The sequence below is a fragment of the Xenopus laevis genome, chromosome 1L (assembly GCF_017654675.1).
Source record: "Xenopus laevis strain J_2021 chromosome 1L, Xenopus_laevis_v10.1, whole genome shotgun sequence".
Lineage (NCBI taxonomy): Eukaryota > Metazoa > Chordata > Amphibia > Anura > Pipidae > Xenopus > Xenopus laevis.
Window position 1 is genome coordinate 37,356,969 of NC_054371.1, and position 72,089 is coordinate 37,429,057.

Genomic DNA, 72,089 nt, shown 5'->3' on the forward strand with positions numbered 1-72,089 from the left:
CATATTTGGAGGTGCAACGTATCCAGATCACTTTTCTAAGATGGACTCACTCCCTCATTGTATAGAGCAGGGGCCCCAACCTTTTTTACCCATCAGTCACATTCATATGTAATAAGAGTTGGGAAGCAACACAGGCATGAAAACTCAGCAGAGGTGCCAAATAAAGCATATGATTGGCTATTTAGTATGTTAACTGGCAGCCAACAGGGTTTTTTTTTTTTTATACAACAACAACAACTTGCCACCAAGCCAGGCATACAGAACGCATTTTAGGACATAATCAGGAGAAAACACATCCTGCATTCGCTCTCCTAACAAAGTATGCAGACTTGCCTCTTATTTTACTCACTGATCTGAAGATGCTGCAGTCACACCTCTGTGCTGCCCACATAACCTGTTGCAATCTCCCCCCTAGGGTTGCCACCTGGCCGGTAAAAATGATGGTTCATCTCAATGTTATTAATAGGGAAAAAAGATAAATATATAGGAAGGCCGGTATTTTTTTTTCAGAAAAGGTGGCAACCCTACTCCCACTCATGGCTCATTCCTCAGCCCTCCCTCCTCAGCTCTCAGCCCTCCCTCCTCAGTCCTCAGTACAAATGCTCTCCAACCTTGGCCAGCCCTCCCTCCTTAGCCCTCCTTCCTCAGCTCTCAGCCCTCCCGCCTCAGACCTCAGCTCCTAAAGCCAGGCTGATGGCTTAGGAGGGCAGGCTGAGGATGGAGAGCGTTTGAGGGCTGAGGGCGGAGAACATTTCTACTGAGGAGGGAGGGATGAGGAGGAAGAGCTGAGAAGGGAGGACCCAGGACATAGGTGCGACTGCAGCCTTTCAGGATGGGGGAGAGAAAAAGCAGGCGATGCTGCATTCCTCTACCTTTGGAGATCGCATGCAGGAGAGCGATTTCCCCTGAGGATGTCGTAAAATGCTTTCCGTACAGGCATTCAAAATAAGCACCTGCTTTGAGGCCACTGGGAGCAGCATCCAAGGGGTTGGGGAGCAACATGTTGCTCACAAGCCACTGGTTGGGGATCACTGGTATAGAGCATTAGTACACATGTCAGTAATTCTATCGCCCTTGCCCAAAGAAATGGCCTTTGTGATGTTCAGGCAAATGTCTTCTCTGTATTATTCTATTAGGGAAGTGGCACAGGGGTAGATTTGTCAACATAAGTTGAACTTCGTTTTCTAAAGTCACCAGAAGGGGCCTTGCATGGAAACTTTGGACGACTTCTAAAAACAAAGCACTGCATACTTAACCCATTTACTTTTTTGCAGATAAAACATGGGTGACAAATCTCCCTGTGTACCACTACCCTTAAAGGGGTGTTTCACCTTTAAGGTAACTTTTATTATGTTATAGAATGGCCAATTCTAAGCAACTTTTCAATTGGTTTTCATTATTTTTTTTCAGTAGTTTTCTAGTTAATTGCCTTTTGCTTGTGACTTTTTGCAGCTTTCCAACAGGTGTCACTGATTCCCTTCTAAAAAACAAATGTTCTGTAAGGCTACAAATTAGTGATGTGTGGGCGACCCGATACCCGCCGGTCGGGCGGGTTCGGGTCAACCTCGCAGCGCTCCTCGCAGGTGGCAGGCGGGTGCAGGTTGAACTCTTCTCCTGCTCTCCCCGCCCGCCACCTTCAAATGCCGGCATCCGACTTCCGGTTTCCGGTTTTATAGTCTTGTGTCTGCTCGCCCCGCCCCTTTTGTGACGTCATTGTGAAGTCATCGGCGGGGAGAGTTGGCGCGGGTCTATAAAAGGCCCCGGAAGCAGGTTCGGCGGGCGCGGGTTGTAGCAGGGCGAGTTAGGGTTGGGTGCGGGTTAAGGTCACTACTACAAATGTATTGTTATTGTTACTTTTTGTTATTGTTACTTCTATTCAGGCCCTCTCCTATTCATATTCCAGTCTCTTATTCAAATCAATGCATGGTTGCTAGGGTAATTTGGACCTTAGTTACCAGATTGGTTAAAATGCAAATTGAAGAGCTGCTGAATAAAAAGCTTAATGGGGATATTTGTCACCCACGTTTTAAATGTGTTACCATGAGCACCAAATCACCCCAAACTGTTTCCCATCTGCAAACAAGTAAATCACTGATGGGAAAGAGTATGGAGCACTTCATTTTACAAAGTCGTCCAAAGTTTCCTTGCAAGGTAACTTTGGGTGATTTTAGAAAACGAAGTTCCACATGCCGTTGACAAATATCCCCCTATTCCACTCCCCTAATAGGGTAAGGCAGAGAGGACATTTGCCTGAGCATCACAAAGGCTGTTTTTTGGGGCATGGTTGATAGAATGACTAATGACAAGGGGATGTCAAGCTTGGTCTGCTGGGTGTACTAGTACGACTATTAGAAATATGTACCAGCCCGATAGATCTTCTGGAAGCGGGGTAAACACTTACTTGTTTATTAACTGAATGCAATATGATGTTTGACAAAAAGGGGGTATCCCCAAAACATCATTCATGTAACAAACTCGCAAAAGCTTTCTCTGCATGTAAACACTTTATTGTGATGTTTTTTTAATATTACTGGGAGGGTTTTGACTGTCTGACATGTTAAGCACAGGTCATACCATTAAGGAAGAGGTGAGTGTGTGCCGGTGGTTCACTCCATATTGTGTTTTAGTTCAACTACAGTTGGTGCAGGCCAGACATCCCTGATTTATATAACCCACTCCCAGGTGAGCACTTAAGTCTTTCTGCATTGTTGGGACCCCCCATTCCCCTAAAACTGGCCCACAGCATTGAAGGGGCAGCGTATGCCTGTATACACCTTTGTTCAACTAAGCTAAACAAATTGGATTTGTGGAATTGGACTTGTGTTGAAAAAGGATCTGCCAAAATGGTGGAGCATGGTGTGTGGCTGACTTACCACTAAAACGCAGCAGCAGCCGGTGAACTGCTAAGTTGTTCTGTGAATTGTACTATGCTTAAAACAGGAATTATCATGATCCTTTATTATCCAATAATTTTTACTATTCTTTTGCTAACTTCGGGGCATGTAACGGTTGTCTTGGTAAATATTACCATAAAACTGCTAACAAAAGGGCAATACCACAAATAAAAGCCGCAAGTCCATCATGACTTTCATTAGGGATTCAATCCTTTGGAGAATTAACATTATAAACAACCAAACATTTGTAAATGTATAATTATTTAAATTCAAGTGATGAAAACGATGACAAACATATAGTACTCCCTTAACAACAGGGACATGAAGATATGACAATTCTTCTCTTCAGAAGTCTGTGTTATTTTTTTTTTTGCTGTGAATTTGCTTTGTAGTTAGCCAAATGCCACGCTCTGTACAGGACATTAAGCAGTCTGCCAGATGAGAAGAAGGAACTCATTAAGAATGGACCTGATCTGCAGGACTTTCTGTCTGGAGAGCTAGCTGGTAAGAGTTCCTGGGCCACATACAAAGGCAACTTAAAGAGACTGAAAGAAGAGAGGTAATAATTAGAGAAGAATTCAGTGGTGGGCAAAATGGTGCTTTTCAGGAGTTTTATATATGGTCCCTGATCCCTGGAAGTGGTAAATGCATTACAAAAGCATATAGAGTGCATCTAAAGGTTGGTGGCCTTCTTTGTTACTCGAGAGGGCCCTCACAGCTATACATGGGACATGGCAGAGAGAGATATTTGGGCCTCCATCACTCTTAGTCCAGGAGGACACAAGCTCTCCCACCTTGAAGGATATTTGAGGGTACACGCAATTTGTGTCATGGTTCCTCAGTCATGTAGATACAAGAACGTACTGCTAAGAAAACAAATATGGCCTTTTTGTGTTTCAGTAAACTGAAGTGGCTACTCTCTTAAGTCTTTGAACACTTAACTAAATTAAGTTTTCCTTTATGGTGATTTCTTCTCTTATTATAGATTAAGACTCCCACCTTGGGTGAAGATTGAAATTCCAATGGATAAAAATTACAACAAGCTGAAAAACACATTGCGAAACCTAAATCTTCACACTGTAAGTATGCTAATCTTTCCGTTAGATCTAAATGGTGGTTACACATAGGTGGGTGGATAAACTGGGAGGTTAAAGCCAAGATCAGAAATATAATTAATCTTTGAAGAGGTATACATTGTTTAGTCAGATTGTTGGAAGGGTCAAGATACAGGCAGGAGACCTTAAAGGAAAATTGCAGAGCAAGGAGGAGAGCTTTTTTGGGGTTTGATTTGAAGTTGAACTTCAGAGAAAGCATTAGCATGTGGTAAAATATTAAGCCCAGTTTATGCTATTTTGAACTACTTATACTATAACTATCGGCATTCAGAAAGGAAACACAATTCCTGACAGTGCAGGTCCCCCGTTAAAGGGGGTCGTTCACCTTTAATGATGTAGAGAGTGATATGCAATTGGTTTTCATTTTTTATTGTTTATGGTTTTTGAGTTATCTAGCTTTTTATTCAGCAACTTTTCAGTTTGCAATTTCATCTGTCTGGTTGCTAGGGTCTAAATTACCCTAATACCCATGCACTGATTTGAATAAGAGACTGGAATATAAATAGAAGAGGCCTGAATAGAAAGATAAGTGATAAAGTGGCACTACCGATAAATGTGTAGCCTTACATAACATTTGTTTTAAGATGGGGTCAGTGACTCCCTTCAGAAAGCTGGAAAGATTCAGAAGAAGACGGCAAATAATTCAAAAACTATAAAAAAAACATAAATAACGAAGACCAATTGAAAAGTTGCTTAGAATTGACCATTCTATATTAAAAGTTAACGTAAAGTTGAAACACCCCTTTAACTAGACCAGGGCTGTCTACCTGGAGGCCGGGGCTGAACTAGAAAGTCATAGCACATTCCTGTTATAGTCTTTAAGCAGTAGAAAAAGTGAATACAATACGATCCATGGCCCTTGCACCACATTTGTTCTGACCCACTGTTTTTGAACATCTGAGGTCCCCAGCAGTGCACCTATAGACCTATTAATGATCAGCCAAAGGGATTTCTGGTAATCTGTGCCAGAAATTAATTTAAAAAAACACACTATATCTGTATAACTTGTGTTTTTTCAAGATCTCCACTGCACAGCCATGGCAAAATTATTTGAGATATTTGTTAACCTAAGAACAGAGTCGAACACTTCATTCATGTATAAACAGGTAATTGGCTTATTTCAAAGAACAGACATACATCATTTTCTGGGTGCCATCTAATGACACCAATGTCTGTTGCAACTTAAAAAATCACATGACAACTGAAGTAGTAGATTAGTAATGCCAGGGTTGCCAGCTGCAATAAAACAGAGGCAAGCATTTCAGCGGGGAATCACATCCCTTCCCTTTGTAATTCCTCACTGAAATGTCTGTGTGCTTGCCTCTGTTCTATTACATGTGGACTTTGCTGGATGTTCTATTACATGTGGACTGTGAGAGACTCATAGCAACTGCAGCTGAGGTCACAAATCAATGAGTGTGGACGAGTTTGTTTTAAAGGCCTGCCCTCTGAATATCACTGCATTTTAGATTCCCAGCACCCAGAGCTGCTTATTTGATGATGGTCATGTTACCTGAGAGGCTTTTTATAGTCAACTTTATGCATTTGTTAACATCAAGGTGTGTGAAGAAGCTCTTGTCCTAATATTGGGGAGTGCTGGGGGGGAGGAGAATACGGCACAGCCACAGCAACCATAATGGTGAGTGAGAAATTTCAATATATTGATATGAAATGTTCATTTGGCTTGTTATTTGTTTACAAATTACACCTGATTTTCAGGGGTATCTTTATGGGCACTTTTATTCAGTTACATGTTGTGACTCTCTTCATATGCCCAAAACAGTCTTTTTCATATTTGTGTTAAGTATATATAATATTTAAAAAAAAGAGTTTTGCTTTATTTTTCAAGTTCTGTTGAGTTCTGTACTTGTTTATAGTATTATTTACTGTTTAAATGATTTTTTTGAATTTTTTCTGTGGTCAAAAATCAAAGTTGTTTTGTGACCTCACAAAAATTTTTTTCTTCTTCTCCCTCAGTTAATGGGTGACACGTGTACCCGAGGTTGTCGTTTCTGTTCGGTGAAAACTGCAAGGAACCCTCCGCCCCTGGACCCAGATGAGCCATATAATATGGCAAAAGCAATAGCTGAGTGGGGTCTGGATTATGTGGTGCTGACATCAGTAGACCGAGATGGTTGGTATGCATTGTGTAAATTGCTCCACAAGAACGACGCTATTGCTTATGTGGCTCACAATGATTTCTAAAGGCCCCCACACACGGGCCGATAAAACCTGCCGACAGGCCGGCAGCTTATTGGTCCGTATGTGGGGCCATCCGACAGGTGTCTCTAATCAATATCTGGCCAAAAGTCGGCCAGATGCCGATCGGGCAGGTTTAAAAAACCCTGTTGGATCCCAGCCACGTCTTTTCGTTGATGCATCAGAACGCTGTTTGGCCTCCATTGTGATCCAATCGCTGGGCCCTAGGGCCCATGATCGGATCAGCCCGATATCGCAGACTTCAATGTGGGCATATCGGGGAGAGATCCGCTCTTTGGCGACATCGCATGTTTATGGCCACCTTTAGACTGTAAAGTTTACTGGAAAATATGGTGATATTTCTGCAGACAGTCTACTTTATCTGCAAGTCTTCATTTTTTAAACTGACAAATCCCATATGCATTGCACGGAAATGAAACTTCAGATGATATTTAAACACTGAGTTCCAGTTTTCTATTTAAAGGGGATGTATGGTCAAAAATTATAATCCCCTTTTGCCTTTGGGGAATGAATAGAAGCATTTTTCAAATTGCAAATAATTATTTTTTATGAGCCAATTTTGAGTTGCTCGCAGCGCAATCAATTCTGCTCATTTCAGCAGCGAGCAAAACCTTCACGGCCCGTGGCCGCCTCTTCTGCTAGTCCTGGCCACTTCCCAATGAAAAACAAGTAGGCAGTCTTGTTTGCAGACACCTGCTCGATGTGCATGCGCCTCACCGTCACCTCCACTGTTGCTTGACTGCCTACTCGTTTTTCATTGGTAGGTGGGCAGGACTAGCAGAAGAGGAGGCCATGGGCCAAGCAAAAGAGACGGCCACAAGCCGTAAAGGTTTTGCGTGCTTCTCAAATCAGCAGCGATGTGAGGGAATTGATTGCACTACAAGCAACTCAAAACCGGCTCATCAAAAATAATTATTTGCAATTTGAAAAATGCTTCTATTCATTCCCCAAAGGCAAAGGGGATTATAATTTTTGACAATACATCCCCAGTATTGTTAAGTAGTAAAGATAAAGACAATGACTTATTTTAAAACATGATTAATTCTTTAGATATTTCAGATGGGGCCGCTGAACACATTGCAAAAAGAGTGTCAATGCTAAAAGAGAGGTAGGTATAATTATTATATATTTATATTGAATCATTGATTATGGGAAACCATAAATGGACTGGAGAGATTTTGCAACTGCTGTAGATTAAAAATATATATAACCATATTCATAGCCATCACTGCAGTTATTAAAGGAGACATATAGGATATATAAAAAAAAAACTAACTTCGTAGGCAATAATGTTTACTATATGATGCTGGTTTTACATTTGGCCAAAAAACAATGTCTTCAAAATTCAAAGTCTTCAAAATAAAGGGTCCCTGCCAGTAGCACAGTAGGAGGGGGACAGCCAACCACAGCCCTGCAGTCACACAAGCAAAGACAGGCTTCAGTTCCCCATCAGGGCAGCAGGAAGTGGAACACAGGTGCGGGACTAGTAGTGTTTTTGCAGAAATATTCAAAAAATCAGCCTGAAACACTTGTACTTTTTTAAGCACATTCCTTCTATATTTGAAATAGTATGATACAATGGTAAATTCTTGTTTTTCACACAAAATTTCTCCTTTAATACCACCTATGGTTTAGGACATTCAAAGTTGAAGCTTGTTGCTACTGTAGCAAGGGAATGTAATTTAAAAAAAACAGCACCGATGGGTTGACTTCCTCTGTCTCCCTTCAAATCCTGCTTGGGCTTTGGGCTATTTCTCATGCTCACAACAAACTTTTTTGGCAAGTGCATGCGCTGTGTCTTCGTAATCCACTGTGAGGTTAAAGGGATGTCGATTTTTTTTGAGTCCGTTTTTCTGGAATGAAAGATGGTTTGGCAAATATTAACCATAGGTTTAGTAGGACAAAATGCAATTGATTTGGTGTAAGCCTTATGGGAAACTGGAAAAGGATTCTTCTGTTTCACAAGAACTGAACTTGTTATAGGACTAGAACCTGATGATATTTAACCCAGGATTCTAATATTAAGAGGCAGATTTATCAACGTTTTTATTGTGATTTAAGTTTATTTGCAATCTATTATGCGTGAAAAACTCGAATGTAAAGGTTCGGCATCTAAAAGCTGCCAAGTTAACGGGTTAAGCTAATGGGAAGCAAAATGTATATTTTTTTTCAATTTTAATTGTTTACATTGTTTTTTAAAGTTGCTAGACCCATTGAAAAATTATGAGATGGTGGGGGGATAGATTCCTGTATTTTAACATGTAAGTGCAGTGCATTTGGGGTCTTATTATCAACTTTGGGACTCACAGCTGTCAGTAGTTTAAAGTAAAGTTAACCTTTTAATAAGCTCTAGTGCCCTGGAGAATAATGTTGCTTATTCATATATAAACTTGTAGTCAGTTTGATTCTTAGTTGTGCAAAACGTTGTGCTTTGTGCAGTGGTTTACACATGTCATTGTGATGTGAATAAACTGGAGAGCTCAGCAGCCAAATTATGTTAATTATTGATAAATGCAAGGCTATGGATTTGGCCAAAACAGCAGGAATGCTAGAATGCTAATACATTAGTTAAGAAGGATTTAGCAGTTATTGTGCGTGACACTGTAGGTCAGTGTAAGTTATCGTGCAGTTAGTATGATTTATTTGGTTCATCCATAGAAGAAGCACAGTCGCCAATTTCAGTGCAATGTAACAGTACTGTGTCTCTCTGTACAGCGCTCCAGTAGCTGGGAATAGAATAGTACAGTTATATGATACAGGGAAATAATGCAGCATTTCTGGTTACTATTTCAATTCCCTTTCTTAGATCTGGTCACATTATAGAACAATGCATTTTACCCTCAAATAATTGCCTAATTCAGTGCTGTCCAATTTCTGTGGCACCAAGGGCCGGAATTTTTCTAGTGTATATGGTGGAGGGCCAATAATGGAAGCCAGTGTTGACCACTCTCACTTTTAAATCACACCCCATGTTATCACAAAAAAATGTTACCCATATTAATGGTGGTTGCACACGAAAAAAACTAAAAAGTTGGCGTTCACTGCAGGGATATTACTCATGTGAAAAAAGTTTATTAAGTCATATCCTTAAATCTATAAACCTCATCCTCGCTTGTGGATAGCACAGCAACACCCAGTACATGATTAAACACTTTAAGGATCCACTAACAACTATTTCCAAATTGTAACACCAGGTTCACCTCCCACAGGCAGAGTACGGCACACGCAGTCAGAGTACGGCACACCCAAGGAGCATAGATGGGACAGAGTACGGCACACCCAGGGAGCATAGAGAGGGCAGAGTACGGCACACCCAGGGAGCATAGAGAGGGCAGAGTATGGCACACACAGGGAGTATAGGGCAGGCAGAGTCTGGCACACACAGATAGGGTAAAACAGGCAGAGCAGGATAGGAGACCTATCAGGACCACTCTAAAATGAACAGTACATACTGTACTATGTACAGTGACACAATGGCAGTGCTTCTCCTACAGTCTGTATGAGATGTGATCAATGCAGGATATTACAGGTGTGAACAATAGAGGTCCTTACAAGTGTGAACAATACATGGGATTACAAGTGTGAAAATGCAGGCCTTTTATATTCGGAAACTGAGGATGTGAACAATGCCAGTTAATCTCAGTTCTGATACTTTATGAAGATTACACGTAGGTAAGCAATCAAAGCAACTAGACTTCAATGGAGGGCCATACAAGGCGGGAAGTACAAATTGGACAGCACCTCAGTTTCATACGATAGTATATTTGCGGCTATTGCCAGCTTTAGGCAAAGTGGAGGCAAACAAAGTGGAGATGGTGCAGTAGCTGAACTCTGTCTCTTATTCACTACTGCTTCAGCCAGAAATGGCAAGGACACGTGGAGTGTATAATTCACCCGTCTGTGTTTTGTATGCAGGCAGAGGAAGGTGGATCTGCTGTCATTTGCTCCTCCCTGTAGCCCCAGTCACATGCACAGTGTTGGATTGTGTAGAGCTACATTGAGTGGATATTTTCACAGAAATGCAAAAGTTTATATTTTCACACCAGTATTCGCTCAGTGTTGCTGCACACAGGCCGACAGCTTGTCTGTCAATGGAGCTAAAGGAACACAAAATGCAGTAAGAGGAAAGTAGATGATCCATTGCAGGTGCCCTTGGCCTAAAGGGGCCGAGAGGTTTGTGCTTTTATATGGTCACATAACTCCTTGGTTACTTATAATATCTTTATAAACTACAGTAAGGTACATTATCCACTATATAGTGCAGGCCATTCAAATGAGTGTATATACACTGCAGAAATATGGAGTGTTTTATGTATTTCTTTATACACAGAAACCAAACAATTCTCATTGAATGCCTCACACCAGATTTTAGAGGGAACCTGAAGGCAGTGGAGACTGTAGCCATGTCTGGCTTGGATGTTTATGCCCACAATGTGGAGACTGTGCCAGCACTGCAAAGGTAAGTCTTGATGTGCAGGTGTATTTCCCTCCATAGCGGTTTTCATGCAGGCAAGTGCACATACTGGTGGGGCAGACACACCTCGTATTGGATCAGTAGGTGAGATGGACTCACTGAGGAGGCTGAGATTAACTAAATGACAAGTTGATTATAGATGCATAATAAGTAAGGGTTAGGTATGCGGTTTATTTTCCCTTAAAAATGTCATTGCTGTCAGAAGACAATAAAACAGATGGTCTTAATAATAACAAACCACCCGAATAATGCAAGTTTTGAGAAATGGCAGTATAATCCTGTCCAAGAAATATTTAGGGACCATTCTTGCTGGGCTGTTAGACTGCCACCAGATGGCAGCCTATGTACTTTTTGCAAACACTAATACTTATGTATCATAGGTAAATTGTTCATTTCAAGCTGATTGCTTCAAAAAAACCCCAGCTAATAGCATTTTTTTTTTTTAAATTCATTAGGTATGTACGTGATCCTAGAGCGAATTTTGACCAGTCACTAAATGTTCTAAAACACGCCAAAAATGTACGGCCTGATCTAATATCCAAAACATCCATAATGCTTGCCTTAGGCGAAACAGACGAGCAAGTCTACTCCACAATGAAAGGTCAGTAACTGGATGGAATCTGGTTATTCAGATGTTGGGGAGGATATTGCTCCAGTCAGTGTTGATCTTGACTCAAGGGTGAGTAACTTAAAGGAGAAACAAACCCATTACCAAAAAAACCCCTACCCCCCCACCCCACGTAGAACTCCCTCCCTCCTTTCCCCCCCAGGGAAATGCCTCTAACTTTTTACTTACCCCTCTGTGCAGATTCAGGGATCGCAGTTCACTGCAGCCAACTTCTGGGTCTTCGTGTCTTCTTCCATCGCTTCGGCAATTTCCGTCCATTTTGGCTCATGCGCAGATGTCGCAAACTGGCACATTTCTCCAACTGCGCATGCGCCACTTCGCCAGTCTTAGCTTACTAAAGACCCGGAAGATGGCTGGCGTGAACTTCCTGAATCTGCACCGAGGGATAAGCAAAACTTAGGGGCATTATTCCGGGGGGGGGGGCGATCTAGGCTGGGGGGTAGGAAAGAGGGGTGTCTACGTTGGGTGGGGGGTAGGGTTTTTTTTTTGGTAAAAGGTTTGTTTCTCCTTTAAAGGGGTTGTTCATCTTTACATGAACTTTTAGTATGATGTAGAGAGTGATATTCTGAGACAATTTGCAATTGGTTTTCATTTTTTATTATTTATGGTTTTTCAGATATTCAGCAGCTCTCCAGTTTGCAATTTCTGTAATATGGTTGCTAGGGTCCAAATTACCATAGCAACCATGCATTGATTTGTTAAGAGACTGGAATATGAATAGGAGTGGGTCTGGATAGAAAGATGAGGAATAAAAAATAATTCAATACAATACATTTGTAGCCTTACAGAGCATTTGTTTATTAGGTGGAGTCAGTGACCCCCATTTGAAAGCTGGAAAGAGTCAGAGGAAGAAGGCAAATAATTTAAAAACTATACAAAATAATTAATGAAGACACTTTCTACAATGTGTGTTACATAGCAAGAATAATAAGCGGAGCATTTCCATACAAAGCTGAGCTGCTGCTTTATTTTCCAGCACTGCGAGAAGCGGGTGTGGATTGTTTGACCTTTGGTCAGTACATGCAGCCAACAAAACGTCATCTCAAGGTGCCCATCCCTTTATTATGAATCTTGTCAAGATTATTTACTGCTTGCTGAACTATTGGCAAGTCTACAATAATTGTCTAGTGTTAGAGGCAGGTTTACTAAGCTCGAGTGAATAGTTTGAATCAAAAAATATTCAAAGTACTTTTTTGGGTACTTCGATCATCGAATTGGTCGAATTCGATCGAATCAAATGATTCGAACGATTCGAAGTAAAAATCGTTTGACCATGCGATAATCGAAGTACTGTCTCTTAAAAAAAACTTTGACTTCATACTTCGCCAAATTAAAGCTACCGAAGTTTATATTTTGGTCGAATGAAAATCCTTCGATCAATCGCTTAAACTTTCTGTATATATAATACCTATTATACCACTATTTTGGATTCGAATCCCTGAATGCTTAGTAAAAGATTCTGCCGAATATCCTAATTTGCATATGCATATTAGGGGCAAGAAAGGAAACAGTGGGGGAAAAATATTTTCCTTCCTTGTTTTGTGACAAAAAATCACCTGATTTCCTTTCCCACCCCTGATTTGCATATGCAAATTGATTTCAATTCAGCCGAATCCTGCTGAAAAGGCTGAATCCTGAACCGAATCCCTAATAAAACCCAAGTGAGAGAGTGTATTTGTGTCAAACCAAGAGGTTTGGGCCACAATGCACACTTAAAGGGGTTGTTCACCTTCCAAAATTGTTCTCCAGAAATAAAGACTTTTTTTCTGTTGCTTTTCCATTTTCTGTTTTTTACAGTTTTTCCAAAATCTAAGTTTAAAGTTTAATCTTTGTGTCTCTGGTGTTTAAGTCTGGCATCTCAATAATTCAGGTGCAGATTCTAAACTGTTAACATTTTGCAAGATTTTATCAAAGTCCGAATTTATTTCATTATTTTCTGAAAAATACTCCAACCAAATGCGCACAGGTTTTCCCCCCTTATTTATTATTCCCCCCTTTTTTATAGTGTTATTCAGGTTTTTGGCATTCGGAGTTTAATAAATAATCACCTTAGTTGATACATTTCTCAGCAGCATCTCTGGAGTATTAGCAACTATTGTATCAATTCTACCAGCTGCCTGTAATATAGAAAAACAGTCACACATAGAAAATAGAAAGAAATTGGAAAAAGTCTTTATTTCTGGTGATCTATCTGAAAACAACTGAACTGGAAAAAAGTGTTGGAAGGTGAACAGTTCCTTTATAGCCTGTTCCATCTGTAGAACACAAATCACAAAAGAAATAGATTGCCATTAAGATGATTGATAATGGCTTAATATTTTGCAGGTCGAGGAGTACGTCACGCCAGAGAAGTTTAAGCTCAGGGAAAAAACAGGCAATGAATTAGGATTCCTTTAGTTCGCTCTTCTTATAAAGCAGGTATAGTACTTCCTCCTGTATTGCAAGTACATGTATAAGGGAGAAAACTAAGCAACTAAACAACAGCTCTTCATGGTTTTATTGTTAATGTTTTGTTTTAATTATTCGCCTAAAAGCTTTTGTGTTGTGCATCTTCCCAACTTCAGACTAAAAATTCTGTCTAGTTTTTGAGGCTATTGACCCTGGTAACCAAAAACAGAATGACTTATGGATTTTTAAATTATTTTTACTTACTTTTTGGGGCCCTTTCCTAATTATCTTCCATTTTAATTTCCATAACGTAGATAATCCCTAGGAGTTTAAAGGAGAACTAAAGGTATAATCACTGGGGGATGGCAGAATGCTACCCCCCACTGATTATAATCACTTACCTAATGCCCTCGCTGGTGCACCTGTTCACTAAAAACTGCACCAGCCCAGGGTATTTCAGTAGAAAAATATAATACAGACGATGGTATCTACAAAAATACACCAGCATGGACACGTTTTTAGGCGTGCAGGAGTGCTGCCTGGTGTTAATAATAATCACTGGGAGTTTATGATTTAAATCAAAGTTATCTATGTACATTTCATCAGGAAAATTAAAGCTATTTGAAAAGAGCCTCCGTTTGTTGACTAGACGCTCATCTAAGGAAGGATTTCATGAAAAGGCCAGTTTGTGCTATCACAGCACATGTAAAGCTGCTTCTCACCCAACCTACTCCATTCCCAAAGCAGGAACTAACATATTAACCCAGAGATTTCAATAGGCATGAGCGTGGAAAAAATTAGGTTTGTCAGCCCCATTATACAGCCAGCTGCTGAACAAGACTGTGCTATGGATAATTGTTATGCTGTATGAATTATGGAAATACATTTTTTAAACAGTACCCCTTTTGTAAACTGAACGTTTTGTTTGTCGTTGTGTGTGTGTGTGTGTGTGTGTGTGTGTCTAACCTGACGGTATTATATTACCCCTCTTGGGGTGATATTATACAGAGCACATTTGAACCTAGTTATTAATCTATGGTAAATAAGAAAATGTGCCAAATCAAGCGTCTCACATATTTTGTATCTATGCAGCTTTACAAACTTGATTCTCAGGTTCAATTTGCCAATTCCCACCAGAGCATGTGTCCAGCTACAAAACACCATGGAAGCCTATGCTAGGATCTGTCTTTAACCAATCAAGTGGCAGTACTGAGCTGCAAGGGCTAAACTACACAGGAAATTTTGATCAGATTTTGTGGGTTAGATTTTATCTGACCCACATAAATTTGTCATGAAACAGCATGAGAATTTACAAAATCTGATCTCCAATATTAATTCAGATCAAAGTCAGATGGTGTGTTTTGTTCATGCATCTGACTAGTCGATGTATTTCAATGAAAAGTAACTTCAGACTCAGAGTGTGTATCTTGTCAGATGCAGACACAGCATTCACATTCAAGCGGCTTGCGTGGGATGGCAACACTCCCATGTAGTTTACACATCCGCTTTATCTACCAGTCCCATGCTATCACTTCCAATAGTGATCGGATGTGTTCTGTCTGACACCATCCTACAAAAATCTCCCATTTACTATGCAAATTGGAAGCAGGGACTAAATGAATTAGACCGTTTTTGTTAAATCAGTAAAGATCAGTAGTTTTTTTTATATATATATATATATATATATATAAAAATTATATATATTTTTTTTACGGAGCAGTAACCATAATTAAGGGTTCATAACGAATTAAGTAATTCAAGTTTCTGCTGTAATGCTTCCTTTGGAGTTTGTGAGCGGTGACTGCCATAGACAGGGCATTTCCAATACTTTGCACATTGAATACTTTTACTCATATATATACAGGTATATAACCCCACACCCTTGTAGAGACTTTCAATGTTAGGGTCAATGTCTCCCAATCCTATTTGTTATAATACTTAATATGGCCGAAGGTTGCTCAACGTTTAAGCGTGGTGGTTCGGGTGCAATGTGCCCCAAACCCTACTTTTGTTTGTTATCACAGGTGAATCTGCCCGTGCCACCAGCTTCAGCAGCCCTTATTCTTACATATAAATACACAAGGATGGGCTTACCCTTTCAATGTTGTGACCCAGGTGCTGCCGCCCCGAGTCCGTCGCCAAGGGGACAATCATTCACTGCAAATCAAAATGTTCCAGGGCCAAATGATCGATTCCGTTTTCAGTTAAAATAACTAGTCCATTCTTTTACTGATGTAACAAATAAAGGAGATTCTTTTAACTGAAAACGGAAGCGATCATTTGGCCCTGGAAGTGCGCCGCAACATTTAGATTTGCACATTGAGTACTTGTTTCTAAACATTTTGTATTTCTGTTGAATAAGCCCAATAGTTGCCTGTGCAGAGTAATGGACATCCCAAATCTGACAAGTTTTATTTGCATACTTGTCAGATACTTTTTATAATTTTTTTTTTTTTTTTTTTTTTTTTTTTTTTTTACAGACTTTGCTTACCATAATGAACTGAAGTTGAATGAGGTTTTTAAAACCTGTATTAAGTAAACAGGCCTGTTTATACATGAGATGTGTATTTAGGTAATGACAATAGGCTTCTAGTGATTGTTTCAGCCATGGAATGTAGAGAAAATCAAAAGAACTGGAATACAGAATGCTTCTCTCTCTGCAAAGAATACATGCCAAATGCTTCATTATTCTCTAGTTGAACAAGGCACTTATGTCAGTGTTATAGGCACAAATGCAATATGACTCATTACACAATTCTATTCGATACTTTATCTGCTAACGTAAACCCTCTCAGAACAATAAAATAGAAACAAAAGTGACAATTTAAATTCTTTATTTTACATATTGCATTTCAAGGCAGCATTGTGTTAGTTCTAATACCCTTTTTTTTACATTATAAGAGCAGACAATTTGGTTCTTATTTCAGTGCCCAAGTATATATATATATATATATATATATATATATATATATATATATATATATATATATATATATATATATATATATATATATATATATATATATATATATATATATATATATATATATATATATATATATATATATATATATATATATATATATATATATATATATGTATATAACAAGGGGTGGTTCACCTTTAGTATGGTATAGAATGGCTAATTCTATGCAACTATTCAATTGGCCTTTTTTATTTTTATAGTATTTGCCTTCTGCTACTGACTTTCCAGCTTTTAAATAGGGGTCACTGACCCCCAAAAAACATGCTCTGTAAGGCTACATGTGTATTGTTATTGCTACTCTTTATTGCCCCTCTTCTATTCATATTCCAGTTACTTAAATCAATGCCTGGTTTGCTATGGTAATTTGGACCCTAGCAGCCAGATTCAAGGGTTTTCCTAGAAGTTCGTCACCAAGCAGGAATGCCACATTATTCTAACCCCTTCTAAAATTGGCAGTAGTGCCAGATGTACTATGTTTCTGCTCTACCATAAGAAAGAATATCAAGGGTGAAAATTTAGACCAAAATGGGCTGCAATTTAGTGAACGGCTGCTGCATTATACACGGCATCCAAAGCGGCTTTATATGTAGGGCAATAATACTGGATTCTATTTTTTTTTATATTCAATTTTGAAATCTGACATGGGGCTACACATATTGTCAATTTCCCAGCTGCCCCAAGTCATGTGACTTGTGCTCTGATAAACTTCAATCACTCTTTACTGCAAGTTAGAGTGATATCACCCCCCTCCCTTTTTCCCCCCAGCAGCCAAACAAAAGAACAATGGGAAGGTAACCAGATAACAGCTCCCTAACACAAGATAACAGCTGCCTGGTAGATCTAAGAACAACACTCAATAGTAAAAACCCATGTCTCACTGAGACACATTCAGTTACATTGAGAAGGAAAAACAGCAGCCTGCCAGAAAGCATTTCTCTCCTAAAGTGCAGGCACAAGTCACATGACCAGGGGCAGCTGGGAAATTGACAAAAGGTCTAGCCCCATGTCAGATTTCAAAATTGAATATAAAAAAAATCAGAGCAAACAGATTTTTTTATATTCAATTTTGAAATCTGACATGGGGCTAGACATATTGGCAATTTCCCAGCTGCCCCAAGTCATGGAGTAGCACTATTAACTGATGCGTTTTGAAAAAAAACATGTTTTCCGATGACAGGATCCCTTTAAAGGGAAGAATACGGTCACTTTCAGCAGTAAGTAATATCTGGGGACAAGTCAAATCACAAACTGCTGCCCTCTACATCTGGGTATGTGGGATAGAGAAAATGTAGTGTTACAGGTTGGCCCCTGAGAGGATTTAGGAGTGTACCTCAGTGCAAGAAATGATTTGCCTATTTAGCATCTCTAATGATATCTGCACTGCTGACCATCTTGCAATAAAAGATTAAAGAGACACCGCCCTTGGTGAAACTTGCCATATTTATATAATCCCTATACCCGAAGATTAATGGGACCTTCTTCAGCATATTATTTCACAGGTCAGTGCACACCCCCTTCTGCAGATAACACTTATGATGAACATGCAGCAGCCTGTCAGTGTGAGGACTTCTGTCACAGCTAACTAGGCTTGGGAAAGAAATCTTAAGATATAAAAAAAGAGTAGAAAATAAAATAGACTTTACCCAGAATATTTCTAAAAACAAGATCATATAAAAGTAACTTATAAACATATTTCGACTTCGACCATTCGCCATCTAAAACCTGACGAATTACTGTTTTAGCCTATGAGGGCCTTCCTAGGTCAATTGGTGGACTTTTAAAAATCAGGGTTTTTTTTGGAAAAACTTTGAATCCGATCGAATGCGCTATTCCTTTGATTCGTACAATTCGAATTCGGCCTAATATGGACCTATTCGATCGAATTCGGACCTATTCGACCCAAAAAAAAAACAAAAAAAAAAAAAACCAAAACTTAATTTCGGTTGATCTTTTTTAATTCTAATTTTGATGTTTTTTCAATTCGAAATTCGACCCTTGATAAAAATGCCCCTAAATATATATATATATATATATATATATATATATATATATATATATATATTTTTTTTTTTTTTTTTTTTTTTTTTTTTTTTTTTTTTTTTAAATGAATTAGAATAAACTGTTTCATGCAAGGTTTATTTGGTCTTCATAAAAAATTTTAAACACTTCCCAAGAATGTTTAAATGTAGCTTGAAAAAGATGTATTTACAAATAAATTAGCTTGTCAATTTGAAGCCATTTGATCGTGTTGCAGAGTGTTCTCTGACCAATAAAAAAACAGTAAGGGATCTAGGCAGCAGTTGCTGAAATTTAACCGTGTGCTTTGTGTTTTGTGCTGGGTCCCCTCCCCAGAGTTAAAGGGGTCAAACCATTTTATGGTTAAAGTGGGCAGGCATTCCAGGAGTTTTCCCATTTCATCTGTCCCTTATTCTTCAGTAGCAGTTACACTCTTTGTTTCTTATGAGGCAGATCCTGCAAACTGAATTTGGGAATATCTGCTGTAGGCGTAAATGGGATTCTCTTGGATGCAACCTTTTTGCCAATGGTTTCCACCTATAAAACAGCAAAAACAATAGTTGTAGCATACAATTCCATATTTTCAGAATACAGTCATTTTTACTGGCCAAAATGTAAACTAATTTAATTTGGGTAAAAATCAGCCAGGTTAGAAAAGAAGCTGTCACACAAAAACCTCACATGGAGGTCTTCTACCAACAGGTCTACATTGGCCTATATTAGGATAAAATTGCTGGTCTGGCCACGGGCCAAAAGATTGCATTAGTCCGATTTGGATCAGTAAGCAGATGGCAGTCAGTCAAAGATGTCCTTGTTTGGCCACCTTGCAAATAAGTAGATCTGTTATTTTATGGCCAACTTTATAGCATTATCATGAAATATTACATGTAGCTTATTAAACATGGACTACAATTTCTAAAGTAGCTGTAGTCACCCATTACAGCTGCATGGAAAATAAAATCTTGACGTCCACTCAATTACTTAAAGGGGAACTATTGTGAAAATAAAAAATATAACCGGCATCATACTAAAATAATAACTTTTCTTAATATAATCAAACATTCTGAACGGTTTCTGAAATATCCAAGTTACTCTTCACTATCCCCCTCTCAGCATCTCTTTTTCTTCCTACAGGAGTTGGGAGTCTGATTATGAATGACTGTTAAATCCAATTTTTTGCCTAGAAGATGTATTAGAGGTCACTATTAAAGTCACCAGAAATCCTGTCTCTCTACATGCAGAATTTGTGCAAAAGACAGTCATTTTGTTGGATTTTGTTTCTACTGAAATCAGTTTTGAGTTTCCTGCTAGGAAAGGAGCCCTCCATAGGATATATTGGATCTAACTGTCAATGAATATCTGACACCCATGTCTATGAAGACAGAATGGAGACAGATCCCAAGAGAGGGACAATGAAGATAAACTTATCAGAAACAGTACAGAATTTTTATTGTATTTAGGTTTCTTATTTCAGTATGATGAAGCTTATATTAAGGGGGTTATTTATCAAAGGTCAAGTTTGTGAGTTTTTTTTTTTCCTTTCGATTAAACGCACAACTCAAATATTTATTTAGGAAAAAACCCGAATGTAAAAAAACTTGATTGAATGCAATCGGGAGGAAAAACTCGAATACATGAATTGATAAACCCATAAATACTTCAAATTGATTGAGTTTTTTTGAGTGAAAACTCAAATGGAAAACTTCAGTGGTTATAGGGAACTCTGCCATTGACTTCTACATGACCACCACAGGTTTTAAATGGTGTATTTTTGGTTTTTTAGTGAAACTACCCTTGAAAAATTCAAATTGTTGGGAAAACAACCCAAACTCTAATAAATAACCCTCTCAATTTTCATTTTCGTGATAGTTCCCCTTTAAAGGGATCCTGTCATCGGAAAACATGTTTTTTCAAAACACATCAGGTAATAGTGCTACTGCACCAGAATTCTGCACTGAAATCCATTTCTCAAAAGAGCAAACAGATTTTTTTAAATTCAATTTTGAAATCTGACATGGGGCTAGACATTTTGTCAATTTCCCAGCTGCCCCTGGTCATGTGACTTGTGCCTGCACTTTAGGAGAGAAATGCTTTCTGGCAGGCTGCTGTTTTTCCTTCTTAATGTAACTGAATGTGTCTCAGTGGGACATAGGTTTTTACTATTGAGTGTTGTTCTTAGATCTACCAGGCAGCTGTTATCTTGTGTTAGGGAGATGTTATCTGGTTACCTTCCCATTGTTCTTTTGTTTGGCTGCTGGGGGGGGGGGTGATATCACTCCAACTTGCAGTACAGCAGTAAAGAGTGATTGAAGTTTATCAGAGTCTAAAGCTGGCCATAGATGCAAAGATCCGATCGTACGAATCATCTTACGATTGGACTTTCCCATCTCCCGACCCGCCACTAACCATTCAGATCAAAGTCTTACCAGTCAGATTAGTTAAAGAACAGATCAGCAATGTTCTGCCCCTGACAGCAATCGTACGATATCTATGTCCAACCAAAGCTGGTTACAGTCTCCCACTGAAAATCGTACGATCGGCAATACACGCAGAGATATTATCGGCAGCCGACAGAAATTTTCTAACCTGTCCGATCGACCAAACGACTGATCTCCACAGGACGAAAAATGACGGGACTCTCCACACACGGTTTGAAAATCGTACGAATCCTCGATTCGTACGATCAGATCTTTGCGTCTATGGCCAGCTTAAGTCACATGACTTGGGGCAGCTGGGAAATTGACAAAATGTCTAGCCCCATGTCAGATTTCAAAATTGAATATAAAAAAAATCTGTTTGCTCTTTTGAGAAATGGATTTCAGTGCAGAATTCTGCTGGAGCAGCACTATTAAATGATTCATTTTTTTTAAAATGACAGTATCCCTTAAGTATTGTTCCATTTGGCTGCCTATCTGAATCCCAAAATTAGTGATTACAATGACCAAGCTTGGACTCCACTCATCTGAAATGCAGCAAAATCTAAACCCCATTCTGGTGTAGGTCCTGCATGATACATGATGGTGATGCTCACCAACCAACCAGTTTCTTTCTATGACCCCAGGGTGCAGTATAGGTTGAAACAGTGTGTAATGTCTTAACAAAGGGACACACTGCTTAATTATTCAGCAGAAACTGGCTAAAGTTGATGGCCTAGTTACTAAAGCAGGTTAGAATGATTTGTATATGAATGGTAGACTAGGTAGTAATAAATAAAGTCAATTTATCTTCTACATATATATCCAATGTGGATTCCATTTATAGTCTTTTTTTAAGCAAGCAATAGTTATTTTTTTTGGGCAAAGCATTATTTGGAGTCAATATTATTTACAGAAATAGCTATATACGGTATACCCTAAACTAGAACTTTGTTGGTATTGTAGCCTACAGAAAATGGATCCACCAAGGAAAGCCAATGATTAATGTCCATTAGGAGACGCAGTCATGCAGAAGGAACTAGTGACATCAACCAGCAGATACATTGGCAATTACTTTCTTTTGTGTCATGATATGATAAGGGGTTGTGGATACAAATCTCATCCAGCTATTTCATTTAACATTTCCATGATTCACACCCTTTAATGATCAAAATGACTAACAAAATAAGAAAAGTTTTAGTAGTTACAAACAGTTCAGATTCCACCCAAAATTTCCAGGAAAAAGTTGTGACCTGTTCCCTAGATCATCACAATGATGAAGAACACATGGCTTAATCAGTTTCCGTTGGTAAAGGGAACATTACATCATGTCTGCTCGGCAAACTCACTGGATATTTATCCTCAACGCACAGAAAGGACTTCCATGTCCATGTAAAGCAAATTGCACAAATCCTGCAATCTCAGACAAACTGGTCACTGGAATACACTCATCATGATTATTATTGGCCTTCCTTTTTATAATCAGCACAATTAGTCTGCTTGAGTTGGAAGTCTGGCTGTTTGGGTGCATGGAACATTATTACCCCTTAGTGAGACCATGTCCAACTACCTGAAAACACCACAGCTTCTTTTAGCTGGACACACACACACTTTCCATCTATAGAATCATTTTAGCCAAACAACCTCTTGTACCAAAGCCATTGGCCAAAACAGAACACTGGGCTGACTGATGAGCTGATTCAGTGTATGCATAAGGGCTACCCAAATAAGCAGGGACAAATGTGCAAATATCAATGTGCAAAAATTGCATCTGATCAGCGTTAAGGTCCCCATACACGGGCCGATAAGCTGCCGACTTGACCTGTCGGCAGCTTTTATCGGCCCGTGTATGGGGACCTTAACGCTGACTACATGCCCCCCCCCATGGGCTTTCCCGATCAATGCCGATTGGGCAGGTTAGAAAATCCTGTCGTGATTCATTTATGTGGTCCCACGATCAGACCTCCCGTTTGGCCTCCTTTCAGATCCGATCATTGGGCCCTAGGGCCCACGATCGGATCAACCCGATATCGCCCACTTCAATGTGGGCATATCGGGGAGAGGTCTGGCAACATCATCTATGGCCACCTTAAAGGTATGTTGATCTTGACATACAAAAGCTATGTAATTGGAAAGCTCACTTACCTGGAAGCCAATATTTTGCAGCTCTCCGTGAAGTTCATCGAGAACACGTCTCCCATCAAAAATAAAGGCTGGCTTCAACATCATCCTGTGGATTCGATTAAAGTCCAGCTCCTACATGACAGGCAATGCTCAGTACATCAAACAAGCAAATAGTGGCAACTGAGTATCTATAGCCGTGAACTACATTCCCTCCCTCGTCATAGATTTGGAATCATAAAGCAATTGGGCACAAGATAATCTACTGCTCTACCACATTTTGTTTTTTTTACAATATTTATTGAAATAGAATCCAAATACAAGTCTTCCGTGAATTCTTCATTATTGCCCCTCAACAAGGGGATCTTGTGTTAAGAATAGGCTAGAATAAAAACAGGTGGGAAGCAGCCCAATGTCTGTGAGTCCAACACAAGGGCTGCAGGATGACCGTGCCTATTGTAAAGATTTGCCTTGTTTATTCTCTATAATATTTGTACACTGTGCATATGCACTCATTATACTCCACATACACAATAAAACAAAACCTATAAAAAATGCAGAAAGGAACTGAAAGATAGGAGGTTGATAGGGATATGGGTCAATAGGTGTGCACATTCAAGCACATATATACATTTGTTAAGATGTTAAAAGGGCTTGGCAGATGTCAAATGATATGGGGTTAGTAGGTGCATTGCATATTTATGCCTGTGAATGGTATTTGCTCCTTAAACAGAAGTATTACTGCATAGCATTGTATACAGCCTCTTATGTACAATAGCACACAAGGTAGCAGTTCCCGGGAATATAGGTCATGGTGTATGACAGTTAGAGAATGTCGATTTGTTCTCCTGGAAGGCCCAGTTTCAAGTTCAGTGAGGGTAAGATTTAAGGATGAACACTAGCTGGATTACTGCAAACGTTTACAGTATAAAGCATATCTGTACACTTGATATTGAGCATCTAATGGGTGGAAGTATATACAGGCAGTTACCCGCTCTGTAGTCTGTAACGCTAGAAATATTCTCCTACCAGCTCTGTGTCAATACAGTACATGGAAATGTATAGTTATATGATACCGAACCAGGCAAAGCTTTGGGAATGTGATAGAAGTTAGAAAGCCCAAGCTTACCTTGAACATATCCCATTCAGTGCAGATCACAATAGCATGAGCATCCTCACAGGCTTGATATAAATCTGTAGAAATGTGGACCAGCTGGGACACTGCAGAGAAGAGAAATATATAGATATATATCAAAGTTAACCCTCTGAGGGCCAGAGAAAGTATGAAACTGGCATGTTTTTATCTTTTGGGTATGATTTACATAAATATGCTGTTCTAATGCGGAAAAACCAGAAAAGCAAGAAATGAAAAAATGTGAAAGTCACTCTCTCTTTTTTTCAAATGTAGTTATGCAAATAATGGGTGGGTGGGGTAACAAGGCAAAAATATATAGATCTGTTTTTAAGCAAGATTTATCAGTTCCCCTAATTATTTCTTCATTTTCTTCAGCTGGATTCAAAACCCTTATTTTATAGAGAGCAGGATGGATTAAATGGTTGCCATTAGAGCCCTGGGACTTCACTCCTGTGTCTGCCCTGTAACAGTCAACGGTTACGGTGTGATAAAGAGATACATGCACAGTACTCTTATCTGGTGACTGAGTTAATCCGTGTGTGTGTGTGTGTGTGTGTGTGTGTGTGTGTGTGTGTGTGTGTGTGTGTGTGTGTGTGTGTGTGTGTGTGTGTGTGTGTGTGTGTGTGTGTGTGTGTGTGTGTGGTGTGTGTGTGTGTGTGTGTGTGTGTGTGTGTGTGTATTTCTCAAGTGTGTATAGATTAGTGGAAATGCTGGTTTTACAGTTCTTCCTGAGAAACTAAAAAAAAACTATAGCCTTTGGTGTGCCGGGCCCTCTCATCCCTCAAAATGTCAAAAGTTATAAAATGTCACATGGGGGACTAAATAAACATATGGCATTTATCTTCAAAGTGCATATACTATATGCAAGCAGAAGTCTTTCAGAGACACAAAATTAGAAAACAATAGCCTTACACATGCCTAGAACCAATCAACATTTAAGCAAGATCAAAGTGTACGTTGCATTACAGCCGAAATACCCCCGCCCCAACGGTGGAGGGGGTACAACTAGGTCAAACATACACATTCATACCTTAAAATCAGATGTGTGTGTGTGTTAATGCATTTCTGTAATCTGGAGGTTCACATTTTTGAAATATTGCTATGTTAACGGCAAAATGGTCTCAAGACTGTACCCACAAAATACTTCCGTACGTAACAGAAACCATGGAATACACCAATGATTTCTAAAAAATCCATTGCAGACTAATTTCACAAAAGAAGTGGAAGTATCGCTGGAAACGCCTTCTCGTTGTTTTCCAAATATTGGCCTGCTAGCCAGATTTTAACTCTAGCGATACACCAAGACCTGCAAGAACAGTAATGTGTACAGTAGTATGTGTACAGCAGTTTCTTTCTGGAAAATAGGGAATGTGATGCGAATAGTATTAAATCAACTGAAGAGAAAAGTTGACACACACACGCCTGGAAACTACACCCAATATATTACCTCGGTCATCTGGTGCAACTCCAGGTTGGGACAGGTCCATTATTATTTGCTCCCTTGGAACTTTTGGATCGTAAATATGCAGCTTTGCACCTTCATCCATGAGGTATTTGCTAATGTAGATACTGGAAGACTCTCTGACAGAAACATCATCAAAAAATTAACAAGAGAAGCAATAAGAACCGCACATGGCAATAGACTTAAATGCTGGTGTTTATTAGTAGTTTTTTTGCAAACTACATGATTATGGGAGGATCATAAATTAAAAATATAACAAAGCTCGGCTCTTGACTTTTAAATTATGGCAGAGACTGCAGTGAAATATACACGTTCTATTGAATTTTGTGCTGTTTAAAAGTTTGTATGTATTGTGCTCATTGCTGTGGAAACAGTGGCCAATCTGAATTGCAGGCCATAAGTCACAACCAGAGTTTGGCAATAAACTAGAAAGCATTTGTTTTCGTGCAACCTATCAAACTTTTCCTGGATGAATCCACAGTTAGGTTGTCAGGCAATAGACACCCTAGATTACCCTAGCTACCCAACCCTTACAAACTCAGCCTATCACAAGCTACTCGTGATTCTCTAATGCTTACCTCAGTAGGCCTGTAATCAGTCAGACGACTTGGAATTTCCATAACAACTGTCAAAATATTTGTGATAATAATATATGTGTCATTTACCTTGTATCACCAGTGTCTTTCTTAAATGCAAACCCAAGAAGAGCGATCTTCTTGTCTGCTACAGTATTAAACAGGCAATCGATAATCCTTGTTGTAAACCTTCTTCTCTGATAATCATTCATATCAATCACCTATATCACAGGGAGAGAATACAGTTTATAAGAAGACAAGCGGAGTGGCACAGATAGATTACTAGTATATTCTTCATACTAAAGTAGTTGTTTCAGTCATTGATTTTGTACCTGTTGCCAGTATCTCGCCACTTCATGCAGGTTCAAAACTTCACACAAATACACCAGGTTCAAGACATCTTTCTGGAAACAGCTACCACCAAATCCTAAAGAAACACAAGCATTACATTAGTACCACATTTAACAACACGTACTTAGAAAAGAGACAACAAACATTAAAAAGGGGTTGTTCACCTTCCAACATTTTTTTTCAGTTCAGTTTGTTTTAGATTGTTCACTAGAAATAAAGACTTTTTTCAATTACTTTCTATTTTATATGTGTCACCATTTTTCTAATATTGAAGTGTAAAGTGTCCTTTTACAACTTCTAAAGCAGCTCTAGAAAGGGGGGGGGGTCGCTGACCCTGTAAACCATCCTAAATTGATTAATTTAGTTGATACATTTCTTATCTTTGTCCCTGCTGAGCAGAATCCCTGGGTTTCATTAAAGGCAGCTGTAAGGGCATGGACACATGCGGATCATAGCCGCGTTTTCGTCACGGTTCGCGCAACTGTTTTTAAAAAAGCTGACTGCCAAGTATACAATAGCATTATTGTGCCATTGCCTAAGCTTAATAACAAAATGTGCACAGCCAGCTATAATCTCTAAACTATGTAAAACTCGTTAGATAAGTGTTAGCTCAGAACCATAAATCTCTGAGCATAAGGATTATAGCTGCAAAATACAGTAGAACTGAAGCTCACCCGATGGGAGAAATAACCTGGGTGTAGAGACCCCAATGTGCCCCAAACTCGTAGCTTGAGGTGAATTCACAACCAGAAAAATCGAACACGCACTCCTAGGGCCAGCTGATGAGGTAAAAAGTTTATTCAATAAATGCTAAAAGTTACAAAAAAAAAAAAATTGTGTTTCAGGCCAGTTATTGAATATTTCTGCAAAACCCTAATAATCCTTCCCTTCTCTTCCACTTCTTGCTCCCTGGCTGTCAGGGGAGCTGGCGGCCCTCAGCTCACTGCACTTTAGGACAGGAACCAATCAGCAGCTAGCAGGACCTGACAGGGAACTGAAGCCTGTCTGTGCTTGTGTGACTGCAGGGCTGTGATTGGCTGTCCCCCTCCTACTGTGCTTCTGGCAGGGACCATTATGACACGTCCACCCCTCATTTGAAACACAGACAGGGACCAGCGAACATCTATATGGAGCTCCAATAAAGGGGCTATTTTTAAAGACAATATTAATTTTTAGCAACATGTAAAAGCAACACGATATATTACTCATAATTGCCTACAAAACTAGGGTCTTTTCTTTTTTCCTATATGTCTCCTTTAAACTTAGATTTTGAAAAAAACTGTTAAAATAAGTGAATTTTGGGAAAAAATTGGAAGTAATTGAAAAAAGGTCTATTTCTGGGGAACAATCTGAAAACAACTGAACTGAAAAAAAGTGTTTGGAAGGTGAACAACCCACTTTAAGGAGTTTATCATGCTACAAACTGCAAAAAGACCGATCTAAAACAAAAACAGGCATATGACAATGAGGCATATTGCAAATATAACCCTTATGCATAAATATAGATGTATTGAATGTGAAGAACGTTGCATTACCAACGCTAGCTTTAAGGAACTTGTTTCCGATTCTCTGGTCCATTCCAATAGCTCTAGCAACTTCCTCCACATCTGCTCCCGTGGCCTCACAAAGGGCACTAATGGAGTTAATACTGCTGATTCTCTGGGCAAGGAAAGCATTGGCTGCCTACAACCAGGAGTAGGAAGAGGGACATATTTAAAAAAAAGCAACCGGATAAAACAGTGTCATATGCAGATTGTACAGAGCATTAGACAGGATAAACAAAATAGTAGCCACAGGAAGACATTAGAAGTACTCATACCAATTTTGATAATTCGGATGACCAAGTATTGGTTGTAATAATTTTTTCTGAGGGAACCCAGTGCTGATAAACGTCACATAGAGCACGCACGGCTTTTTGACCCTCAGGTGTCTCATCTCCACCAATTAACACCCTGTCTGGGTTTTTCAGATCCTTGATAGCAGTTCCCTCTGCAAGGAATTCTGGGTTAGACAGCACCTGCGAGAATATGAAAGGGTGGATGTTTTACACAAAGTTTGTAAATGGAACCAATGGTTTGCTCCCCAAAAATAATTCAGATGGATACCACTGTGGCCCCAGCAATTGCAAAATAAAAAATGGAAATTAGAAATGACACTTTTAGAGAAAAAGGTTTTGCAGTATTTACTGAATAGCAGCACTGTACACTGGTAACATTTAAAAGATCTGCCCCTTAAAGGACAAGGAAAGTTAAACTAAAGAAATAGCTAGAAATGTTGTACATAATATTTTGGGCTCCTGTACCAGCCTAAGGCAACCACAGCCCTTTAGCAGTAAAGATCTCCAAAGATGCCCCAGTAGCTCCTCATCTTCTTTTCTGCTGATTCAATGCACATGCTCTGTGCTGCTGTCACTTACTGAGCTTAGGGACCCACTCACAATATACAGTACACATAGAATAGAAATGTCACAATATAAGGCGGATTAATAATTAATACAGATAATTACTACATGGCAGCTCAGAAACCAGTGCAATTAGCATCAGAATTTCATAATCAGCCCTGTAGCATCAGCTTATATTACAGGCCAACCTCATTCTCTGCTTGATAATTTGTGACGACGGCTCAGCATCTCAACAGCTGTTTAGAGCCCACTAAGCATGTGAGTGTCACAGACACTTTTCAAGATGGTGACCCCCTGTGACAAGTTTGAAGTCCTGGATCATTGCTGCTATTGACAAGCTGAAACTTTAGGCTGGTGCAATAAGTTCAGTATATAAAACATGGCATTTTTAGCCACATTCATTTTTAGGGTTCAGTTCTCCTTTAAAAAGGTACAACATAGATCTTGATTCAAGTATTTAACTGTACACATTGCAATTTGCATATATAAAGGTCAGCTATTACCTGTAAATTTAAATCAGGCTTTGTGTTGGCATCAAATATCCGCCGAATGCTCTCTGCAGCTCGTACTGGCACGGTGCTCTTCTCAGTTACAATTTTGTAACCGTTTGAATTTTGGACAATCCTTCTGGCACAGGCTTCGATATATTTAAGATCCGCTGCCCGGCCTTTTCCCATGCCATAAGTTTTGGTTGGAGTGTTGACCTGAAATGAATCAAAGAACACACTGTATGCTTATTTCTTGGGACAGTAACTTTATAAATGAAACCATTCAGGAGAAAGCGAGAATAAGACTTACAGAGATAAACACAAGGTCAGCTTCCTGTATTGCTCCGTCTATATCTGTGCAGTAAAACAGGTTCTTGCCTCTGCAGGACTCCACTACTTCTTTCAACCCAGGCTGTAAAATAAAAATTCAAAAAAAGAACATAAATAAAATTTCTAATATTTAGATTGCAGTCTCTGGTGATCTATCACTTTGACTCCAAGTGACAATCAAATCATTTTGTTTAACAGCCACACAATAATCCCACCATATCACCACTAAAAATCCTCACTGGAGATCACCGTGACTTGCTTTCCCATTAGAGCTGCCACCATCAGAGAAGATAGAGTACAGTTTATCATATTCTAGCCAGCCTTCCCTGATGTAAAAGTGATGCTAGCGAGTGACAGGAGCATGAAATCCTACAGTAAAATGAGTCAGAGTAATAAATTAAATGTAACTTCCTCTAACCTTAAAGGGCATGTAAAGGCAAAAAAAATAAAATCCCATTTTTAACTTTCTTTAATGAAAAAGAAACCTACGTCTAATATACTTTAATTAAAAAAATGTGTAACGTTTTTATAAGAAACCTGACTGTATGCAGTGAAATTCTCCCTTCATTTACTGCTGTGGATAGGAATTGTCAGATGGTCCCTAACTGCTGAGCAGGGAAACAATCATACTTATGAACAGCAGGGGGAGCCCCCGCCTTACTTCCCAGCCATGCAGAACTCAAGCAGCTTTGTTTATGACGATCCCTAAGCAGCACAGACCACACTGAGCGTGTGCAGGGTCAGGCAAATATGTTTAACAAAGTTACAAGATGACAGCCCCCTGTAGCCAACTTTGAAAGCATAAATCATTTGTTTGATTAGGCTTGTGGTGCAGTAAGTTCATGTTTATATTTATTATACAAAATACAGCATTTCTAGCCTTATTCTATTTTAGACTTTACATGCCCTTTAAGACATGTTTGTAAGAAATCCAGGCCATTAAGATATCAGATGACAAATACGACGTGGAATACATTTCTTACTTTGTGTACTTATAGAAAGGTAACGAGTGGAAGTATGGATATTGGGTGTGTGTGTGGCATGATACAAAATGGTTTTTTTTTTTGTTTGTTTGTATGGATTTTTTTTACTTGGTCCCTTAAATTAACCGTTGTCTACCTGCTTTTATTACTAGAATATAAACCACTGAAATCTGAATGCTTGTCTTCTGCGTATGGCACACAGTGTTTTTTAACTCAAACCTTATCCAAATACCAATACAGATATTAAACCCAAAGAAAAGGTACAAGGCAATTGTAGTGGCTATGACACACAAAATAAACAAAAATGGCATGTGTCTGCTCCTAAGGAGTAAGTATACATATGAAGTTTCAAAAAAAAAAAAAAAAATCACCAGGTGGTCTCATCACAAAGAACCCCAGTCCAAGGGTTGCCAAGAATTGGAAAACTCAAAATAGGTGAAAAAGACTTACTAGTAGTATAATAATTAGCCTAAGGCTACACATGTCCTATTAAACATTTTAAAATTTTATAATTATTCTTGCTACTGCATTTACTACTAGTGGGTCTTTTTCACCTATTTTGAGTTTTCTATGACACACAGGCAAAATAATACAATGTGGTCAATTGTGTTCTGGGAGGCTACTCTCCATGTACTATAAATACAAAATCCTCACTGGCGTTTCTTTCCTTGATCCTTTCTTCCAGTTTTGTCTCCCATATCCCAATGTTTAAATCAAGCAGCCTTTTCCTGTTATACAAGTATGGGATCTGTAATCTGGAAACTAGTTATCCAAAAAGCTCCGAATTACAGAAACGCCGTCTCCCATAGTCTACATTTTATCCAAATAATCCAAATTTTTAAAACGGATTTCCTTTTTCTCTTTAATAATAAAACCATACCTTGTGCTTGATCCCCACTAAGATATAATTAATCCTTATTGGAAGGAAAACCAGTCTATTGGGTGTATTTAATGTTTTCATGATCTTCTAGTAGACTTAAGGTATGAAGATTCAAATCATGGAAAAATCCATTATCCGGAAAAGCCCAGGTCCCACACCTGTACTGCTACATTTAAATGGCTGCAGCCAAGTGCTAGTAGACCCAGAAACCAAAAAGGTACAGAAAACCAGTAATGGAACAGCCCATTTAATAAATAAATGGAAAGTTTAGGCTGTGATTTATCACTCTGGCAAGCAGCAAGCTATAGCTATTGTGGTACATCAGAATGTGGCGGTTGATGAGGAAGGGGTGTAACTGGAGTCCCTATATAGATTTTAACATGACAGGCCACGAGACAAAAGTAATGGTCATTACCTCATAAATTGGGAGTGTGTCTGAATTCCATGCATTGATCCTTGCTTCATTCACATCAACCACCGTCACTTTGATATCAGGGCACATTTGGGCAATCACGCTGCATGTTGGACCCCCAACATAGCCTGCACCAATGCAGCAAATCTTCTTAATCTGAAACATGGTTTATCTGCAAGAAATGCAAAAAATGTATGAGCATGTGATGCATACAAAAAATACATTACAAATCTGCATAGCTCACAGGTCGTCACTGAGGAAACTACAATTCCAGAACAATTTTGGAATATGACTTAGCAGAGAAACAGAATCATTCACCTATGTGCTTTCTGGATATCATTATAAAAAATACATTTATGTGCACTAAACTCCAATAATTAATGATTCTTCACAATAATATCCGTCATTGTGTTTCATCTTTTTTATTTTTAATGGACATTTCTAAAGTACCAGGAGCAAATCTGCTGCAAAGTATTTTTTCAGGTGTCTTCACAGAGTGTCAGTGACAGGGGAAATCTTGAAGGAGAAGGAAAGTGAAGGAGGAATAACTGTAGTGGAAATGAGAAACAGTAGTGGGATGCTTGAGTGCACTGGATATTGAAATTGCCATTGTAGCGTCAATCATCAAAAAGTCTGTTATCCAACAAAGGTCTTTGCCCACTTGACCCCTACAAATAGTTGTTTAGTGTGCCAAAGCTTTTGTTAAGAGAATTGCCACAAACCGCACAACAGCCCCCTCACAAATGACAAAAAGAAATTTAATCACAGCTCTATGGCCCAGCTGCAACACAAACTGCAAGTTCACAGTTACTGCAGGGAAGCTATTTAGAACCTGCCTGTGGACAGAGCAGGCTCAGGTGTTTTATAAATCAAATCAAAAACAACTGATGAGTGCTCAATTGCAAACTTCTAAGTCATTTTTTATGAACACAGAGTTAAAGGAATAGTTCAGTGTGAAAATAAAAACTGGGTAAATAGATAGGCTGTGCAAAATAAAAAATGTTTTGAATATAGTTAGCCAAAAATGTAATGTATAAAGGCTGGAGTGAACAGATGTCTAATAAAACAGCCAGAATCCAACTTCCTGCTTTTCAGCTCTATAACTCTGAGCTAGTCAGCGACTTGAAGGGGGGCCACATGGTACATTTCTGTTCAGTGAGTTTGCAATTGATCCTCAGCATTCAGCTCAGATTCAAAAGTAACAGATATGACCCATGTGCCCCCCCCTCAAGTCTCTGATTGGTCACTGCCTGGTAGCCAGGGTAACCAGTCAGTGTAAACCAAGAGAGCTGAAAAGCAGGAAGTAGTGTTCTGACTGACATGTTATACATCAAATCACTCCAGCCTTTATACATTACATTTTTGGCTAACTAACTATATTAGAAACATTTTTTATTTTGCACAGCCTGTCTATTTACCCAGTTTTTATTTTTACACTGAACAATTCCTTTAACATCTAAACATGTTTTTCCGGTCAATAAGCAATGTGCTACTATTATGCAGGAGGAGGAAAAACAAGAAATACTATGCCATAGATTCTCTTATACTAAAGAAACTTCTACCTGAGAACATTCTTCCACGCTCATCCTTCTAAGAGCAAATCATCAGATATGGAAGCAGCATCTTAAATTTCCACTTACTTGCTATGTAAATCCACAGGAAACCCCTGTCTTCTCAGACAGAAGTATCAACTACTGATTATTTCCTTAAAGCTAGTTAAAGTGGCTTACAGACTGATAGCGTTGCCTCTGCTCTGCCTCAGTCTAGAGAAACACAGTACCCTGCAGCTTTGCCAAAACACTCCCCTTTATAATGATACAATGGTGAGCAAGGTGCTCTTTTTATAGAATATGGAAGTCATTTACTTCCTGCCTCAGCGTGCACCCACTCCCACCTGTCTTATGTAAATTTAAAGGGCTGATATAATTTGAGTTATTTCTTTATAAGGTATCAACATACTACATATAAAATATAGCATTATATACACTCACTGCTTGCCTCTGTATCTGGTGCACGCTCACAGAGTCTGACTGGGATCCCAGGGGCCCACCAGAAAACCTTAGGCTGAGGGCCCACTTTCCAAACTATTATACCTCTTCTGCTCACTAAACCTCTTTATTATAGTCACTTTTCTCTACATCCTATATATCCTATACTATTATTCCATTATTAAGCCTTTTTGTACCCATAAAGAAAGGAATGGCCATGAGATGTCCCAAATGGTTAGAAGCAAGAGGCCCACGGACATCTGGGCCCACCAGTAGTTTTCCCAATATGCCAGTCAGACACTGCACGCTCACCCTCCTGCATTAAAGAAACATGCCCTTACAATCAGATAGGCAGACACTTGCCTTTCTGCCACCTGACTGTACTGCATGGTGCATTTTATTCAAGTGCCCTGGAGAGTTAACAAAAGCTGCTTAAAGGAAAATGATCCCTACCAAACAATGTAGGTCTCTAAAAACATATTGCATGAAACAGCTTATATGTAAAGAACTGCTTCATGTAAATAAACTACTTTCATAATAATATACCTTTTAGTAGTATGTGCCATTGGGTAATCCAAAATAGAAAATTGCCATTTTAAAAATAATGGCCACCTCCTGGGATCGTAGGATTCACGGTGCACACAAACAAACCATACATGTTAGGTCACGTGAGACAATTAACAGACACGGTTCTGTGTTTTACTCCTACACTTCCTCCTGTTATAGTTAGAGCTGAAGGTTTTCTGGTCAGGTGACCTCTGAGGCAGCACACAGAATACAGGTATGGGACCTGTTATCCAGAATGCTCAGGACCTGGGGTTTTCCGGATAAGGAATCTTTCCAGATTTTTGATCTTCATACGTTAAGTCTAGGGCCAGATTTGCATCCACGGCAACCTGAGGCCTCGCGGTCCTAGCGCCCGCTGCCCTGAGGCCTCGCGGTCCTAGCGCCCGCTGCCCTGAGGCCTCGCGGTCCTAGCGCCCGCTGCCCTGAGGCCTCGCGGTCCTAGCGCCCGCTGCCCTGAGGCCTTTGCGGTCCTAGCGCCCGCTGCCCTGAGGCCTTTGCGGTCCTAGCGCCCGCTGCCCTGAGGCCTTTGCGGTCCTAGCGCCCGCTGACCGAGGCCTCGCGGTCCTAGCGCCTGCCGGCTGCGGCCTCGCGGTCCTAGCACCCGCAGTCAGAGGCCTGTAATTCAGAACTTTCTGGATAATGGGTATCTGGATAACGGATCCCATACCTGTATAATAAAATGGTATCTCAAGGAAAAAGATGTAAGGGCAATATTTATTAAATATATATTACAGTTTGGCAAGATTATTTAATATGCCTCTTAATATTATATAGCAATAGTTAGGAGTGCTCCACCCTCTTGTATTCTTAATATTATATAAACTATCTGTTGCTTAATTATTAATTTCAGGGGTAAAGTTTTCCTTTTATAGGTGGAACCTTTACGAGCACACACACAAAAACGTAAACCACCCCTTTAAGGTACTGATGACATAATTAGGATTGTGAACTCATTTCGGCCAAATCAGAATAAACTCACATGACATGCAAGTTACAATAAGGCTCAGTGACATCTTTCAGGCAGAAAACAGACTTATACAACTGGCACTGTGATTACAAGCGCTATGCCAAAGTAGAAAATCATTTACATCTGCATTAGTATATGTCCTGCAAATTGTGGCAGTTGCCATTTAGAGCTCACAGCTATTACACTGGAATTCTGGGGGAGGGGAAAATTATGCATTTTGGGAGAAACATGAGATTTTTGTGTGTTCTGGGGACTAGCACTTCTGTCACAATAACACAATAATTAACCATGAAGTACAAAGAAAACTTGCAAGTAAGTAAGTTTTGTTCCTTTAACAAAAGAATGAACCAGGAGCAAATTATGTATTCATTCTGTTGACAGAGATTTAAAAAAAAAAGTTAAAGCTTTTTTTTGGCATGAGAGGAATTAAATATGCCACAAAACTGAGAAACTAGGAACACTGAGTTATCAGCAGGAAATAATTTGTATAAATGATCTGGTTAAACTAAATGGAAATGTACGCAAGAGAATTCGGGTAGGTAAGAGTGTTACGCAAGCTAAAATGACTCACGTCCTATGCCTAATGAGTTCCAGACTGGACACAAAGAGCTCGTATATATACACGCACTTCTCCTTTGGGAGCTGCATTGCACTTATACCAACACCAGGCAGCTGGGCCTCTTCAAGGAAGCATTTATTAATTTGCCAGATTTTGCAGAATGGTTAAAGGAATCTGAAGAAAGCAGTCTTTCTTGATCACAATTTTGCAGATTGAGTAGTTTTGCCATGACAGAAATGAAGGGAACACGACGCTGATCTAAACCAAGATCTAAACTAAAGGACAACTATCTCGAAAATGAAAAAATTGTATAGAAGTTTCATCAAACTGAAATAAATAAAATAAACTTTCTAAATACAATCTATTAAAAATTCTGTACCATTTCTGAAATAATCATGTTTATATTCACTATCCCTCTCTCAGCATCCGTTTCTCTTCATTCCATCTTCATGCAGCAGTTGGGTGTTAATTGACAGTTAGATCCAATATATGTTATAGGGGGGCTTCCTTTCCTAGAAGATGAATTAGAGCTCACTAAAATAACGGATTCCAGTAAAAACAAAATAACTGCCTTTTGCACAAATCCTGCATGTAGAGAGACATGATTTGAAGTGAGTAATAGAGTGAGCCTATAAGATATATTGGATCTAACTGTCAATGAATATCTGACACCCAACTGCTGAATGAAGACAGAATGAAGAGAAACATATGCTGAGAGAGGGATAGTGAACATAAACGTAATAATTTCAGAAACGATACAGAATATTTAATTGATTGTATTTAGAAAGTTCCTTATTTCAGCATTATGAAGTTTATATTACATTTTCATTTGCATGATAGTTCCCCTTAATAAAAATGGTAAAGTAAAGTAAACTGTGCCAAGAAACTAAACACAAGTTTTAATTAATGTGTAAGTTATAAGAATCGTGGTGGCATGCTGCCGTTAACAAATACATGATGGGTGGGTAGCAAATGGTGCAATTACATCTGTAGTCATTAGAGCAGATGTGTATGGATCTCCAAAAACTCAAACTTGGGTAAAACATGGCCTTCTCTCTGTTTTACTTAAAGATTACTCAGCAGAAAGTTTTCTGGTGTATCGGTATGGTCTCTCACCAGAGACAGTCTCCACTCTGCGGTTTAAATAATAAAAGAACCAGTTTACTAAAGTGTGATGGAGCATGGTAATGACCTGGGTCACAATGAAAAAAAAAAAAAAGAAGTCCCTTCTCTGTGGACAATGGAACACGGGGAGAATTCCAGTGTTGTACCACTCAGGGGCATTTTGCCGCCTAAGGCGACCTTCCTTTTGCTGCCCTCACCCCTCCCCACGGCACTCACCTCTTCAGTGCCGGAGGGGGTCGGGGGCAGTCCACGTCGCTAGTGCAGAGAGCGAAATTGCACTCTCTGCAATAGCAGAGCTGAATTTCCAGGTTGAAAAGCGGAAATTCTGCTCTTAGTTCCTTGTGTGAAATAGTGAGTTACTATTTCATTTTAAGCAACAATGCAAGTCATTGTTATATAGCAGAGATTCTACTCTATATATATATATATATATATATATATATATATATATATATATATATATATATATATATATATATATATATATATATATACACACAAACATGGGCATTACATGGACCTTGGTGGTGTACCCATGAATTAGACAATAACTGCATGAAAATTCATCAGTAAGCGTTTCCAAACTCTTCAAACTGGAAATTACAGAGTTGGCAAAATGCTTGATCATAAGTCATGTTTTCAGATAAGAAAGCTTACCTGAGAGTAAAAAAAGAAACACATACATAAAAATAATGAATTTTACAGACTAGCACATTAATTATATGAATGTATCCTTTGACACAAATAGGATAAGAAAAAAAAAAGGATCACGGTCAAAAAAAAATAAAGTAAAAAAAAAGTACTGGGCTGTACAAAACAAAAAAAGGACACTGATAGAATCACAATAAAACACTAAATGCACTAAACATAAGTGTCACAAAACCGACTCACTCAACCACACTTAACTCTTGGGTTTGGCTACAAGGGGTTACAATCAGTCTCTCAATCACCTTACACACAGGTTAGACTAACATCAGACACCCCAAAAACACACCAACACCCACAAAGTTCATTCGCTGCCACCATCTATCATTAACAGGCGATAGAAACCTAATGTGACTATTCCCCTGCCCTCTATAACAGGGAATAATTCACACTACACAATGCATCAAACACTCTCTCCTATGGTAGTTACTCAGGGTAAGATCCTACTAGTCTAACAAGCACTCCAGCAGCCAAAGGGTTAATCTACATTCAAACGCACTTTCCTGCTAGCCGTACTAGTTATCCAACATACAAATAGGCAAATTTCCCTTTCCACACATACGAAGAGTTCATACACGTAGGCACAAGCATTCATATGGGCAATGAGTTTGTTTAGAGCACAAGGACTAACGTATTAAATGATATTTAATATTTAAAAGAAACAGTGCATATGTATAGATATAAAAATGATATTACAAAGATGACACACAGTTGCAAATACAGTAAATAACATAAAAGGGAGTAAAAACACAAAGAAAACCCTTACTTTACCAAGTTTTAAAGTTGTCAGTGTATTTCCTCTGAGGCACGAGTTGGAAGCTGGACATACAATCCACTGAAAAAATGGAGCCTCCTTGTATGACCATGTGATATTGGGAATGTCACCTATTTATTTCCTGCTGGGACACTCCCCTCATTACCTTATGCATGAGGTAGGAGTGCCCAGGAACATGTCATTTACGACCCCCTGCAGGGGGTTTGCTACTCTCAGGCAATATTCCCCAATATCCCTTAATATAATATGGGTACTTGCCAGTACCCAATACTATAATAAAAACATGGGCAGGCTGTGATCCATATGTGGGCAAGAAGAACAATACCAAACACTAATAGGTTCCCACTTTCCAGTCCCCCAGGAACCAGCCCTCCTAACAGGTGGGTATAGGCTAGCCCTGTTTGGTATTGTTAGGAAGCATGTGACCTCCTCATAACCAATATGTAACTTATGAGGTTGTGAATCCTATGACACAGGAGATATGGATACTTTCCTATAATCCATAATTTTCTACTAGCTATCCCCCCCTGCTGCTCTAGGTCCACAGCTCTGTTCTTTGATCAGCCGATCAAAGAACAGACTGGCCCAGCTTCCTTGCCCAAATGGTGTGGCTCCAGACCGTCTCAGATAACAGATATGGATGTCACCTTTCCACAGCCCCCTGGTGAGATATACAATTAAGGGTCTTTGTGTGAGCCTGAGACTGAGTAATTAAAGTATTAACTTTTAAAATGCCAGTGCAAGGTGGCCCTGGCATGACACCTCCCCCCTCAGGAATGGGTACAGAGGATGGCCTATCGGCCTTCCCCTGTGCCCACTAGCTCAGCACAGTCTCCCTGTCTGGAAAGACCATCCGCATTCCCATGCTCACTGCCCTTTTTGTGCTGTATAGCGAAGTCATATTGCTGAAGGATTAAACTCCATCTGAGGAGTTTCCCATTATCCCCAGCTACTTTGTTTAACCAGCTTAGTGGATTGTGGTCTGTGATAACCGTGAAATTGCGCCCATAGAGATAGGGTTGTAATTGCTGCAAGGCCCAAACTACAGCTAAACATTCCTTCTCTACAGTGGCATATGCCACTTTCCTGGGTAACAGTTTCCTGCTCAGGTATATAACAGGATGTTCTTCCCCTTTACTGTTAACCTGGCTTAGGACAGCTCCCAGGCCATAGTTAGAAGCATCAGTCTGTACCACAAATCTGCGGGTAAAGTCAGGAGCTTGTAGAACAATTAAGGGTCTTTGTGTGAGCCTGAGACTGAGTAATTAAAGTATTAACTTTTAAAATGCCAGTGCAAGGTGGCCCTGGCATGACAATAAATATCTGTAAAGTGCACCAAGTAGTGTAATGACAGATATTCAAAGCTTGATGTGACACAAACCCAAGGAAGGGAGGATTCAGATCTGATCAGACATTAGTTACTAGAATTGCAGGCCAAAGTCCCAACACTGAGATATCTAGGCAATTTATAGTATACAGGAATAATGATTTTGTAGCAAAATATTATAAACACATTGTTACAAGAGTTGTGTGAATGTGTCCACATGGGCTGATAATACAGACTCTGTCCTACTGGACCAAGTCAGCAGCTTATTGGCCTTTGTATGGTGCCAACTGAAGGCCCTGCCGAAACAAAATCTTACCTATAATTGTCTAGATCCCATAAAGTGTTGGTTGGATTGAGGGCCACATATTTGCATTGAGGTCCTCGTAGCAGTGGTTTTGATTAGCAACAACTATTACCCAATCGTTGAACCAAGAATCGTCACCCCAGGATAATGACCGGATCATAATATGGGCCAATGTAAAAGTCCGAAATGGAATGCATCAGTGGGTCAATGCAGCTCTTGCCCAATGGGATTTTCAAGCCCACCCAATAAATATTGGCTCAATGTTCAGACAGATGTGCCAATAAGCTAACAATTGGTCCAGAGGCTTCAAGTCAGCAGCCAATATCAACCTATGGTCTTCTTTATACAATAATGTTATCAAGGCTAAACTGGCATTGCTAATGCCCTCTGAGCTAAATGAATCCTCAGCTTGCCCAATGAGATTTCATTACGCTGCTAAATTACCGAGAAGCAAGGCATCTAATGACTGCCAACAAGGATGGTGCCCAAATCAGTGAGTTAAATATCCAAAAACAACAAATTAAGAATAATAACTACTAAGATTTGCTTTGGTTTGAGCCCAGTGAGTGAATGGACTATGCTTATTACATGGTTATATAACGGAGTCTGGCAGAGCCTGATTCAACATCTTACCATCAGGAGAAGATTGAACCCAAAAAGCCTGTTTTAAAGTGTATATATTACATGCCACAGCCATAGGGATTACACGTCTCATTTTAACTGAAGGGGAATGAAAGATATATTGTTTTCTAAAGCTAGGAATAGTATATCTTAAATAAATGCCCCCTTCATAGGTCTTAGCATTGCTAATAGGGATTCGGTCATGATTTTTGTGATGTACTTTTTATTTCTAAATTACACTGTTTACAATGCATATAATTCACTCTACCATGTAAAATTTAATTCCTGAATCAGCAAGTGTATTTTTTTTTTTAAATTGGAATATTGGTGTGTAGGTGCCATCTCAGGTTATTTTGCCAGATCATGTGCTTTCAGAAAGAGCCAGCACTTTAGGATGGAACTGCTTTCTGGCAGGCTGTGGTTTCTCCTACTCAATGTTACTGAATGTGATGCAGTGGGGCCTGGATTTTACTATTAAGGGAGCTAGCACACGGGCAGATTCGGGGAGATTTAGTCGCCTGGCGACTAATCGCCTCTTTTTCCAGGCGACAATCTCCCTGAACTGCCTTCCCATCCGCTGTAATGAAAAGTCGCCTGCGCTAAAGCACACGTGACGCTTCGTTTTCCAGAGTCACCCAAAGTTTCCTTATGAGGCAACTTCGGAAAACGAAGTATGCTTTAGCGCAGGCGACTTTTCGTTATAGCGGACGGGAAGACACGCAAAGGCAGTTAGAGGAGATTGTCCTCCAGATGAAGAGGCCCCCGAAACTGCCCGTGTGTCTCAACCCTTAGAGTGACTGAAGTTTATCAGAACATAAGTCACATGATTGGGACAGCTGGGAAATGGACAATATGTCTAGCCCCATGTCAGATTTCAAAATTTAATATAAAAAAAATAATATCTGTTTGCTCTTTTGAGAAATGGATTTCAGCGCAGAATTCTGTTGGAGCAGTGCTATTATTGGATATGTTTTGGAGAAAAAAAAAAAATAGGGTTTGCAGAGACTGAGGATTAATACAGTTCACTTCACTATCCCAAGACAACAGTTTTTGAGGGCTAGAAAGTTGGACATCACTGATGTATTATTAGGATCTCCACCCACTTTTTCTAGAATAAAAATAAAATGCAATATCTAAGCCTCTCTTCAATACATATCAATTAAATAAAAGTTTTTGTGTACATGTTATTGGGATTCAAAGCAGTCTGTGTGCTATCCCTGTCTGTTCTCTGGTTCTGATCTTACAATAAAATGTAGCAGTTCAGCTTTGTCTCCAGCTACATTGTTTCAGAATTCAGAAGCAGCATTGCACAGAGTATAAAAAGTACTATACTGCTTTCAGTGACCATTATCATTACGAATATCTTTAAAAGCACTGCAATAATATAAGTAAATCCACACTGGAACGTTGCCTAGAATGCCGTTTTCTTTTACGTTCCACGGAAACTCTCAGGGTACAGATGCTCTTTAAAAGAAATATCTAGGAAGTGCGAAAGAGTTTCTCCTTTGTGCTACAAAACCCACGAATTTAGGGGTTCCATTTCATGCTGAAAGCTCCAGGTAAAATGCTCTTTATGCTCTTCTCAAAAACCGATACTGCCCCAGGATGTTCTGAGTCTAATCAAGCCATGATGTAGGCACCCCTCATACACAATATGAGACTTCCCAGCTGACTGGATTGGTCATTCCAGGAACTACAGTGGACGGCTGTACCAAGTGAGGGCAGGGGGAATGCACGCAGGTAGCACAATGCCAGGAGCGCAGCTACATTAATAGTACGGTACATGGTTGGTAACCGGCACTTACCTTGTAGAGCCGAAGTAGCTGAAACACAAGTAGCACCACCCCCAGCAAGTGGGGAACCCATATACCCGTTAGCAGAAGGCGGGGAGAAAGGTGGGTGTGGTTACGTGACGCAGTTGCGTGGGGTTCGAGAGTGGGCGCAGGGACTGACGTGCTGGGGATGTGGCAATCTGGGAGGGCTCCGCTCTCTGTGGAGTGGGCTCAGAGCGCCAGACTCAGGTCTGGACTGGAAGTCAGAATAGGCCCTGGCATTCCAGTTACACATTATCCCAATCAGACTAGCCCACTAAATAGTGACTGTCTATGGCCTCTTACAGCAGCCCCTCTGGCATTTGCCAGAACCCACAGATTGCTGGGCCTGGCCAGACAAAGGGCTCTTACTAAGGAGCAGTTGAAGCTGCGCTCCCCTGCGTTCCGTTTTTCTGCTTTCAGCTGCAGGGGAGCGCAGGAATAGACGCATTTAGCTTTTTTCAATGGGGCTGTGCTCACACAGGCGCATGTAGGCGCCGAAAGCAGGTTGAGACGCAGCATGCTGCATTTTTCCTGCGTTTGGTGCCTACACACGCCTGTGTGAGTACAGCCCCATTGAAAAAAGCTAAATGCGTCTATTCCTGCGCTCCCCTGCGGCTGAACGCATAAAAACGGAACGCAGGGGAGCGCAGCTTCAACCGCTCGTCAGTAAGAGCCCTAACAGGCGTCTGTAACGATGAATGAGCGCAGATTACGCTTATTAATTGCCTCTTGCTCCAGATGTAGATGATTCACGGACAGGCCAATATGTGGATTCAGAGGAGCTGCTCTAAATTGCCATAGCAAGTCACTATTTAGTGGGCTTGTGTACTTGAAACGCCAGAGCCTATTTTGAATCCCAGTTCAGACCTGTCATGGAGCCAGCGCCGATTCTGGGGCTGCTGCCGCCTGAGGCAGCAGCCCAGATGCCGCCCCCCTCCTCTCCCGCTCCGCGCTTAAAAATTAGCGTTGAAGCGGGTTTCAGGGGGCAGTATCACTAGTGCATTGAGCACTAGGTTAAAACCCGGAAGTTCGGCTCTTAAAGTTACAAGAGGCAGCTTTTTGCCGCCCCTTGTAACTGGCCACTAGCTGCCGCCTGAGGCGCATCTGTTCATTGAAGAGGTCCCACAATCTCAATATGGCATATCGTTGGGGATCCGTCCGTTTAGCGCCATCGCCAAACGAGCGGATCTCCCTGTGTATGGCCACATTAACCATTCAGATTAAAATAAAAAGAACAAATCACACGATGCTCGGGCCATTAATTGACAGACGGCAATTGTACGAAAGTTATGTCCGACAAATAGTAGTCAGTCTTCCATTGATATGGTCAATACATGCAGAGATATTATCTTTAGCCAATATAAACCTTCTAACCTGTCCGACTGACTGAATGACTGATTGCCATGATACGAAAAATGCTGGGTCAATCCACACATGGTCCGAAAATCGTATGAACGGTTGTTTGGTACAATGGTATCTTTGTGTCTATGGTCAGCTTTAGGGAAGTTCAAATATGGAATTTGCTCAATAGCTTATTGTTTATTCTGTAGGTCTTGTTTGTTATAAATTCCTATGTATAAATAAACAACGGCCCTGCTGGCACCAGAGCAACAAAGCACTTCCCATATTTAACAGTTGTTTCATATTTTGGGGAAACAAATAAATATGGCATGACCAAACTATGGCCCTGTGAGAAATATGACCAGCTACTTTTGAGAATCTTTTGAGGTAATAAAGTGGTAGTTTTTGTGGCTTAAACTAAGCGATGCTCAAATGAGCGCTTCTGATCCAGTGTGCCTGGCAGTTGCAACCAAGGGTTTCCCTCAATTTTCTCCCCATTGAGTGCTGTCTGGTCAGACCACCCCTCATGCTATAAGCCTCTTCATAAAATATTTATGATCATAGGCAAGTAAATAATTGCAAGGGTATCTTTGCGAAGTAAATTCTCACTTTTACTTGGGCGCAGACAATGAGTTTGAAATAGGGATGCACCGGTTTGGCCGGGCAGAAGGATTCAGCCGAATCCGAATCCTGCTGAAAAATGCTGAATCCTGGATTCAGTGCATCCCTAGTTTGAAAAAATGGCTGCCTTTTAATTGCATATTTTATTAATGACTTGTTGCACATGCATGGTCTAGCAAAAGAGATGGGATAGTTATCTTTATGTTAAACTGAATTGCTTACTAAAAAAAGCTTTCTGTTTGAATACTCAGCCAGCTTCTCACTTATCCACAGTCCTTACAGCTGTTGCTTATGATGGGCTATATACTGTCACAAGTAACCGACACTTCTTCGTCCTCTTTTTTCACACAGCTAAAAGTTCATAGATGGATCTATAGACTTAGCATGATGATGACACTGTGTGGAGAAAGGCAAAGAACCGGAGCTACGAAGCATTACTAGCCTAAATATTTGGGACCAATGATGGTTGCTTCTTATTATCAATGGAAAGTGACCAGTGGCATAGGGTGCCTTAAGATAATGGCACACCCTGCAATTCCATACATTTTCTCACCTGGGGTGCCACACATGTGGAGGCCTATTTCATTTTAGTGGTTTTAGAGGTTTTTGAAACCACAACTAAACTCACTTTTTTGAAAACCATGAACGTCATGATGTATTAAAAGGTTCAAATAAAAAGACGTTTTTGGACATTTCCTAGCGGGAAAAAATCCCAAAACCTCAAAGGATTAAAAACAGTCCAATAGGATCAGCGCAGCTCCCATTGACTTATATGGGACCTCGATAACTTTTACCTGGTGGATTTTTGTATTTGAGTTTTTCGTGGTTTTTACACAACACATTTTTAGAGTTTTCAAGAAAATTAGGTAATCCACAACTTTTTAGAGATTTGTGGGGGGAAAAATGGATATTCGATTGTTAGTAAATGGGCCCTTTAGAATCACTGCCCGTTGATTGGATCTATTAATTGCTTAGCGGACAAAAAGCCAAGAATCACATGTGCCATTGTCCATAGTCCTAACACATGGAGTAAACATCACCCAAACATTTTATGAGCATATGTGATATATTGACCATACAACGCCTGTGATTCCTTTAATGTTACTTTATTGAGTTACCTAATCTCATCCAAGGTAACATTTAGCTATACACTTGTTACACTAAGTTTAACATTACATATCTAAAAACAAATGTTACAAATGTTACAAAGGCAACATGTAGCCTACAAGTCAGTTAAGTTCATGCACTCATGAAGGGTCGGAGGCTCAACAGACAAACACTTCGACATTGGACTCTGATGCAGCAAAGTCTGATTCCCTTGTCATCTGCTTTAGCCTGATGCAACACAGACTTCTTGGGTCAAGAACTCACTTTATGATAAAAGTTGTTCTGTTGCACGACAAAGCATTATTTTTATAATGTCACAGTGAAGTTGTGTACTCACGCACTGCCTGTGGTACCTAAAGTAAAACTGTCACGTGCTAGGCTAGTGTATACTGTATGTGAAAAATAGGAATGGTTGTTTTTTTAGGGATGCACCAAATCAACAATTTTTGTATGGCCAAATACTAAATTCTCCACAAAAGATTCAGTCAAACCCAAACAGAACCCTTATTTGAGGTGGATAAAATCACTTCTGAACAAAAGTTGGCACTTTTTTTTATTGTGCAAGGTTAACCATATCACTTTGGCTGAACACTGGAGTCCTGATTTCATATGTAATAAGCCTGTGGAAGGATTGTGCCACCCCCCAGCCCAGCGTGACTGAAACAACCTCAGAAGATTCATTAGGAGTGTCGGAGGGTCGACTTCACGAAGGTTCGCACAGTTGGGGGCGACTTTGGATGTTAATATTTAGCGTGCAGTACCTCTTTGATACGGATACATTCCTATGATTTTTATAGAAATGTATCAGTATCAAGTAATATTTTCCATGGAACAGAAAGCTAACAGTGAGATTATGGATCTGTATGGTTCTTTTAAGCAAATATGTCAGTATTCCAAACCATATTTATATAAAAAGCCTATAATGGCCCTTATAAGTTTTCCACACCTGCTGAAATAAATTTACATTATAATATTTAAAGTGCAGCTATGATTCAGGTCTATAAATAACGGTGTTCTAGCTCTGTAAAATGCCGACACCTATTATGAAAGTGCACTTTCTCTGCTTCATTTTGACAGTTTGCATTGCTGTCTGCCTGCCTTATACAGTAAATACGATGCTATGTCGGACTTAAATTGGAATGAACGTAGTTTGAGGTAGGTGTATTGTAGGTGTTAAGTACGCAAGTGTTGCGCATTTTCTTGCCTGTACATCAAACTAGTAATTATTTGGCAATGTTTTTTTATCATAGATTCTAATATCATCAGGCTCCTGTTATAAGAAAAACAGATATAGATGTAAATGGATTGTAGTAAGCAATGTACTTTATAGAATGATTTTATTATACACTTTAGACAACAGGGACTTTGGGGCTTAGTAGCCGTATTGTAAACTTTGCAAGCTAACTGCACACTAATTTCACTCTCTTACTACCATGTGTTCCATAGCTACAACCAACTAGAGAGGTTGAGTTCCAGTGCTGATGCTTTAGATGCTGCATCTACAGTATAGATCTGTGGGCTGCCAATAAGGTACAAAGCCCCATGACATTACTGAATCATGTAAATAGATCATGTATCCAGCAAAACAGTTACACCCAATTGGAAAATGAAGGCAACTCGACGCAAAAATATTGTAACTGTTTATTAAGTCGATAAAAAGTGCATAGTACAACCATTTGAACTTACACGATTTTCAGTTTGCATGGCACAATCAACAAATTTAGTTTAGCACAATAAAAACCAGTTGCGACTGTCAAAGTAAAGTGCATGAGTTGTTTGACAAAGTATGTAAGCTTGAAGCGGAATGAGTAAACCGTCTTCAATGTCATAGCAACTATTTCCATAGAAGTCTGTTATTATAGCCCTCATGAGAAGAATTTATGGTCATCAGGCAAATGGAACATTTAAGTTTCAGCCTACACAGGCTCAACCCCAACCAAGCCCAGCTCAAACTCCCTTTATTAACCACTTTGACTCTCACCTTTGTTAAAGATTATCTTTAAAATCTGCTCCATAATAACAGCCAATAAAAAACAAACTCTACAAAGCTCTTTGAAAGGGTTACTCCAAATGACACACGGTGTATGAAATATTCCATATTCTTGATGAATTGCACTATAAGCTCATATACATGAATGTAATGTGTAAACAAGTATAGTATATGTTATCCAGTCTGCATGTTAGGGTCAGTCCACAGAGCAGATTTGGGGAGATTAGTCGCCCCAGCAACAAATCGCCACTTCTTCGGGGTGACAATCTCCCCGTACTGCCTTCCCCCTGCCCTCCGCCGGCTAAAATGAAAATCGCCTGCGGCAATTCACATGCAGTGCTTCGTTTTCCGAAGTTTCCTCGTGAGGCAACTTCGGAAAACAAAGGGTAGAACACTTGTGATAAAGGTTAACTAGACTCATTCCCTGTGTGAAAACCTGCACCATAGAGGATTGTTTTACTTCACCCCTTACCCCTTTTAGGTTCAACATCTCATTGGGCACCCATAGCGCATGCATTGGCACCTGTCCTTTGGGAAAATGTCATGAGGGCTCTCCTATAGACACACATCCTTGCTCATCCCCAGCAAAGGAATGCATTCTGTGAGGACACTAGACTATTCAAAGGTAGTAAGGGCCTTTAATGGTTGAGATGACCAGCAAAATTTCAAAACAATTCCTTCTTTATCTGCCTTTACTTTATAAGCTTTTATCATGCAAACACACACACACACACAGAGAGATCAGAGATGTAGAAGAATATGATTTTTGTCTAAACAGTACCTGCCAAAAGTAGAAAGATGTTCAGAAAGTGTTTAGTGGAGTCAACTTCAGATAACTTTTATTTTTAATCACGTTTTACTCTTTGAATTCAACTGTAAACAAAAGCTGCACCACGTGAGCCTGTGAGGTTGCCGAGAACAGGGTTTGGAGACTTTGCTAATGTAAGGAGTCACCTTCATGGCCAACGTGCTCGTGAGCAGCTTTCAGGCTGGCAAAGGAATGTAGTTGAAATATCAGGAGAGCAACAAACTTTGCATTCATACTCATGGGGGTTTTTTTTTATATAGGAACACCCATGACTATTTGCACCAGTGCAGAGGCCTGTTTTCATTATCTAGCTAGCTGCTGATTTGTTAGGGGTTACTGTACTGGTGAAATGAACCATCTCTATTATGAAATCAGCAGCAACATATCAATATTAAAATAAACTGTGTTCTGCTATAATCAGGTCCAGTCTGCAGGCATCATAGGGGTGACATTTCATTATTTCCTTTTTTTTTGTTTTTTTAGAAATACTTCCAGTACTGTTTTCTATTACTGCTTATTAAAGGAGAACTAAACCCAAAAGTAACTCTTTACTAGCCCCTCTGTGCAGATTCTGTACAGCCGAGTTCACAGGGGAACATCTTCAGCAGCTTTGGTAATCTTCCGAATGAGACCGGCACTTCTGCAATTTTCGTACGTTTTGGCGCATGCACAGTTGTCGTGAAACAGAAAATTGCTCCAAACTGCGCATGCACCAATACGCTGGCGTCATTCCGAAGATTACTGAAGAGAAGAAGATGGCCGCCATGAACTCCGCTGGACAGAATCTGCACAGGGGGGTAAGTAAAGCGTTAGTGGCATTTGGCTGGGGGGTGTATGTAGGGTTTTTTAACTTTTGGGTTGAATTCTTTTTTTTTTTCCACAAGGTTTTGTTCTTGATCTCTGTATTAGTCCACTCCCCCACTCCAGTCATACTTTTAGTAATTTATATCGTTATGTTATCTTGAAAAATAACAATAGCCCCAAATCCTTCACAAAGGAGTTGGCCAGAGTTAAAAGAATCCTAACCGAATTGGCTTATACCTGGGTATTCCTAAACTTAAGGCCAAGGTTGAGAAATCTTTAGATTCTGCTAAAGTGAGGATTCTTATACTTAGATTAGGGGACTAGTATAAAACCTGGTAAGGATCAACAATGAAATGTTTCTTATCTTGCAGAAGTCATTTAATCTCTCTGCTCAATGGTTCAGTATATAAGGTTAGCAGAACCAATAAAATCAGTTATTTTCTACTAAATATCACTAGAAAGTCAAATTCTGAATTAAGTGGTCAGAAGCATTTATTATGTTATGAAAAGTAAATGTAACCGTGCTAACTGTATCTTTAAGGGGGTGTATCACTACTTTTTTCCATTCTTGTAACTTCACAATGTAATGTGTTTAAAGGGGACCTGTCATCTTAAGGAATAATTCCATATTCTTTTCTATCATGTTAGCGGAGCAAAATAATCTATACTTACACCATATTTATAATTTTAATGATGTTTCCTTCAGTCTTGGAATTATACAATCACAGCAAGCAGGCAGGTGCCATTTTGTGGCAATTTATTAAGATATCACCCCAAAATCGTGTGTATGCACCAGAATTGGCGATGCGCAGTGCCTACACAATTATAGAGTCTAAGGAGAGAAGGGGGGGATGTGAGGAGGGCAGTGACATCTTGAACTTGAGAAAGAAAGTGTACGCAATTTACTGCCCCACCTCTATGCTTCAGGCATAGAGGCGGGGCAGATAATATTTGATTGACAGCTCAGATATTTAAATACCTTTAGAACAGGTATGGGTGTTTTAATGAAAAAAAGAATTTGGGTTCCATGTTTAATTTGAAAAGGACTTTACAGCTTTTTATGTGTAGGTGACAGGTCCCCTTTACGTGTAAGAAGATGATATTCCTGCAAATGTTCTACACACAACTGCAACAATACTCCTAGTGGTCATAAAGTAATGCTGATGTTTATTTGCTATCAATGGAGAACATTATGCCAGCTCTTAATGATACAAAATTAATACAAATATGCAAATTATTTGTGCACACAATTAGCTATGCCTTCATACTTTACAATTTAGGGGACATGTATATGCAGATGAGATATAAAAAAATAAGACCAATGGTCCCTTAAGTTCAGTTTGATAGAAAATTTGTTATCAGGAAAGAACTGGTCCAGCAAACAAGAAATGCCTGTATGGATGATGCAAGTGCATCTACAATGAGCCAGAAAGCCATAAGCCTAGGACCCCCATTCAGGGCTTGTTTCAAGTGAACTCTGATGCACATATACACGTGTATCCACCACGAGGATTACATATCTGCACTGGCAGTATTAATTACATTGTTATATTAATAAATGTGCCATTCTGTTTGCTATCCATTTATTCAAATCAAAACATGCCACCAGCAGGCAATAAGCCATTAAAATTGTTGGAATAGATGCATTGCACATTAACCTTTGAACTAAGCTTGTTAGGAGAACCGAAGTTAAATATTGTCCAAGCTTCAGCCCATGCCATAAAGATGCTGTAATAGAGGAATATCTACCATCTATTTAGATGAAGTCCATGTTAGTTCCCTGAAAAATTTGGTGGTCCTGCAGAGTTTTAGTGATTCGCAGGCCAAGAGAATAATGTTATGGTCATATTACTGCTCAAACTCAGACTCGTGCACCGTACCGCTGGCATAGCACTGCATTTCTGTGCAATATTTATACCTAGTTTTCAGCCAGGATTAAATGAATTTCTTCTAGGAGGTAGTTAACCTGCTGCATAGGCTCCCTAGTCAGCAGGACCATTATAAAGTGCTTGGTTTCAGAACTGCTATATCAAAGAAAAATCATCATTGTCAGGGCTTCTTGAAGTTGGACAAACACCGGAAGATCTATTTGCTTGCCTGGGCCACGTTACAAGTAGTGGGCTATGTCCTTCTCATCTGTCAGAAGGAACTGCATCAGAGAATGAGACAATGGAATACATTCTGGTGGTTGATACCACAAAGTGCTACACAATACAAAATATAAAGTATTATCTTTGGCAGGTAAAGTGTTGCTTGTTTATGGGCATTTACAAATGGCACACAATTTTATGACACCTTAGAGTAGAGGCATCCACCCCAGTAACTACTAAACCATCTCTCCAACATCCCTTAACTTAAAGAGAAAATATTCACTATTTATATGGGGAGTATACCCCAAAAGTCAGTCCTTTGGACTTAGGTTATTTTTCATATAAAGCTTTATTTATTTGCATATTTGTATGTATTATGTGAAGGAGCTGGCATACTGCCTTCTGCGCAAGACTAGTGTCAGAAAGAGATTCTGCTATTGCAATGTATGTCTATAGTAACATCATGTGAACCCTGTAAAAAAGCCTACAGTGTGGTCTGACAGAATGGCACCAATGGTATGAACAGTAATAGCTGGTATCTTCCCCCCCTAATATAAATGTGTCATCCTATTCCATGAACAGAAGAAAAAAAACAAAGCACAAAGTTATATATCAAAGAGGAAGATGAGGAGTAAAACATGTTGAACAGAGTATTTAAATCAGCTATGGTCACCCGATTAATAGATCTCATAAAATAATAAAATGGACTTTAACTAACACATACTGTTCTCTAGGTCATATTTACAAGATCAGTATGAAACAGAGAACTGGAATAGAAATCTCAGGCATTTTCACTATTAGTAAGAAATAGAGAGAGAGAGGAAAAAACCAAAAACATTCCTTGGGTTCAGAGTAGTCTGGTCAGTTTGGCTTCTTTTGGTCGTGCAAATTCCTCACTGTTCTGAAGACGTGAGCCGGGCTAGTCTACTGGTGGGGCAGGAGGTTCCGGACCCCGATTCTGCAAATAAAAGAACACTACACATTAATTTTATTCTTTTCAATTGGCCTTATTTTTTCTTTTTTATGGTTTTTGAATTTGCCTTCTTCTACTGATCCATCTTAAAAAAAAAAAATATTCTGTAAGGCTACAAATTTATTGTTATTGGTACTTTTCTTATTACTTATCTTTCAATTCAAGCCTCTGATATTCGTATTCCAGTTCTTATTCAAATCAATGCATGGTTGTTAAGGTAATTTGGACCATAGCAACCATATTGCAGAAATTGTGAACGGTAGAGCTGCTAAACAAAAAGCTAAAAAAAAAAAAAAAAACCTCAGAATATTACCCCCTAAGGTATCATTTAAAAGTGGACAACCCCTTTAAAAAAAACAAAATTGCAATGAAGCTACACGACTAGACAAGCAATGTGGTTGCATCTAATGCTCATTATAACAACCAAATGCAAAGAGACAGTCTAGTGATGCCAACTAAGCAGCAAGAGACACTCTCTCTCTCTCCAATCTTAGTGATTGCACCTATATACTCTTCTGCTGTATCACCTATTTCAAAAATCAGAAGTGAAGGAAAAAGCCAAAAAGGGGAAACACAGAAAGTAAAAAAAGACAAACACACAATAAAAGATGGAAACCAGAGATGAAGGGCGATTTTCACTTACATTGTGAGGACTGGTTGGTTTGGCAGATGTTCTGGGGCCTCTTAGACTTCTTGGTCTGAACAGATATAGAGTAAAACCAATAACAAGCCAAGCCATAGCAATCATAGCAATGCTGATGCCACCATCACCAGAGGAATTTGGTCCAGGCACTGAAAGAGAAGGGAACGTGATCAAGTATGCTGGAAACCTATACATTTAAAGGAGAACTAAAGCTTAAATAAAGAAGTAGGCTAGAAATGTTGTTCAATTTGTTTTGGGCTTCTGTACCAGCCCAAGGCAACCACAGCCCTTTAGCAGGGAAGATCTGTGTCTCCAAAGATGCCCCAGTAGCTCCCCATCTTCTTTTCTGCTGATTCACTGCACATGCTCTGTGCTGCTGTCACTTACTGAGCTTAGGGACCCACTCACAATATACAGTACACATAGAACAGAAATGTCACAATATAAGGCTGGTTAGTAATTAATACATGGCAGCACATAAATCAATGCAACTAGCATGAGAATTTAATAATCAGCCCTGTAGCATCAGTTTATTACAGGCGAACCTCATTTTCTGCTTGATAATTTGAGACAACCCCTAAGCTTAGCTTCTTAACAGCTGCTCAGAGCCCACTGAGCCTGGTAAATATAAACTTTGAATTCATTAAAAACAGTAAGCACAAAATATATTCAGCACAAGCCCTATTTACTGTGCTCATACTAAACAAGGAGGTACAACAGAAAAACAAAAAAGCACCAGATACACAAATGTTATTGCTGGGTCTGGTGACTTCTTACAACTGTGATACTTTTGTGAATCTAGATAGCAGGCTCAGCTCTGGAACCCCGGGCACTGGTCCACCAAATAATCACATGCACTATTTCACCGCTTGTATATGAATGGAATGGGAAAACCCTACAGCAATAATATGTAACCATGAAAATATACTGCGGGGGTATAACCTGCTGAAGAGACAGAACTTAAGTCTGTGTGCCATACTCACGTTCCTGCAGGCACTCGGTGTCAGTACAGTACGACTGCGATTGTCTAAGCTGAAAGAAAAGAAATTTGTTTGAGAAAAGTCAGTTTATAAACACGAAACAGTTACCGGTAAAAAAAATGTGTTACAGATGTAGCATGTGAGACAAACATTTGGAGGAAGATTTATCAAGGGTTGAATTTTGAATTCATGCGATTTTTTTTTTTTTAACTATGAATTCGATCTTGGGGGTTAATTCATTAAAAAAAAAAAAATTGAATATATGTCAAACTTGGACGAATTTTACTGACCCGAAAACTCGATTGGAGTTTGTTCTCTGAAAAAAAAAAATCCAATGTCAGGAAGGCTACAAACATCTCCAAATTGGTCACTGGACCTCTCCCATTCACTTAAGCTGGTCATAGACACAAAACTTTGATCATACAGATCTCCGTTTCGTACGATTTTCGGGCCATGTGTGGAGTGTCCCGACATTTTTTGTGAAATGAGGATCAGTCGTTCAGTTGATTGGACAGTTTAGAAAATTTCTGTCGGCTACCGACAATATCTCTGCATGTATTGCCGATGAGCTGGAGAGAGTGCAGAGACTAAGTGCAACTAAACTGGTAAGAGGACTTAAATTATGAGGGGAGACTGTCAAGGTTGGGGTTGTTTTCCCTGGAAAAAGGGCGCTTGCGAGGGGACATGATTACAGTTTACAAGTACATTAGACATTATCGACAAATAGCAGGGGACCTTTTTACCAATAAAGAGGATCACCGTACCAGAGGCCACCCCTTTAGACTAGAAGAAAAGAACTTTCATTTGAAGCAACGTAGAGGGTTCTTCACAGTCAGGGCAGTGAGGTTGTGGAATGCACTGCCGGGTGATGTTGTGATGCTGATTCAGTTAATGCCTTTAAGAATGGCTTGGATGATTTTTTGGACAGACATAATATCAAAGGCTATTGTGATACTAAACTCTATAGTTAGTATAGATATGGGTATATAGAATTTATGTGAAAGTAGGGAGGAGTGTGTGTATGGATGCTGGGTTTTCATTTGGAGGGGTTGAACTTGATGGACTTTGTCTTTTTTTCAGCCCGATTTAAGTATGACGAAATGAGTGGGAGACTGTCACCAGCTTTTGTCAGACATAACGTTTGCTGTCAGGGGCAGAACATCGTCTGATCTGTTCTTTTACTACTTTATTTGATCTGAATGGTTAGTGGCAGGTCGGAAGATGGCCCCGAACGATTGTTCGTCCGATATGAAGGTATATCTGCACGTCTATGGCCGGCTTTATAAAGGAATTCGGCAGGTTTTAGGTCAAATTCGAATTCTTAAAGGGCCAGAGTATGATAAATCTCGAAAAAAAACTTTGGAGTTTGGATAACTCCCTAGTCAAATATGACCGGTTTGGCCATAAAAAAAAAATATTCAAATTTTCAATTCGACCCTTACCCCTGCTGAGACTCTGTACTCGGATTAGCGATGGCTCGTGTTCTCAGTCCGCATAACTCCCGCTAAGGAGTTATTTTGATGTTACTGGTCCTTTAAAGCACCACCAGAGCCTCCTGGATAATACCCTGCTCAATCCCTCTGGCACCACTAACTACAAGTAATACAGAAGTAACTGTAGGTCCTTCACTTATCTTTGCTCCTGTCGGTACTTATCAGTAGTTGCTGGTATAATAGGGTGGTAGGAATAGGATTTACAGCTTCCACATAATCCTTACCAGGTTGATCAGTCTCCGAATGGCATGTTCATGGGAACAGATGCACTCACAGGGATCAAAATTGCCCTCCGCCATCTCCAATTCACCCACAAATCACCTAAATATAGATTAATACGGTTATTGACACTTTTTTTATTTTTATTTTTTTTACAAATTCTGCACTTCTGTAAAATAGGATTATGGCACATACACTAAAACATACAGACCGCATACAAATCCAGAACGACAGCGCTAAAGAGGACCCTCAAATTGTACCCGGAGAGTGATATTCTGAGACAATTTGAAATTTGTGTTTCTTTTAGATTATCAGCGGCTTTTGTTATTTAGCTTTTTCAGCAGCTCTCCAGTTTGCAATTTCAGCAATCTGGTTGCTAGGGTCAAAATTACCTTAGCAACCATGCATAGTTTGCAATAGGAGAGGGGCTGAATAGAAAGAGTAGCAATATTTGTTTTTATTTGGGATCCGCAATTTGAAAGTTGAAGTAAGAAGACGAAGGCAAATAACTATAAAAATATACACACCATGGTACTTTTTATTTGGAACCGGTTAGCCTGTATGTTTTTTCAACCCTATACATCCAGGGGTTATAGTACAGCACATTGCTTTTTGATGTGGCTGGAATTCAGATTCCTAGTTTTGTACGGAATTGGTGCATTTGTGTTACTAATTATCTCAGTATGCCCTCTAGTGGGCAAAATGTAAAATGAAGACTGATAGAAAAAGAAGATTCCTGGAGCTGAAAATTTGTTCTTATGCTCTTGATAAATATTTGTAGTTTTGCACTGGAGAAAAGATGTGAATGCCAACTCACCCAAACTTGTCGTACTCACCTTGTAGTAAATGATGGCAAATTTAAATTTTTCGTACAAATACTACAAATGAGAAATGTCACCATTTAGTAAATATGCCCTTATGTACCCTATGCAGTTAAACAAGGAAAAGGGGTTTATATGGTTAGCCAGTCAAAAAATGAAAATGTGCCCTGTTTACACGCACAGGCCCATACTGTGTGAATAAGCAATGCTTTTTAATGGGTATGACAGACCCTGAGAGAGAAGGCACTGGTTTCATATACAAAGATATACAACATTCATTATCCCTATAAAATCGGATAAAAAAAAAAAAACGGAGATAAAAGAAAATACAAGGCCTCAACACAGGACTGTAAAATTGCTCCTAAACACTTTGGCTATTTACATAAGATTTTTTCTAGTTTTCAAAATATTAGCACTTTTAAAATATAAATATAAAGATTTTTAAACAACAGCTCCACCTGCTGTCCACTTTGGCCCAATGGCTACAGAAATTAATTTCTTGTGATATTTGTCTGCTGAGAACCGACCACAGAAACATCACATGGTGCACAAGATGTTCCTTTTATTTATTAATTTTAAACAAAAAAAGGCACGTTTCACTTGGAACAGGGTTAAAGGAACAGTTCAGTGTAAAAATAGATAGGCTGTGCAAAATAAAAAATGTTTCTAATATGGTTAAATGTAATGTATAAAGGCTGGAACAGATGTGTAACATAGTAGCCAGAACACTACTTCCTGCTTTTCAGCTCTCTAACTCTGAGTTAGTCAGTGACTTTAAGGGGGAGCACATGGGACATAATTGTTCAGTGAGTTTGCAATTGATCCTCAGCATTCAGCTCAGATTCAAAAGCAACAAATATGACCCACGTGAAGTCCCTCAAGTCACTGATTGGTTACTGCCTCGTAACCAATCAGTGTAAACCATGAGAGCTGAAAAGCAGGAAGTAGTGTTCTGACTATTATGTTAGACATCCAGTCACTCCAGCCTTTATACATTACATTTTTGGCTAACTAACTATATTAGAAACATTTTTTATTTTGCCATCTATTATCTATTTATCTAGTTTTTATTTTTATACTGACCAAGTCATTTAAAGACAGGTGGAAACTTGATTATAACAATCACTCTGTAGTTCTGAGGAAAAAAAACTAAATGTATGGAAGTCTGTGGGAAGAGGATCCAAAATCTTCCTGCATGGTACAACATACATGTTATTCCCTTACACATCTCTATAACAAGCGTCATTCCTTTGCTTCCTTTATTGATACCATTCCTAATCATTTTCCTACCACAAAATGTCTGCCCCCCAGCATCAACTTATCAAATTAACATACAGCGACAACTGCTATATCAACATTCTGAAATTAGGCCATTTTGCAGAACTAACCTCCAACTAAGTTTTTTTTTTTTTTATTGAAAACTAAATGAATATCCAAAGAAATAATTTTGTTCTACAGTATGAAGTTAGTAGTTTCATTTAGGTAAATGCAAGTGAAGATTATAAAAGGTTACCTTTCTCTGCTGCATAAGAGAAGAACACGTTTCCGTGAAAGTTCTGACCGCAAATGATTTATATTTACGAATGTGTTTGCTCCTGTGAAAGCTATAACAGAATGCTGCTTACCCACAGAGCAGAACTGTATACCCCCACATTTGAATAAACTTCTATAATTACATTCCCTGGGGTTCAACGTCTGCCTGCAGCCCACAAACAGATGATTATTGCCTTCTAAACAGAGTAACAAATCTATGATTTTCATATAAAAGGATTTCAGATAGATAGACAGATAATGGAAGTTTAGTAAACTTAACTTTCCATCTGTGGGTGCTCCGAATTTTAGTTATTTAGGCACCCGGAGAGCAGTCTGCACCTAGTATACGCACCGGATATCCAACTCAGAATTACATATTAATGGTTTGTATATTCCCCCCGAACAATGTAGGTCTCTATAAAAAATATATTGCATAAAACAGCTCATGTGTAAAAACCTGCTTCATGTAAATAAACCATTTTCATAATATACTTTTTAGTAGTATGTGCCATTGGGTAATCAAGAAAAATGCCATTTTAAAAAATAAGGCCCGCCCCCTGGGATCCTACGATTCTCGGTGCACACAAACATACCATACTTAGGTCACACGAGCCAATTAACAGACAGAGTTCTGTCTTTTGCTTCCACACTTCTTCCCGTTACTGTTAAGAGTTGTAGTATTTCTGGTCAGGTGATCTCTGAGGCAGCACACAGACCATCACAAAATGGTGGTTCAAGTCAAGAGATGTAAAAGGGCAATATTTACTTGTAAATACAGTATATATATTCCAGTTTGGCAATATTCTTTAATATGCAACTTAATTTGATATAAACTATCTGTTGCTTAAGTATTCATTTTGGGGGTATAATTTTTCTTTAAAGGGGAAGGAAACCTAGTCGGCGCAAACCCCCCTCCTCCCCCCTGGCCTACCCGTCCCGCTGGGCAAATGCCCCTAACTTGTTACTTATCCTTCTGCACAGGTCCAGTCCAGGGAGTTCACAGACGACATCTTCTTCCACGCGATCTTCTTCCTGCTGTGAACGGCGTTTTGGCGCATGCGCAGTAGGATCATTTTGCCGGTACGGATCTACTGCACATGCGCCAAAAGTCACGCGCATGCGCAGTAGATCGTACCGGCGAAATGATACTACTGCGGCATGCGCCGTTCAAAGCAGGAAGAAGATCGCGTGGAAGAAGATGTCGTCTGTGAACTCCCTGGACTGGACCTGCGCAGAAGGGTAAGTAACAAGTTAGGGGCATTTGCCCAGCGGGACGGGTAGGCCAGGGGGGAGGAGGGAGGTGGGCAACAAACGGGAGGGGGGGTGGGGGGTTTGCGCCGACTAGGTTTCCTTCCCCTTTAAGGATGAATTATGCACCTCGTTTTTTGTTTTTTTTTTCCTATTGCAGGTAGCAATGCCACTATAACAAAAGGGTTACACTGACTGTTTATTACGTGCTCAAGTATATTTACATTTTGTTATACTTTATGCATTTGTGGCAAACACACCACTGAACTGGTTCCCTTTCCCCCCCCCCCATTTAACCATAGAACATATTTACAGTTTGTAACATCTGTGTCAAACGCACTGCTGGCCACCCAGAACAACACTAACCAAATATCTGAATAGGAAAAGGAAATGCCAGTAAGAGGGTAAATAACGATTAATGTTCCCCATACTGAAAATAGAAGGATATTATAAATCACAGAGGTGTCTCGTGACTTTTTATTTTATTTTTTTACAGGTAGTGGGACTCTGAGTTGACGTCTAATATCTCATATTTTACAGGGAATACGTTATTATAATACACAAGTTTCAATGAGCCATGTGTCAGAAATGACATCACTAATCACGGTTTATAAGGATACAGGAAATATAAAGGATAGTCATGGCTCTTGTGTATTATACAGGTATATTCAGAAAATGCAACATATTTGTACAGCTGCATGAATAACAAATAGTCCAGGCAGAGGCAATAATTACAAACTATTTCAGAACAACTCCCAGCAACCTCTGACAGTGCCAGAAGATAACGAACACTAACCTTCACATGCAAAGTACCCTATATAAGTTCTTGCAAATACAGGTATGGGATCTGTTATACGGAAAGCAATTATCCAGAAAGCACCAAATTATGGGATGGCTGTTTCTCATAGACTCCATTTTATCCAAATAATCCAAATTTTTAAAAATGTTTTCCTTTTTCTCTGTAATAAAGCAGTACTGGTATGAGACTGGTTATCCAGAAGAACCTGAGGTTTTCCGGATAACGGATCTTTCCGTAATTTGTATCTTCATACCTCAAGTCTACTAGAAAATCCTGTAAGCATTAAATAAACCCAATGGGCTGGCTTTGCTTCCAATAAGGATTGATTATATCTTAGAACAAGGCAATGTTTTATTATTACAGAGAAAAAGGAGATTTTTAAAAAAAAAATGGATTATTTGGATTAAGTGGAGTCGATGGGAGACAGCTTTTCCAGATAATGGATCCCATACCTGTACCGTGTACTTGATCCCAACTCATATATAATTAATTCTTAATGGAAGCAAAACCAGCCTATTGGGATTAGTAAATGTTTACAGGATTTTCTAGTAGACTTAGGATATGGAGCTTTTCATAATTTGGATCTTCATACCTTGAAACCCCCTGGTCCTGAGCATTCTGGATAACAGGTCCCATACCTGTAATTGTATTCTAGTCTTAAGGTGGCCATACACGGGCCGATAAAAGCTGCCGACAGACCGTGTCGGCAGCTTATTGGCCCGTGTATGGGGCCCCGCGAAAGTCGGCCAGATCTCGATCGGATGGGACAGAAAATCCCGTCGGATCGCGGCCGCATCTATTCGTTGATGCGGTCCCGCGATCCGACCGCCCGTTTGGGCATCGTTAGGATCCGATCGTTGGGCCCTAGGGCCCACGATCGGATCAGCCGATATTGCCCACCTCAAAGTGGGCATATCGGAGGGAGATCCGCTCGTTTGGCGATATCTCTCCATGTATGGGCACCTTTAGCCTGTACCTCATACATCACTGGCAGCAGTGTTACATGTAAGTGTGGGGGGGGGGAAGATTTCATATGTACCCCATGAAAGCACTCGTATCTAGCATATTACAGTCATTTACACAGTAACAAAGTAAGTTAAGTTGAAAAAAAAAGACACACGTCCATTACATTCACCTTTTAACTCTATTTTAATTTCCAGTTGATCCAGAAGAAGGCAAAAAAAACCATTTCAAGCCTCTCCAATTTGCCTCAGAGGGGGAGAAAATTCCTTCCCAAATCCAAGATGGCAATCAGATTTACTATAAATTTACCATTTATATCAGTAGTGTGACTAGTCCTGGCTGCTTAGGTGGTGCTCAATGAATCTGATGCAATGCAGTTATTAGTAGTGCTTAGACTGGTGACAAACACTGAACAAACACAGCCCATCACATGTCTGAAAGGCAAACAGAACACACACGCCATTCTGGGGAATAAGCAGTGAGGTCCCCAAATGTATCATTACTATGGTATAAATCTACTAATGTAGCACAAAAAAAGTAGTTTGTACTTTAAAGAAGAGAACGATTAGATGCTGATATGTTCCAGATTAGTTGAACCCATCTTGGGGCTCAAAGGTATGTCACAGGGTTTCCGATTAGCATATGCTACTTTTATTGAGCACACACACATACAATTTTCTTTTAATGTTGCCTTCTTTTTCCTTCTTTATGGGTGTACAGCTAAGGGATTATACAAAATTCTGAAATAAAACCTATGCCATTTCCCATAGTGTCCAATTTAGACAAAGAATAATTCCTATTTACAAGCCTGTACTGTCTTGGTAACTAAGCTAGCATAGAACCTATTAATAGGAAAACTACTGGGTCATTCTTTCAGCCACATAACAATATGACTGTTACCAGATTTCTATGGCCTTTCTTATTTTTTTTTGTCTGTCTCTCCCCTGTTCACTGTCCAGTCTTTTGTTCCAACATCTGCCAGGAAGGGTCTGACATAACTTACCCTCTCTCCTCTACAACTCCATAGCTATATGCAGCAGGAAACCCTACACTTGACTGAAGTGTGCCTTTTTTCAACCTCATCTACTATTTTGTAATACAGGTATGGGACCTGTTATCCAGAATGCTCAGGACCTGAGGTTTTCCAGATAATGGATCCTTCCATAATTTGAATCTTCATACCTTAAGTCTACTAGAATATCATGTAAACCCAAATAGGCTGGTTTTGCTTCCAATAAGGATTAATGTTGTCTTAGTTGGGATCAAGTACAAGGTACAGTTTTATTATTACAGAGAAAAGGGAAATCATTTTTAAAAATTTGGATTATTTGGATGAAAAGGAGTCTATGGGAGACAACCTTTCTGTAATTCAGAGCTTTCTGGATCATGGGTTTCCGGATAACAGATCCCATATCTGTACATAAACAGTATTTTTGGTATTTTTTCATGAGAAAAAGGGAAGGACATGAAAGCACATAGATCTAAACACTATGACCAGCCCATAAAATGCAGCTGTTAATTCCTAAGGAACACGGAAGAACAGCTGGTGCGATCCTTATCCCTTACATCATTGTTTTTAAGTTTTTTTTTTTTGAATATCCTGAAAACATAGAATGGGTGGGTAAATGCTGTTCATAGTTCTAATTTTGCAAACCCCTGTGCTTTGCCTTGCTAAATGTACCAAGAATGTGCCCCCAAGCAATAAAACCCTCTGAAGATGGGTGGCATTTGCACTGAAGACTATAATCCAAATAAACAGTCAGCCCGTATAGGAAACATGAAAGTTATTATTTTACTCTCATATTTTAGACAGATTTGCACTATGCAAAGTGCACTGCTGTTTCTTTGTTTTAGAACAGTTGGCAACAAATAAGCCATCAATATCAACTGCTGCCTGGGAATTCCAAAGTACAGGAAAATCCTTATAGGAAAAAAAAACAAAACATTGGTTGTAGATGTAGAAACTAAATCACAGCAGGAACAGGCTCCCCTTTCTTGACAAGAAGAACAACAACACTGTATTGGCAGCACAGAAATAAGAGTATAATTACCCAGTTGCAATGTGATCCAAGTTGGAACTATAATACAGAATTGAAGAAAAGAAAGAAAAAAAAAAAAGAAAGAAAGAATGCAACCCTCTTGAACTTGATCCAGAAAAGGCAAAAATACTCCCAGCAGGCTGACATAACATTAAGGTGTAGACGTTAAGATGGCCATAGAGGTGCAGATATAGGCTTATATCAGATGGACGATCATGGGGTGCAATCTCCCGGCCTACCACTAACCATTAAGATGACGTAACTTAGTAAAAGAACAAACGAGATGATGTTCTGACCATGACAACAATCATATGAAAGTGACGTCCGACAAATACTAGCAACAGTCACCTATTGATCTTGTCAGATAATCCAACACATGCAGAGAGATTATGGTTAGCCAATAGACTTAATGACCAATCACCATGGCAGGAAAAATGTCAACATGATCCACACACCGTCTGAAAACCGTACGAAACAAAGATCGTATGACTTTATTGTTGCATGTATCGCCAGCTTTAAACTCCTAGCAGCCAATCATATCTTTGGTTTAATTTTCTGATTTGTACTGGGTGGATAAAAGCCAACTACTGTTAGGGTGCTACTGGTGACTGCACTGGATCCTCTTAATATTAAGGGATGAGGGAATCGTATCCAAGCACAAAATGGCAGCTGCACAGCCAGTTGCACCTAGGGTTGCCACCTGGCAGGTAAAAATGGTGGTTGATCGCAATGTTATTAACAGGGAAAAATAGACAAATATATAGGAAGGCCGGTATTTTTTTCCAGAAAAGGTGGCAACCCTTATTGCATCATTCACTAAATTATTTTTAAGAGAACCAAAGCTACAACTCTGACACCTTGCCAAGCCGGCTGAGAGTGGTCAGTGCCATTTTTTCCAGTGGAGACATGGACACGTAATCTGTAAGGTTATGTGTCAGACTTACTTACGCACTGTACACTAAGCCTCCCTCATCTCCAGGATAGAGCACTTACACCTATTGAAATAACAATACATGCAGTCATGTTCAGATATACACAAGGAAATGTTTTATGTAGCATAATACACATCCACTTCCTCATCAGATATACAGTGTGATCCTATTTCCAACCTGCAGCTCCCCAGCTCTTGTTGAACTGGACCTTGCAGACACCCTAAAAACCCAGAACAAGAGGAGGGTTGCGGTTCTCATGTCCCAAGTGGAAATAACTGAGCAGACATATTCACCCCAATTTCCCATCATGTTCTCAGATGAGCAATAACCAGACTCCATTTATCAGGAGACAGCAACGCAAGGGCTGAATCTGCAACAAGTGTCAGTGCAACATTGAATGAGCAACCTGCAATTACACCTCCCAGCAGCAATTAACACACGGAATTACCCAGCATGCTCTGGAGGGGTTAGTGGTGAACCAGGTTGCAAATACCTGCACTGGCAAAACTGCATTGGAATTCTGCTGCTGCAAGCATATAAAGCTGGGCTGAGGGAGGGAGACTAACAAATATATAAAAGGAAGCCATGCCAGAGCCCCTAAGCGCTTACCAAAACCTAGCGCCCCTGAGCGGTACCCCAGTCTCCTCACTCCACAGCTCCAATTCTCTGTGTTTTGATTCGAAGGAACACGTCATGCTCGCGCACAGAACCCGGATCTCCTAGGACGCTCCCGCCCCTCTCACGCCTTAGAGGGCGCCAGAGCCAACTGCAACACAGAGCGTAAATGGGCAGAAGTTCTAGGCGCTCAGCCAATCAAAGGCGTCCAGCACCACTACCCCGCCCACACAGGCTCTCGCTTGTTTGACATGCTGTTCGCCTAAGTCGCGGGACGCTTATGTGGGTTAACTCATTCGCTGCTTGTAGCGCACTTGAACAAAACAACAAAACCTTCATTGCGGATCAGCACAGGAAAAAAAATAGGTTGAGCTGCATTTTTAGTGCCATTGTTGTTAACTTTGTCTGTATGTGAGAGACGGGGAAGGTTCTTGTAGGAAGAGAAAGCGAGGCATGCCTGCAGCCAGACACTGGCCCAGTACATAGTGGGGTGAATGTGCAGCTACAAAGAGTAAAAGTTGGACACACATAACACGGGTGCATCTAAGCTGCTGATTTAGGTCATTTAGACCAGCGGTCCCCAACCTTTTTAGGGACTGGTGCATACCTCCCAACATTTTGGAAATAAAAAGAGGGACAAAAATGTTGCACCTTGTAATAAGGCAATTTTGACCACACCCATTTTTGTGACCACACCCCCTAATTACCATGTTAATTTTACAAAATTTAGCAGGTTATGTAAGTTTGAACATATTTCTGTTTTTTTCCCAGTTATTACAGTTTTGCTAATGAAGGTGAATTGCCCTTTAAGCTGTGAGTCTAACTTTTCCCAAGGGACCTGTTATCTTATATTGTTACAAAATTTACTTATTTGCTTATCTCAACATTGTTACAAAAGTATCTTATCTGCAGCTGAGGCTGTTCTGGGCTCTCCACCAAAAGCCAGTTAAGTTAGAGACTTTGTTTCTTTTTCTGGCTGTTCAGTGCAGAGAAAAACAGGACTTTGCAGTACAAATGAGGGACTGTGGGTTGAGCTGTCAAAAGAGGGACTGTCCCTCTAAAAATGGGACAGTTGGGAGGTATACAGGTGTAGAGACAATTTTTTTTTGCTAGGTCGGGGGTTGGCGTCCAATTCGGGCACTGCGTAAAACACTCGCTAGACTCGGCGGCACGGTTCAAGACTGTCTGCGGCACTGGGGTTGGGGACCCCTGATTTAGACTGATTCTGCAGTTTATCTGCCAGTGTATGTGGACTGGGACACCAGGGGCCCACCAAAAAACTTTAGACCAGGGGCCCACTTTCAGTACTATTTTCTTACTCAACCTCTATTCTCCTGGTCTCTTTTCTTTACATACTATATATTTCATCTTTTTAGCTTCATAGAAATAGGGAATGGCCATGAAATAGGCCAAATGTTTAGAAGCAGGAGGGCCTGCTGACACCTGGATTGAGACCAGATCTCAATCATGCACGTTTGACTTTCCTGCCTAATGGCGGGCCGAATCGACTAGTTGATGCAGTCCTTGTCCCATCGGCTTGTGTTTATATAATTGTAATCTGTTTGTAGGGCCGAATGATCGGAGTAGCCCGATATCTCTGACATGTTTGTGGGCAAGACATATTGGTGGGAAACAGGTCTGAACTGAGAGTCAAAATTGGCCCTGGCCCTGGCATTCCATGTACACAGAGGTCCAAACAGCCCCCCACCTAGGGTTGCCACCTTTTTTGGGGCCAGAAAACAGGCAAGGGGCGAGGCCAGTGATATCAGGGCGGGACTGATGAAGTGGCGATCAGTGATTGGCTGATCGCCATGTCACTAATTTCAATGTCCAGTCCGGATTTTCTAATTTGGAAATCTGCACAGGAAGGTGTTACTCAGACAGCTAAGGTTGCCCCCTGTCCAGTTTTGACCTGGACAGCCCGGTTTTTTTGATTAGCCAATCGCCAATCATCACGTCATAGCCCAGCTCTGATGGCACAGTCCTGGCTGCTCCACGACATCATGGCCTCACCCACGCAACATCACTGCCCTGCCCCTGCTTCGTCACGGCCCCGCCTCCCCCTGGAGTTCACCAGAGGGAAAGGTGGCAACCTTACGGGCCGCCCTTCCAAATACTGGGCTGTCCGGGTGAAATCCAGACAGTTGGCAACCCTACCCTCACTAACCCACTAAACAGTAAAATTCTATGGCACGGTACAGCAGCCCCACTGGCATTTGCCAGAACCAACAGATTGCTAGTCCAGGCCTGGTGGGAAAGATCCACTCGTTTGGCAACCTCACCAAATGAGCAGATCTTATAGTGTATGGCCATGTGTAGAGGCATAGAGGGTGGAGGAAACTTCCCTATACACTTCTAGGGGCTAATACACAGTAAGGTAACTAAAACCTTATGGGTAGGGTTGTCATCTTTTCTTGAAAAAGCCATCCTTTCTGTATTTTTAGCATTTTTCACTATTAGCTTGGAGCGAAGCTTCCTTTTTACTAGTCAGGCCGGAAATATAGTGGCCAGATGGCAACCCTCCCTATGGGGCTGTGTGCTCAGTCAGTGCTAGTGGTGGCAGGTAAAATGCCCAGCATTAAAGTCTCATAAGAAGATCTTTGGTTATCTTTTTTGTTATTTTCATGCCTTATGTTGGTACAGTCATGCCATTTTTAAGGCACTGGTAATAGTAACCTAGCCTAATAGCAGGCAGGTTAAAAAGGTGTATTTATTGTTTCATTAAAGGGGTTGTCCACCTTTAAATTAACTTTTAGTATGTTATAGAATGGCCAATTCCAAGCAACTTTTTTATTTATTATAGTTATTGAATTATTTGCCTTTTATTCTGACTCTTTCCAGCTTTCAAATAGGGGTCACCGACCCAATCTAAAAACAAATGTTCTGTAAGGCTACAAATGTATCGTTATTGATCATTTTTATTGCTCATATTTCCATTCAGACCATCCCCTATTCATATTACAGTCTCTTGCTCAAATCAGTGCATGGTTGCTAGAGTAATTTGGACCCTAGCGACCAGATTACTGAAACTGCGAACCGGAGAGCTGCTGAATAAAAAGTGAAATAACTAAAAAAATGAAAACCAATTGGAAACTGTCTCAGAATATCATTCTCTACATCATACTAAAAGTAAACTCAAAGGTGAACCATCCCTTTAAAGGGATTCTGTCATGATATTTATGATTTCTAAATTACACTGTTTACACTGCAAATAATTCACTCTACAATATAAAATTTAATTCCTGAACCAGCAAGTGTATTTTTTTTAGTTGTAATATTGGTGTGTAGGCAGCCATCTCAGGTCATATTGCCTGGTCATGTGCTTTCAGAAAGAGCCAGCACTTTAGGACAGAACTGCTTTCTGGCAGGCTGTTGTTTCTCCTACTCAATGTAACTGAATGTGTTGCAGTGGGACCTGAATTTTACTATTGAGTGTTGTTCTTAGATCTACTTGGCAGCTAAGGGCAGTGACACACCAGGAGATTAATCACTAGCTATAAATGGCTGCTTCTCTGGGCAACTAATCTCCTGACCTCTCCAGTAAAAAGCTTTCCCATAGGCAATAATGTGAATCGTTGGTGGTAAAACACATGTGCTGCTCCAGTTTCCCAAAATCGCTTGAAGTTTCCTCTTGTAGCGATTTTGGCTGCTGGGGGGGGTGATAGCACTCCAACTTGCAATACAACAGTAAGAGTAACTAGAGAGGTACATTTCCTGAAGAAAATGTGAGTGGTGCTTGCCGTGGCAAAACTCAGGCCCAAATCTGATTGGCTGTTGTTGCCCCGCCCCTTATTTTCCTAATTGTGAACCACAGTCACTCAGTGACTAACATACCAAAGTTTGGGAATGCTGTCATTTAATGTGTAAAAATGGCAGCATTTCTATTTTTTTCTATTGAAAATCAATGAATGAAATTTGATTGGTTGTTGGTGGCTCCGCCCACTTTTTCTAAACTTGAAGTGGAAACCCCCAGCGACCACATTTGTGATATTCAAGGTCCCTGACATCAATACTGAGAGAATGGCAGCCTTCTTAATTTTTCCCATTAAAACCAATCAAAGAAATCTGATTGGTTGGTTTTGGCTCCACCCACTTTTCTTAATTTTAATCCCAGTCCCCCAGTGACCAACTGTGCCAACTTTGAGGAGGCTGCCATTAACCGTCTAAGAGCGGCAGCAGTTTAAAATTTTCCTATTTAATTGAATGGCTGAAATTTGATTGGCTGTTGTAGACTCCGCCCACTTTTTGTAAATTTTGGCTGCAGTCACCCAGTGACCCACGGTGCCAAGTTTGGGAGCTCTGGATTTATTACTGTGAGAATTACAGCTGTTTACATTTTCTCATTGAAGTCAATAGGGAAAATCTGATTGGTTGTTTGCGGCTCCGCTCACTTTTTTGGGTCCCCAAAATAGGACAGAAAAGTCACAACACCCCATTCCCGAATAAGCTGAACGGTTTGACACCTCATTCATGGGTCTGCGACAAACTAATTATTCGATAAATTCCCCATTATAAGTCAATGGGGCAAATTTGGGGACCTCTCCTGCCCCGGGGGTAAAACTTATACCCTCGTGTGGGGTATCATCTGACACAGGTCGCAAACCTCTTCAAATGTGGTAAATTTAACGTTTCTACAAGATTCCCTCTCTGCGCTAGAATCCGTCAAAAGTTGGCCTCAATGTTAATCTATGGGACTTTTCGGGGTGGTTAATTGCCCCCGCAAGGGGCAATTAACCACCCGCCCCTTAGAAAAGTCATACCACCCCATTCCCGATTAAGCCGCACGATTTGACACCTCATTCATGGGTCTAGGATAAATGGTGCGGGACTAGTTACGCGCCAAACTTTCATACGGAAGAAGAATAAAAATACGTTTGCAAGATAACAGTAGTGATGCTTTGCTTCGCAAGCACCACTAAAAAAATAAGTTTGCAAGATAACAGTAGTGATGCTTTGCTTCGCAAGCACCACTAACTAAATAGTTTAACAGAGCACGTCTGATAAACATGACTGGGGGCAGCTGGGAAACTGACAATATGTCTAGCCCCATTTCATATTTTGTTCTTTTGAGAAACGTATTTCAATGCAGAATTCTGCTGGAGCAGCACTAAATAACACTTATATTGTTACTTTTTATGTGTCTCTCATTCTGACCATCTTGTGGTTGCTAGGGTAAATTGGAGAATAGATGCTAAAATTCCAAGCTGGTGAACAATACATTAAATAATTGAAAAAACACAAAGATATAAAAAATTAATCAAATTGTCTGAGATTAACAGTTAATTTAATTGTTAACTAACACTAACTGCTCAGAAAGTGAATCACTGGGTAAAGTATGGCAGTGGGAAGGAATGAGAAAAGGACTTGGAGTTGCCAAATGGCATAGATACATAATGGTTCTTACATAATGTTCTAATTCTAACTCAGTCGTAGCCAGGATATAAGGCAGTACAGGCAACTTCAACTTGCATGAGTCACATGATGAGTCATCATCTATTATGCTAATTCAATGGCAGAACTGCAGGTGACAGGGTCCCTCTAAACTTTGTAAGTAATACAGTTTTAACTATTGAAACCGCTTATCAGTCTTTACCTGACTGCGCTATAACACTGGTCCCCCTGCAGGGTTTGCTTCACTTATGATTACGGCCCTAGATTTGTTTCAAACCAGGACACTATCTGCTATAGTGTTTGTTATGTTTTGGTAGCTGAGAATGAGTAGAGTATAACAGTGCTTTATTAGCAGGCTCATGCAGCCATTACACAACAGTAAGCAACTCTAACACCAAAAGCTGTATAAAAAGTATGCACGGTATAAGTCTTGAGCACAGTGACATCTATGGTGTATAAACACCACATATTCCCCCTATAGTAGGAAAGCATTTGGACAACTATAATAAACAGCAACAATTAAACAGTATGCATTTTAAAACAATATTATACATTCTTCACATCACAAAGTAGAGTCCTGCAGCGGGTCGGGTACCCACAAAAACCTGCGTTTCCCTGCGGGTTGTGGATAGAAGTTCCGGGTGAAGGTATAGACGCGAGTCGGCGGTTCTGCGGGTTTGTGGGTCGCGCCGCGGGTCTTCTCAATAGCGATATTTACTCCCTTTTTCTGGTCATGTCTACTTCCGATGACGTCACTTCCGGTTTACAATGACAGCACGTCCTGTTTTACTCCTTTTTTCTGATCACGGCTACCTCCGATGATGTCACTTCCGGTTTACAATGACAGCACTTCTTGATTCTTGATGGTCAGCGGGTCGCGGGTCTGGGTTGCTGATAAGGTACTTGCGGTTGGGTCAGTAGCAGGTCCAAGAGGGTAAGAATGCGGATTGCGGGTCCAGGTTGCGGATTGCAGGTTGCGGGTACGGGTCCCAAACAATGGACCCGCGCAGGACTCTATCACACAGTCCTTGGTCCATGCAGGTAGTTTTCTGATTTTTTCAGTACTCCTTTAGGTTCACTTTCTTCAGGCCTATTGCAGTTGACATCAGGAGTAGGAAAATGTCCTTCATCAAATGGAGCTTCTCCAAAGTCATATCTAACAGGAGCAAGACGACTTGCATTCCATATGCGTCCATCAGACAGTTCATATGTGTATGGTCCTCATTGGCGTCTCACTTCAAGTGGTGTAGTAAATTTAGATTGTCCTTGTTTCAGTATTCCTGGTTTCTTAATTCTGACTAAAGATCCAGGCTGAAAGTGTACTTCTCTGTCACCACGTTTTCTGTCAGTATAAGCCTTGCATTTATCTTGTTGACGTTTCACAATGTCAGCAGTAGATGATTTTGTAGGCACAGTATTTTGTGGAAGTTTGATGTCTGCAACATGTAACTTAGTGGGCATCTGCCTGCCATGTAATAATTCAGCTGGAGATGATTGGGTTGTTGCATGGCACGTTGCTCTGTAGTTATGTAGGAACTCTATTGTATATACTTTACAAGATTTCCCAGTAAGATTTGCTGTCTGTAATGCTTCTTTCAGACCTCTGTTGAATCACTCGACTTCTCCATTTGCTTGTGGGTAATACACTGAAGAT

The 72,089-nt window shown here is 39.9% G+C and overlaps 3 protein-coding genes and 1 pseudogene across 5 annotated transcripts in view; 1 reads left to right on the forward strand and 3 right to left on the reverse strand.

The window, feature by feature from the left end:
• rpl9.L (ribosomal protein L9 L homeolog) overlaps nt 1-1,572 on the reverse strand; it is a 15,017-nt gene extending 13,445 nt beyond the window's left edge. Inside the window, 1 exon segment of the mRNA NM_001087300.1 lies at nt 1,565-1,572. The gene's annotated coding sequence lies outside the window, so the exon portion shown is untranslated.
• A 982-nt stretch (nt 1,573-2,554) lies between these two features.
• LOC108719592 lies at nt 2,555-14,613 on the forward strand (annotated as a pseudogene).
• Nucleotides 14,614-18,825: 4,212 nt separating this feature from the next.
• ugdh.L (UDP-glucose 6-dehydrogenase L homeolog) lies at nt 18,826-43,162 on the reverse strand. Of its 3 annotated transcripts, none has more exons than XM_018257375.2 (12): nt 43,017-43,162; nt 32,277-32,445; nt 29,979-30,080; nt 29,684-29,884; nt 28,599-28,796; nt 28,315-28,462; nt 26,761-26,855; nt 26,519-26,649; nt 25,839-25,972; nt 24,386-24,477; nt 23,281-23,391; nt 18,826-19,258 (listed from the first exon to the last, which is right to left on the reverse strand). In XM_018257375.2, the coding sequence occupies exons 2-12, from the start codon at nt 32,436-32,438 to the stop codon at nt 19,148-19,150; spliced, it is 1,485 nt and encodes a 494-aa protein (XP_018112864.1). In that variant the 5' UTR covers nt 32,439-32,445; nt 43,017-43,162; the 3' UTR covers nt 18,826-19,147.
• A 7,678-nt stretch (nt 43,163-50,840) lies between these two features.
• smim14.L (small integral membrane protein 14 L homeolog) lies at nt 50,841-65,103 on the reverse strand. Its single transcript, NM_001092403.1, is given in 5 exon segments — nt 50,841-52,744; nt 53,403-53,551; nt 54,386-54,434; nt 56,100-56,196; nt 65,039-65,103. Coding segments are annotated over 4 exon segments (312 nt in total). The 5' UTR covers nt 56,175-56,196; nt 65,039-65,103; the 3' UTR covers nt 50,841-52,705.
• Nucleotides 65,104-72,089: the final 6,986 nt, after the last annotated feature.

Excerpts from the sequence above, each read along its gene's own strand:
- ugdh.L (XM_018257375.2), bottom strand. The coding sequence starts at position 32,438 with ATGTTTCAGATTAAGAAGATTTGCTGCATTGGTGCAGGCTATGTTGGG. Across the intron at positions 28,797-29,683 it reads AGCCTGATTTAAATTTACAG|GTGCTGTCTAACCCAGAATT; the intron begins GTAATAGCTGAC and ends ATATTCTCGCAG. Across the intron at positions 26,650-26,760 it reads TGGCGAGATACTGGCAACAG|GTGATTGATATGAATGATTA; the intron begins GTACAAAATCAA and ends CCTGTGATATAG.